The 60,948-nt window shown below is 42.5% G+C and overlaps 2 protein-coding genes across 2 annotated transcripts; both read left to right on the top strand.

The window, feature by feature from the left end:
• Window positions 1–562: 562 nt before the first annotated feature.
• Window positions 563–32,419, top strand: LOC141984115 (suppressor of tumorigenicity 14 protein homolog). Its single transcript, XM_074947062.1, has 19 exons — window positions 563–643; window positions 836–1,004; window positions 1,628–1,752; window positions 2,778–2,845; window positions 4,057–4,253; window positions 4,354–4,392; window positions 6,582–6,801; window positions 8,140–8,282; window positions 10,798–10,895; window positions 13,153–13,265; window positions 14,251–14,384; window positions 15,077–15,181; window positions 15,549–15,656; window positions 23,651–23,770; window positions 25,657–25,840; window positions 27,411–27,682; window positions 30,387–30,523; window positions 32,033–32,149; window positions 32,345–32,419. The coding sequence occupies exons 1-19, from the start codon at window positions 563–565 to the stop codon at window positions 32,417–32,419; spliced, it is 2,505 nt and encodes an 834-aa protein (XP_074803163.1).
• A 4,192-nt stretch (window positions 32,420–36,611) lies between these two features.
• On the top strand, window positions 36,612–51,328 carry C1H3orf52 (chromosome 1 C3orf52 homolog). The gene is made up of 7 exons (XM_074947049.1): window positions 36,612–36,646; window positions 37,071–37,411; window positions 44,633–44,759; window positions 45,818–45,948; window positions 46,861–46,931; window positions 48,953–49,152; window positions 50,622–51,328. Coding segments are annotated over exons 2-7 (657 nt in total). The 5' UTR covers window positions 36,612–36,646; window positions 37,071–37,285; the 3' UTR covers window positions 50,624–51,328.
• The last annotated feature ends 9,620 nt before the right edge of the window (window positions 51,329–60,948 follow it).

Raw genomic sequence — 60,948 nt, 5'->3', positions numbered from 1 at the left:
TTATTGACATGCGGAATTTCATTTCAGTTGTAGTAAATCAATTTACTCCAAAAAAGTAAACTTGAACACTCAGAAAAGTATTGTTAGTACTTCTGTTCTGTGCCATAGGCACTACATTGTTGTTTAGAATTGTAGAAGTCCGTTTTCCTCAGAAATGGTGCACCACAGATTCCTGTGAATATCTCCAGGGTTTCTATCAGGTGTTCAACAGAAGCTGCTGCATTTAGATCAGCTTGGATTTAATTTGTTTTTGATCATTTATTGTACACACACTGTTTGGAAAAGTAACTGAAAGTTTCTCTAGCTCATGTATTTCTAAGGGAGAGGAGTAACTGATCTGTCATTCCTTTGGAGGGATCTATTAAGCCTGTGTGGAAAACAAAGAGTTACAGCAGTGATGACTCTTCCTTCCCACCTACCTTGAACGCAGACTGGCTCTCTCTTTAAGCAGTATGCCGAAGGTGAAATGAGAGAGGCAATAGGAAAAAGTGCACTTTATTCAAGTTCCATTCAGGATTTTGATGTTTAGAATTGTCAGAAGCAAGTCTTTTGAAGCATAATGATGCAGTCTTTCCCCTCCAAACGGATCCCTGTGGTATACAACATACCAGCTCCCAGTGATTCTGAACATGGATCTGGACAGGTAAGAGATTGCAACTAAGCTTTATTGCACAAAAGCACAATAAACATGTTTTACTCTTGGGGATGTAGCTGACTGTGTTCACGTTTGGAAAACAGCTCATAAATGAAGCAAGAGTTATAAATTGGGCAAGGAAAACAGCACCTGATTTGTTGTCTGAGATATTGATATTTTCCACTTATTTTTCTTTGACAGAGTCCGAATCTTCCTCATCTCCAGTCTCCTCAAAAAGACATCTCATGTGTGCAACATTCTTTCCTCAAACAGATGAATCTGCATTTCTGGAGAAGATGGCTTCTAGGAATGTTACCTCTGATTTCCTTAGCAGTCACTGTACTCGTGTTGGTCCTGTACTGTTCATTATGTAAGTGCCATTCCTCAATAACCCCATTTATTTTTCAATACCCATTTAAGTGCTGAATCCATTCCGTGTTTGGACAGGCACAACTTAAAAAGTAGGCTGATGAGTTAATGTTAATTCAAAGGCAGTAACTATGTGTTGATTAGCAGGAGTTCAAGACTCATGAAGGTGTGGACTGTGCTTGGACACTTGGTAGATTCCATAATCAGTAGGGCTGCAGTTAAGGGAGTTAGCGCCCGCATGCCACTGCAATTCAGTCATCTTTGCAGTGGGATTTGGATCCTATAGAAACTCGCCCTTTTCAAATCCCAGCCTAAACTCATCCAATTTCTATCCTTGTGAGCCAGTAATGTTGGAAACTTTGATTTTTAGCAAATTGAATGTATAGCTAGAAATCCAACACCTGTGTGCAGCCTACTCCCCTACAAATACAGTGTTATTCTATATTGAGTATTATCCTCAGCCATTGAATGGCAATAGTTTGATTCATTAACATGCCTTATTTTCACATAATTCTGTTGAGTAACATCAAGGTTAAATCAATTCTTTCACAAGCATCTGGTTCTTGAATGTTTGCAGCAAGGCTAGGCTATTAACCTTGCTAATGCATGATCCTGTTTCTGTAGCTCCAGCATTCTCCTTTATCTATATTGGTGGAAGTGTAGAAATACCTAACTTGACCTATACAAGTGACCTCACTGATCCAAAGTCACAGAAATTTATAAGGGAAGCAGAAGCAATCCAGAACTATGTAAGTACTCACAGGTGACATAACCTATAACTCGAAAATATTTTATCACTTGTTTAGTTGAAATCCTTTCTTCAAAATTCAAAGGTATAGTAGAAAGCTGAGGTTTGAGTCATGGGTATTTGTTCTTTTCTTTCAAAGTAATAAAATCGAGGATTAGTCTGGGAGAGAGTCAAGTTACAAAGCTTAAGACAAGTGCCCTCTTTAAGACAGGGCAAGTGGATGGGAGACAATTAAACCTGTTACACTGCCACAGTGCGTTAGGAATGTAACTAGCCAAATTCAGCCTTGCTGTCTTACACTAAATAGCAATATTTGTTGTTGTTTTTTTAAAAAAGGGTAGTTCAAAGCTGAAAGCATTCAGCTTTTGTAAAAGAACTATAAGTGAATTTTTTTGTTCAGCCTAGATACCCTGTATTGATTTGTTGCTGTTTGGGTGTGGGTTTTTTAATTACAATTTTAAATTATTGCACAAACTCTTTTTTGGTTCCCCTCTCCTCACCAGCACAACAATGCTTGCTTTCTTGCGCTTCTCATACAAGTTTGTATTTGTGAGATCAATACTGTTTCCTGGGTCCATGCTAACAGAGGTCTTTAAGCACAAAGCCGCCCTCTGTTAGCCTGTATTTCCCAACAGAGTTAATCTTGTGTCTCAAAACTGCTTTGTGCATGGCCGACATGAGTTGTCCGTGACTGGATTATAAACCAGAAATGTCACAGAGTTTAAATAATTAAAACACATAATCTAGTTTTGAAATTTTTTATATTTCCTTACACACACTTTTTTTTCTTGGCTAAAGAAGAGTTCATTTCAACTTTGTTCAAACTGAAATGGAAGTTGAAATGTGTACATTGCTTACCATTCTTACCTGACTCGAAACTCTTTATACTCTGTAGTCACTTTCAAATGCAATTTACTGGTGAAGTGTTTATGGCATGATACTTCAAAAAGTTTGTGATTAGCTGACAATCAAATTTAACAATTTCTTTTGTTCTTATATTTAGCTTTCTAATTATTTAACTGTCAGTTTTCAGAACTATACGAGTCTTCTACGTTAGGGAGATATTACTTGAAATCTGTTGTTGCTGCGTTTAGGTAAGTCCTTTTCTAGATGTAGTAAATAAAGTGTGTGTGTGTGTGTTTTGTGGTGTGTGTTGTTTTTAATGGCTTTTCTGGGAGGGATATGTAGAATTTTATAATATGGGGAATAAAGCCAAGTACTGTAGCATACTTAAAACCAAGGGGTAAATGCTATGAGATAAATACTTAAGGTTTTTGCTTTCAATACTTTGTTTGTTACTGAGGAAAACTATTAGACAAAATCCAAGTTTGTTGGTTGTGGATTGGTTTCATGCTGGTTGAAGGGATTGCTTTTAAGTATATCCACCTACTTCAGATCTTACAAAGCCGTTTTCAACAGACATTTTTCTTTCTCTTCCACTCTTTTGAATAACCCGTTTATGTAAGATGCCTTCCAATGCAACACCTTTTCTGACATCCTAAAACAAAATATACAGGGGTACATTCTGGTGGGGCACTGTACATAAGTACCTGCCAGGAAAACCAGCACATAGAGTAGAATGGTCCTACAGTAATTTCCATCTGTAATTTTTTGAAAGACTGAGCTACTGGCCATTTTGGGATGGAGTCTAGCGATCAAGAGGCGTGATCGTCTGCCTTTTTACGCACATAAATCAGTTGATCCAGCCATGGCTTCTTCATGTACATACGCGTACATACGCATACAGACTATTTTTTCCTCTTCACACAAATAATTTGAACAAGGGACTGTGTGGTTCTCTGGCTGGGCAGAATATGGGTATACTTTTGTAGTGGCATTTTTCAAAAGGCAAATGCAACTTGACTTCATAGTATTACAGGAGTTTTACCATTGACTTCAATGGGAGCAGACAAGACAATTCAAAGTTTATCAAAAAGCCACCACATAGGTGGCCCTTAGGAAAAATTGCTCTAGAGTTTGAATACATGATGGCAAATAAAATAAAAAAGTAATTAGGAGTCTATAGAACAGTTTAAAAGGATTTCTCCTCAAGGGAATTGTTCTCAGCATTCATGCTTCACTGTTTTAGTGATGGATCTGCCTGTATCCAACTTCTGTCGGTCTAGTCTATGGGAAAAGAGGAACTTTGCAAGAAGAGGGCTTTGTACCTTTACATACAGCAGTGGCAAAACAGTTGTGCAGAAAGTTAATATTGACGTATGCTAGCTGAGACTACAGAACTAATCAAAATCAAACTGAAAATGACAACTGAAATCCATTTATAATGTACTGTTTCCCCCCACAGCGAAGGAGAAGATGGTCTCCGAGCTTACTACTGGAATACATTCTGGGCACCGCAAGAGATAGTGCACTCTTTCAAAAAACTAACCTCACTGAAACATAAGGAAATAATCAGAAAACATGCACTTCAGACTACTAATTCTTCTGCTGAATCCTTTCCCGTGGAAGAGGATTTTGATCTCTTAACAATGGAGCTTTTTGGTAACAACCTAACTGTTGTTTTTTTTTTTTTTTAAAGTCTTAACTCCTTCAGGTTGTGTTTTGCTCACATAGCTGACAAATGTCCCTTTTTTAATTTAAGTTTCAGATTCTTCAGACTATGATGTGACACTGAAGTCAGGTAATCGCTATTCTTAAATACACAACTTTACTACTTGCAAAACTAAGTTTTCTTTAACAATAAAACAGTGGCAGTACCATGTTAATAATAATTATTAATTATATTTATTCTGGTAATGTTTAAGGGCCTCGTGAGAATTGGGTCCCATTACGGTAAGCTCTGTACTAAGAGAGAAGTAGACAGTCCCTGCCCTAAAGAGTTTACACGTTAAATACGGTAAATTCCTGATGATCCGAATAGCATGGGAGACGTGGATTTTATTTGGATAGTTGGGAGTTCAGATAATTGAGAGTGCAGGAGCCATTCCAGCAGCGGGGTAGCCTCCCCCACAGTAAGGGGTTCCTCCTCCTCCTCCACCTTGCAGTCCTGGACGGGGTCTCTGCTCTGCCTGCCTTATTCACTCCTGTGACAACGGGGCTGCAGAGGGCTTCCTGCACTGTCACAGGAGCTGTTCAGCAGCAGGGTGGCCTCCCCCACAACTAGGGGTGGATTTTCTTCACAGTCCTGGCTGGGGGGAGGGGAAGTGGGTGGGATGTCTCTGATCTATTATCCGGACCTCTGTGTTATCCAGATTCCTTCCTTGTGCCCCAGCATGAGATGCAGGCTGCAGAGGACAAGTATCTCATGCTGTGGGCCAACAAAGGGATTCAGGTAATGTGGAAGTACAGATAATTGGATGAACAGGAGTACACTGTAATAGACTAAGTGAGAGAGTATTTTTTATAATTGCTGGTCAAAACTTTCTCACATGTTCAGCTTTTAAAGCCATATTTAGCAACCCAAATACAAAGGTGTAGATGAGAGCCAGCAGCTCCCAGTGACTTGTACTGGGAGTTGGAGCTGCTCAGCACTGAAAAATCAAACCACTTATATATTGCTTAAATATATACTGAAGAACTTGACTCTAGGCAGCCAGTTTAGAAAAGTTTGGCCGTTATAATTAGCGATCCTTTTGTATGTTATTTTCTACACCGATGGTATCCCCAAGTTCTTTATAGTGTCAAGAATAGTAGAGGGAGAGAAATGAAGAGGCATAGACAAGGTTTTTACAGCGGAGAGTTCAAATGATATGGCAAGAGCTGAAGAAATGGCTTGTCAGGCTAATGGAATGTGAGATGAATGGGGAGCTGGTGGAGTTCTGGGAAGAATGTGAAATGAATGGGCAGCCAGTATTTGTGAGAAGGCAGGTTGCAGCAGCCTCTGTATATGTTGGGTTGATGGCAGGGATAGTGGGGACACAGACTTGCAATAATCAAACACTGCAGATGTCGGTGTGGATAGAGTTTCCGCCTTGGTGGAGTCAAGGTAATGCCATAAACGAACAATGCACCAGCAGTAGTCTGAAGATTTGCAAAAGAAAGAGAAGAGTGCAGGCAGAGTCAAATAAAAGGTGAGAGACCAGAGGGAGCTATTGGATGCGGATCTGTAACTGAAGGATCTCTTGTCTTGGAGAAGCACTTCTGTGTCTGGAGACTTGTACCTGAAAGATATTTAGATGATGGCAGAGTATCTCTTCTGAACCAATTAACCCCATGCTGCAACATAAGCCCCAACTGACTGAAGGAAACGACTAAAACAATCCACTGGGGGCTAAACCTAAGGCACATGTGCTTTCAGCCTTACAGTGAGATCAGTTATGTTGTGTTAGGTTTCGTGTGGTGAGTTTTGGAGGGTCACATACAAAGTTATTGAGTTATGGAAAAAAGCCCTAATTTGGGGGGGTTCATCTTTTGTGTGCACTTTGGTTGCCGTGATAATTGTTTAGTTGGTTAGAATGGATTGTGGCCTAATTGCACTTGCTAATGCTAAAAGCAATGAGTGCTGCTTTGGTCTGAATTAACTCTAGCACTGCAGTTAGCATTCGTGAAAGATGTCGGATTAACAGAAGTAGAAATTAGGCTTTATATTCACAGGCCAGGTACACAGAGCTCCCCTTACCATACCACTGTGCTTCAGCTTTGTCCCAAAGGGGGCCACCTCTGGGTATGAGAATGAATCACAGCATGGCTTCAGTGTATATTCAGTCCTTGTCCTCTCTGCTGAGACTGACAAGAATGCCAGCTGGGGTGGTCTTTGAGTGATGTGGACAACTGCTCACGAGGATCTGGACAGAGATTTCCCCAATTAATTTCTTATTTACCCTTTTGTCTACAATTTTCAGGCACTGATCTAGTTTGTCTTTTGTATAGCGGTATCCTTCGACTTGTATGCAAAGCCAGGTAACAACAGGACTTTAACTTTGATGAATCCCAAGAAATCTTTTTATCAGTGGAGGCTGCGTGTTCCTTCTAACTATATTGTGAGACTTGTAGTCCTTACTCTGCATGGTGTCACTCCAGGGAGTTGTGCATCACACAGATTATCTGCATATGATTTTCTTCTTCCTCTTCAGAACAAGATCATTACAAGGTATGATCATAAAGGAAAGCTACTTTTTTCTCTGGCAAAACACACACCAAATCTTATCTGTATGCATCACCTACCTGACCTTTCATGAACACATTTTTATTTTTTCTAAAAAGGAGGCGTGCATGGCTCAAGGGATTGGTAATGAAACATACAAGCTTTAGAAGGCTAGGTCAAGATCCAGCCTGGTTTAGCAGTAACCAGAACTCAGTACCATGTGAGGTCTCTTTGGTAACCTATCTGAAATAAGTAGGTAGTCTTGTTGCAGTTCCTATCAAAGAGATATCTGGACTCATAAGTATCTGCTAATATTTGGCGTTCACGTTCACCTTTGTTTATGCACTCAGCAAGGAGGCCAGAGGTTGAAAAGGGCACAGACTGGTTGACTCATTGCCTAGTAGTAGTCCCTCATTCCCTCCAAATCAGCACTGAGACACACAGGGTGAGCACTGTGGAGAACTCTGTGTCACTACTGTCCATGCTGTATCCGTTCTGTGGGTAGAGATCAATTTCAAGGGCTGTCAACCCATCGTGTTTTACAAGCAGTAATTCGACTATTTAGTAAGCAATGAAGAAATGTGTTGGCTTGAATTCAGTTGATGTTAGTATCAAGAGGCTTGTGATATTGTCAGTTAAAGCTTCATGTCAGAGAAGACATTTTAATTTCAATTACATGTATTTATCTCGTACAAAGTACCTTGAACTCACCTGGGCACTCATGTTTGCCAACAGGAGTCTCAGAAATAGGAGCTGATACATGGGGAGAAATTAAGTACATACAGAGGAAAGAGAGACTCTCTCCAATCCCACTATCTGCAATGTACAATTCAAGTGCGGGAAATACTTTTTTTCACTTGTTTTGCTGTTTCTATTGGGTACTAATAATCTGTCACACTTGTTCACTGACCAAATGTGTGTTTCTGTCTACCCGCCAAAATTCAGGGGACTGTCACTTACTCTGTACAGCACCTAACACAATGGAGTCCCAGCCTAGTTGTCTTCTAGGTACTATCACTATGTGCAGGCTTAACATATCTGATGGCTTTGTAAAACTGCAAATCTCTATGTACCTATTAACAGCATCCTTTTGGCAGTGAGACCACATCTCTTAAAACTACCCCAGACCCTCGGTTTGAGTAAATGAAATCTGAGATTGGGAAACTACAGGTCAGTGTATTGGGAGCTCAAATGACAAACAGTTCGCTGATGGGATAAAAGAAAAGCAAGTGTCTAGGGGAGTTATGTCAAAGTTCAGCTGAATGTATTGGAAGAATTGCAGTCTAATTTTAGAGAAGGACAAGAATACAGAATGTTATCTAATTCAGTTTGTGTATATTTCAGATGGTGTGGAGTACCAGGGGCCTGGAGTCCTCCTGTCATACGGTTAACTTCATCGAGTAATGTTATGCTGGTCACCTTCTCACTGGACAGAAGAAAAGAGAGTAACATGCTAAAAGCATACTTTCAAGCTATTCCTAAAGTTGGTATGTACTCAAATCAATTATGTATTTGAGGTAGGCAAGGTCATACTTTTAGCCACTACTAATTTAGGACATTACTTCTTGGAGGTTATTGTTTCTGGAAAAAAGAAATTTCCATTCTGATCTCCCTGAAGATGATTTCAGGTAGCTGAGCAGAGGATGAGATTTGAGATCCTTCCATTTGGTAGGATTAATCTTCCTCTCTGGTTACTACTAGACCATGTCTCCAAATGGTTGCATTTGCCCCTGGCTCAAACTCACTAAATGTCATGTTTACTCTTCACATATACTACTCCCAAGAGAACACATTGGCAATCTCAGTAAAGAGGCACAAGGCTCCTATACAATCTTGCCTCTCTTGATACTCCTGCCAGCTCCAGTATGAGGCACACTGGTAGAGTGTGGATGGGGTAAGCTTGCAATTCTGTCTGGTTAGTGTGGAATACTTTGAGTTGCCATGGCTTGAATCACCTGCATTTTGCTGCAGACACTTCTGACATTAAACTAATACCAATAATTATTTACTCGCTTGCCATTACTGAATCTTTCCCCCTTCTTCTGATAAATAAGGGATCATAGATATTAATGGACAGGATTAATGTCCAACGTCTTTTGTCCCTATGGAGTAAATTATGGGGAATAGCCCCTACGAAGCTAAATTTTCAAAGGTGACAGGTAATTTTGAGCACATCGGTTTTTGCATGCCCAACTTCATACCCTCAATGGTCTTACTTTACGTGAATGCTCAGCAGCACCTGTCTTTTGAAAGTCGGACCCCTTCAAGATTGCCCAAGGTAGGCACCCAAAATTACTAGACACTCAAATTTTGCCATGGAAGTGAATGCAATTTTAAATGTAATACATAAATGCAATTACTCATGGTTTCTTAATTCTCGCACTGCTATACTGCCTCAAGAAAACAGTCAATAGGAATTGGGGGGCAGGGACTGGATGATTACAAGTATTGTCAGTAGGAAGTGGAGCTTTGCAGTCACCAGTTCAAGTACAGCACAAGTCTTAAAGATACACAAACTGTTTGGCTTACATGAAATTAATTGAAGATCTCCATCTACTTTTTAATGATTCAGCATTAACATCATAAAAATGCCATCTTCATTCTATGGCAAGCTCCTCAGAGAGGTCAATGACCATTTGGAGAGGTCGTTTCTGCATATCAGTGTTGAGGTACATTCACAGGTGTGGTGTGTGTATGTGAATGCCTCCTTGCAGGCCACTGTGCTTACAAAGAGTGCACTGGGGGATTTTCCATTCTTGTATCCTCTTTGTGTAGAATGTTTGCTCTTTCCTCCCACAGTGAAGTTGCAAATGAGAGTGTTAGGTCGAACAGCTTCTCTTTTTATTTGAATACAATTGTTCTTTGCTGATGGGTGGGTTGATCTTTCCTTGTTACTCCTTCTATACATAGCCCACAGATGGAACCAGAAAGGAATAAAACCTGTGAATGTAGTCTGCTATAGTAGTAGTGAAAAATTTCATGCAAGAGTATTTCCCTTTACTACTAAAATATACCTTCTGTTTAATTTGTCAAAAAAGCTATATTATCTTCATGAAGTAAATCAATAGGTGGCCTCCCTGCTGAAATGAACAAAGCGTGTCTTGGGGTATAACTGCAGAAATATTATTCTTGGAAAGAAGGATGAAGCAGTACCAATATTTGCTGTGCACAACCATATTGTATTCAACCATATTGGCACTTAGCAAAGCCAGGGGCCTGAGTCTACTTTTACTTAAACCAGTTTGACACCAGTGCCAGTCATTGACTTCAGTGATATGATTGCAGACTTACGTTTGTTGTACTGAGTGAGGACTTTTGCCTTGTCTTAATAATACATTAGTATAATCTCTCATTTGTGTTGCACCTCTGGTTCTAAGGGCCTCCCAAAGCATGCAAGTCTATATACTATTCTGACTTCTGTTCAGCACTTGTGTAACCCTGCTGAAGACAAGAGAGAGCAAAACTTTGAACCACTATACATACCAGGAGAAGGGGGGGGATGAGGCAGTGTGGTAGATACAAGAGGGAGGAAATGTTCACTTCACCTGCCACTGAAAGACTTCTGCTGCTGGGGTAGATGCACATACACAACAGTTGAAGACACAAGACTATCGTATCCAATATGAAACAACAAAATGGATGTTCAACAAGTACTTTGTAATAGGAAGCAAAGTATATTTGGTTACTCTTATCATGGATATCTAATATACCCTTACTTAGCTAATACTGGACAACAGCGCTTGGATTCACCTACTGCTCTCATTTGAAAGTTAATTGTTGTAATTATGTCTAGAAATAGGAGATGTGATAGGAAATCCCAGAATGATGACAACGTAGGATAGTTATTCTCTGGGAACATAGGATGAAGTGAGATGGCAAGTGTCATGGCCCATTCTCCTATCTCTAGTCTATACTTAGAGAAGGAACAGAGAGTGAATTAAATACTCCTCTTAAGTGCCATTTATGTAACAGTGTAGATTTATTGGTATTTTTCTCTTCCAGTCTGTGGTGGGCGTTACATCTCTTGGAATGGGACAGTGAGCTCCCCTTATTATCCAAGCTACTATCCACCAAACATTGACTGCAGCTGGCTAATCAGAGTAAGTGTGTGCAAATAGTAGTGATTTCATTAAGTTTTCATTTTACATATCAGAAGTAAAAATGGGAGAACGTGTCTTCCATTATGGATGAAACAAGGGAATCCATGCCAAGAACCCTGCTAGCAACCATTGTGCATAAATATGGCGGCTGATTGCATGTTTTCATCTGTGCTGCAGACTAGGCTTTAGGTACCTCTGCAAGTGGGGCAAGAGATGACAAATTAGCCTGTGGTAGCGACAAAATACTGGACTAGAAGGCCTATTAGTTTGTTCTAACTTGGCAGATCCTATTATTACCCTCTTGGCCTAAGCAGTGAGTGGTTATTTGGGGCCTTGCTGGATCATTTCCACTAGGAAGAGAAATGGATGATACAAGACACATATTACTTTGGTACAATCCTTTTCCTTTCCAAAGGATGCATACAGTCCTGTTTGCTTGAACACAGTAGAAACAAACAGGAAGAAGCTTTCTTGTTCAGAAATCTAAGTCTGCTTTTCCTAAAGATGTGCGCAAAAGAAGCTCTGCCTCTTGGCTTCCTCACAGGGCCATGTAAACTTCTGCTTCTCCCACTACCTGCAGGCTTTCTCGGAGCTTTCTGCCTGTGGTTACAGCAATGCGTGGCTTTCTATGTCAATCAATGCCTTTGCCCCTATGTTTGCAATCAGTCTCTGGGAAACTTTGCAGTCCACTGGCCTTAGCTTCTAATAGGCTTTGCCATGCAGCCCCATTGCCTTGGGCAGTGGCTTACTATTATTTCCGGCTATCATTACATAAAGGCCTGAAACTGTCTGTAGATCAGACTTCTGCTTGATGGCAGCCATTAACACTTGACAGTATAACACTATAATCTATGCATAGGGCCCTACCAAATTCATGGCTGTGAAAAACACATGACGGACCGTGAAATCTGGTCTCCCCTGTGAAATCTGCCAGGGAGAGGCAGGGCTGGGGGTGCCTCAGCTGGGGATCCTACCAGGCTCCAGCTGCTAGTCCTGGCAGGGCTGGGGAGGGATGGGACTTCCTTTTGTCCTGCGGAGGCTGCTCCTGGGGCAGGGTCAGACCCATCTCCAGAAACCTCCCCACAGCTGCGGGAAGCTCTGCACCTCCACCCCACTTCCTGCCCCTATCGCTCCCCAGCCAGGTCACTGTACAGGTTGCTCCCCAGGGGTCATTACAGGGAGCAGCTCCCAGGGGTGGGTCTGACCCGGCTGGGATTAGCAGCTGGAGCCCAGCACATAGTAGGAGCCCCCCGGCTGGAGCACCCCTAGCCAACAGTGCCAGTACTGTGGGACTGAGGGCCATGCCCCCCCTTTTTAACATGGGCATAGTTTTGGGAGGAAGGGGCAATGTTGCCTCCCCAAACTGCAAGCCTCGGGCAGGCACGCAGCCCCTGCCAGTGCCTCTCTGAGCCTGCCCAAGGCTTGCAGTTTAGAGGGAGGAGGCATGGCTCCTGGCCCCCCCTGGAACTGGCACTTGTGTCTCCCCACTTCTTCAAAGGTTCCGGCACCCTTGCCCCATACTTGCTCCTCCCCGGCTCCAGACCCAGGGCTTCGTGGTTAAAGGGGCCTTGGGCTGGCAGTGTTTGGGTGGGGGAACCACAGCACCCCCCCGACAACAGGGCCCTGGACTGTCACCCCACCCAGAAGGCTGGCCCTGCCCCCCCAATACCATGTGATCCTCGTTCTGCACTGCCTGCTGCCCAGCTCTGAAGGCAGCGCCTCGATCAGCAGCAGCACAGAGGTAAGGGTGGCGATACCACGACCCGCCTACAATAGCCTTGCAATACCCCCACAACCCTCTCTTGGGATGGGACTCCCATGGTTAGAACACTGTGACATTTCAGATGTGAAACTGACTTTTTTTTAAAAGCCTATCGCTGTGAAATTGACCAAAATGGACCACTAATTTGGTAGGCCCTATCTGTACACCAATATTGTTAACTGTAAAGGTTTAGGAGGAAAATTTCAAAGACACAGATGGCAGTTGGGCTTCCAGCTCCTTAACAGACCAAAGCAGTTGGGTGTCTAACTGCAATTTGTGCCTTAGGAAATCTCCTTTTTATTACATACCTTTCTTGCCTATTGCTGGGAGCAGGTGGTGGTGGGAGTATTTTCTTTTATAATCTGATGACGGGAATGTGATTAATGAATGGCTGTCCACTTGATTGTGAGGTAATAGAACAGAATGTATTAACCATATGTAAACTCCTTGGTTTGGTTTGGTTTTTGTTTATTTTCTTTAACACTTTGCTTGTAGGCACCCCTGCCTGGGTATAAGTTGTCGCTAAAAGTCCTTGTCATACAAATTCAAGAGAAGTCTCCAGGGTCCAATAAATGCGATAAGGACTGGTTAGAAATTGATGGAGTTAGGTGAGTTAAAACACTGCTCACTATTTTATTTGACATTGACATTCATTGGTGATACTCAGCGAGGACGCAATTTGTCATTCTACAAAACATTCTGTACTCTAATCTTGGATTTCTCCAGCTACTTCCAGTGCAGAAACATACAACTTTGCAGACATTGTGACATCTTTATTCAGGCTTTCAATGGATGTATTTTTCCTAATTATGCCATGCAGCAAACAGGTCAAATAGTTGTCACCAATGGTAATAAAAGCCTCATGCCCATTTCACATCAATAAAAAAATACTTAATCTATACATTTCATGACAAAGGTTGGTGGTTCAAGAGATGTTGAGTGCAGGATCTTGCATTGTTTGACTGGAGATGTGAATTCCTGGCTACCATCTTGAACTAGCTTCTTTTCTAGGGAGTGAGATGCTTTGCCATTTTAAAGCTTTGCTTTCAGTTTCCAATGTCTCTTTAATGATTGCTCTTTGCCTTGGTTATTGAAAACAAAATTAGAAGTGGCCAGTCATTCATCCTTCAGAAGGGGAAAAGCCAAGGTGGCAGTACAATGTTTGGAACCACGTCTAGGAAGTGAAAATGCTGGGTTTGCAAAACAGAGCTGAAAACCTTTAAACAAGCTTTCTTAGTTTTCCAAAGGCAGAGGATGTGGTTGCAATATTGACCTTCTTGCTATATTTTTAGAACTTTAGGCTTCCAGTCTCAGTGAGAACCAGGAAATTCATTACATGCAAAATAGTTTGGGGGGGGGGAAAAGTTACACACGCTGTATTTTCAACCTCCAAAGATAAGTTTTGGGAGCACATGTTTAATGTAAAGGTTTATCCGAACCTTATTACCCTCTTTACATGTTAGTAGTTTTGTACCTGTAATAATAGTAAGGGTAGCTGAGTTGGCAAGATACAGTAAAGTAACACATACAAAAAGTGTTAAGACTTGGTGAAGGTGAATTGTAGTTGTAATTATTTTGTTCTACACTTGACAGATATTGTAAAGCTATTGCTGAAAGCAACAGAAACAAGGAATATGGCTATTCAGTTGCGATTAATTTCCATTCAGATGAACTGGTCACGCAGAGAGGGTTTTATATTGAATATAAAGCTTTCAGTCACGTGGACCGTAAGTGAATACAAGCGCACTTTAATTTTTAAGGGGTCCATGTTATAGCTTTGGGGGAAACCTTGCTTCATAGACCTACGTTCCACACTCTAACTCATAGTAATTGTGGAATGAACAGGAGTTGTCCTTCAACCTGATTGGTTGCTGATCCTGCCTGTCTGGTCCAGAGGTGAGGGGAAAAGAGTCTCTGCTGACTTGATCTAGGCATAGAGAGCAAATTTTCAGGTAAACAGTATTAAACCTTGTCCCTAAGAATCTAGAGGCTGGCGTGCTCCAGTTATTATGCAAGGGCACTCGTGTTACTAACAAATTTTTCTAGTAATGATAACCTACAGGTTTCAGTCTTAGTGTTGCTGTCCAGCTGGAGATTCTTGGTCTATTTAAATCATTAAACATCTGCATAATTAGTGCTCACAGCAAACAGAACTGTGTGGCCTCCACCTCTTTAATGACAATGATAAGAAGGTTAATACTGATTTAAATTCTCCATTCTATCCAATCATTTAAATTCACGTAAATCAGAGTGCCTGTTAAAGTCACTGACCTTTTAAAAAAACAAGAAGAAGAAGAAGAAAGATGGCATTTGCCTTAGTTGAATTTTATAGAACAAAAATAAATGAGGTACTACTGCCCTCAATGCATATTTGGTCCCTAACACCATTTTCATTACTTCTATTCTTTATTTCTTCTAGCATGTCCTCGACAATTTAAATGTACAGACAGAACATGCATTCCTTTAAACAATCAGTGTGATGGCTGGAAAGACTGCTCAGACGGCAGTGATGAATTAGACTGTGGTAAGTTTATTCAATTTCTATTTTTAAAAACAGTCCTTCAGCAAGGCACTTGGAGGGCTGTAAAACGCTTTTTTTAAAAATGTGCAATCAGAGGGAATAATACTTGAAATAATACCCTTCAATAATACCATATAACCCTGCACCTACCAAAAATAAAATACATATTGCATAAGAACCAGACCTTCCAAGGAACAGTCAATAATGTTTAACGTATTTATTCCAGAGCTTCCTGTGACTGGACTAAAACCATGGGAAGGATAATCTTAGCCTACTTCAGAATATTGTGTTCTTGAGTGTTTTCAGATCCTTGGATGAATGATGCTGTGACTGGGAAGTACCACCAAATTTATAGATCTCTCTTCTTCAGGCTGTAGTCCAGAGGAATCTAACTGTGGTGATGGGAAGTGTAAACACCGTTCAAAGACATGCAAAGGGGACGACAGTTGCGGAGAGGATAGTGATGAAAATGATTGCCGTAAGTGTGTTGAAAAATAGTTTAGAATATCAGTAGGGAGTCAGGGGATAGGGATATGTTCATTTTCTTACTGTCTAAAGTTTTTGTGAATCATCTGATAAATATATGGAATAGCCTGCATTGTTATATGTGTGGTGTGAGATTAATTAGAACTTTCATACGCATGCATCATGTTATGCTTTTTAGACTATTAGCATGTGTTGATCACACTACGTGCTCTCCATTATGTTACATAACAACTGAACCTTAGATTGACTGGGTGAACTGGATGGTTTTGGATACCGACGAGGGTAGAGATGAACTTGCTGGAGGAACAGAAAAGAGTGATGGTATTTATACATGTGGGAATAAAGACTGTTGGAGAATCAAAGGTGTCAGCAATGGAAGAGAGTGATTTACCATCATATCCATGGCTCTGTCAGTGCCGAAATATTCCTTGCAAAAGTGCAGGAGAGTTTGAGGTTCCGAAGATGAAATTGAAACTAAGTCAATGTCTTTGCTGCAAAAAACAAAATGTTTCTTGCTTGAGTGTTTTCCCCTGTCCCAAGCCCCTGGGAAAAAAATAGTATTTGCATAATCTGGGAGGTTGAGTCCTTCATAGAATGTAGCCATCACAAGGATGCATGCTCTGTGACTAGGGAAAAGGAACTACCAGCAGGTCAGGTAATACCTCAGGGAATCCACAGTCCACTTGATAGCCAGAGCTTTCTTCTCAATAATAGAATATGTTCTCATCATGGGGAACAACTTTCTGCTTAAATATCGGATTGGGTGCTCTTTGCCTTCAAAGTCCTCGGAGAGCACCACTTCCAGGCTGGCCTCTGGCGAATGAATTACTGCTGGGAGAAGTCTGCATTGGCGAGGATATGCACCTAGACCAGCCATGCCTTCAGACTGTTAAAAGCTTCATCTCATCAGTCGTCTCACCAGACCTTTTTGGTGTCTCTGCCTTTTAGTAGATCATTCAGGGGAGCTGCAATCAATGCAAAGGTGGAGATGAACCAGTAACAATATCCTTCCAGACTGAGGAAGCAGCGTATCTGTCTTCTGAGCCAACATGTGGGGCATGAATTTAATATGTGGACTTTAGCTAGCACCAGTGTCTCAAGGCCTCCTCTCAACTGATACCCTGAGTAAGACACCTCTGTCATGGCCAACTTACACTTGGCAGGATTAGCTCTGAGGCTGGCCTCCTGTAGGGAACCAGAACCCCTCTTAGGGTGGTCATCCCACATACGGCTATGGCTACAGTGTTGTCAAGGTAAGCCCCAGCGTATTGGTGGTGGTGTCCAAGGATTCAATTCATAAAGTGCTGGAAAGTTGTTGCCACCCCCCTTGGAGGCCAAATGGCATGGTTTTAAAATGGAAATGGCCAAAAGGGGTTGAGAACACATTCTCTTCCTGGGAGAATGGAGACCAGGGGATCTGCCAATAGAATCATAGAATCATAGAATATCAGGGTTGGAAGGGACCCCAGAAGGTCATCTAGTCCAACCCCCTGCTCGAAGCAGGACCAATTCCCAGTTAAATCATCCCAGCCAGGGCTTTGTCAAGCCTGACCTTAAAAACCTCTAAGGAAGGAGATTCTACCACCTCCCTAGGTAACGCATTCCAGTGTTTCACCACCCTCTTAGTGAAAAAGTTTTTCCTAATATCCAATCTAAACCTCCCCCATTGCAACTTGAGACCATTACTCCTCGTTCTGTCATCTGCTACCATTGAGAACAGTCTAGAGCCATCCTCTTTGGAACCCCCTTTCAGGTAGTTGAAAGCAGCTATCAAATCCCCCCTCATTCTTCTCTTCTGCAGACTAAACAATCCCAGCTCCCTCAGCCTCTCCTCATAAGTCATGTGCTCTAGACCCCTAATCATTTTTGTTGCTCTTCGCTGGACTCTCTCCAATTTATCCACATCCTTCTTGTAGTGTGGGGCCCAAAACTGGACACAGTACTCCAGATGAGGCCTCACCAGTGTCGAATAGAGGGGAACGATCACATCCCTCGATCTGCTCGCTATGCCCCTACTTATACATCCCAAAATGCCATTGGCCTTCTTGGCAACAAGGGTACACTGCTGACTCATATCCAGCTTCTCGTCCACTGTCACCCCTAGGTCCTTTTCCGCAGAACTGCTGCCTAGCCATTCGGTCCCTAGTCTGTAGCGGTGCATTGGATTCTTCCATCCTAAGTGTAGGACCCTGCACTTATCCTTATTGAACCTCATCAGATTTCTTTTGGCCCAATCCTCCAATTTGTCTAGGTCCTTCTGTATCCTATCCCTCCCCTCCAGCATATCTACCACTCCTCCCAGTTTAGTATCATCCGCAAATTTGCTGAGAGTGCAATCCACACCATCCTCCAGATCATTTATGAAGATATTGAACAAAACCGGCCCCAGGACCGACCCCTGGGGCACTCCACTTGACACCGGCTGCCAACTAGACATGGAGCCATTGATCACTACCCGTTGAGCCCGACAATCTAGCCAGCTTTCTACCCACCTTATAGTGCATGCATCCAGCCCATACTTCCTTAACTTGCTGACAAGAATACTGTGGGAGACCGTGTCAAAAGCTTTGCTAAAGTCAAGATACAATACATCCACTGCTTTCCCTTCATCCACAGAACCAGTAATCTCATCATAAAAGGCGATTAGAGTAGTCAGGCATGACCTTCCCTTGGTGAATCCATGCTGACTGTTCCTGATCACTTTCCTCTCATGTAAGTGCTTCAGGATTGATTCTTTGAGGACCTGCTCCATGATTTTTCCAGGGACTGAGGTGAGGCTGACTGGCCTGTAGTTCCCAGGATCCTCCTTCTTCCCTTTTTTAAAGATTGGCACTACATTAGCCTTTTTCCAGTCATCCGGGACTTCCCCCGTTCGCCACGAGTTTTCAAAGATAATGGCCAAGGGCTCTGCAATCACAGCCGCCAATTCCTTCAGCACTCTCGGATGTAACTCGTCCGGCCCCATGGACTTGTGCACGTCCAGCTTTTCTAAATAGTCCCTAACCACCTCTATCTCCACAGAGGGCTGGCCATCTCTTCCCCATTTTGTGATGCCCAGCGCAGCAGTCTGGGAGCTGACCTTGTTAGTGAAAACAGAGGCAAAAAAAGCATTGAGTACATTAGCTTTTTCCACATCCTCTGTCACTAGGTTGCCTCCCTCATTCAGTAAGGGGCCCACACTTTCCTTGGCTTTCTTCTTGTTGCCAACATACCTGAAGAAACCCTTCTTGTTACTCTTGACATCTCTTGCTAGCTGCAGCTCCAGGTGCGATTTGGCCCTCCTGATATCTTTCCTACATGCCCAAGCAATATTTTTATACTCTTCCCTGGTCATATGTCCAACCTTCCACTTCTTGTAAGCTTCTTTTTTATGTTTAAGATCCGCTAGGATTTCACCATTAAGCCAAGCTGGTCGCCTGCCATGTTTACTATTCTTTCGACTCATCGGGATGGTTTGTCCCTGTAACCTCAACAGGGATTCCTTGAAATACAGCCAGCTCTCCTGGACTCCCTTCCCCTTCATGTTAGTCCCCCAGGGGATCCTGGCCATCTGTTCCCTGAGGGAGTTAAAGTCTGCTTTCCTGAAGTCCAGGGTCCGTATCCTGCTGCTTACCTTTCTTCCCTGCGTCAGGATCCTGAACTCAACCAACTCATGGTCACTGCCTCCCAGATTCCCATCCACTTTTGCTTCCCCCACTAATTCTACCTGGTTTGTGAGCAGCAGGTCAAGAAAAGCGCCCCCCCTAGTTGGCTCCCCTAGCACTTGCGCCAGGAAATTGTCCCCTACGCTTTCCAAAAACTTCCTGGATTGTCTATGCACCGCTGTATTGCTCTCCCAGCAGATATCAGGAAAATTAAAGTCACCCATGAGAATCAGGGCATGCGATCTAGTAGCTTCCGTGAGTTGCCGGAAGAAAGCCTCATCCACCTCATCCCCCTGGTCCGGTGGTCTATAGCAGACTCCCACCACTACATTGCTCTTGTTGCACACACTTCTAAACTTAATCCAGAGACACTCAGGTTTTTCCACAGTTTCGTACCGGAGCTCTGAGCAGTCATACTGCTCCCTTACATACAGTGCTACTCCCCCACCTTTTCTGCCCTGCCTGTCCTTCCTGAACAGCTTTTTGTAAGCTCATCCATGCTGAGGTATCACGCCAGGCCCAACCATTCTAACAGCTCAGCCACCTTTGTCATTGGGTAAGTGTAAAACTTTGTGATGGAATTGACTATAGAAAAGCTTGCCCCCGTGTATTGTCGAGGTCTTCCCCTCTCCGTGCAGGTAGCTTGGGTCACTGGGCTGGTATTTGTACACGTTTTCTGTCATGCCTGGGGTTCAGTATCTGCTGGCAGGCATCCAGCACCAAGAGTGGCCCTAGTTGGCTAGCGGACAGAGGCTGCACAGTCCCATATCTAATGACCCATCAGCTGCACCATGTGTGAAAATTACTCGGGATGATGCTGGAGCACCCACTCCAGGCCCCTTGCTGGAAGTTTGGATACAAACTCCGCATCCTGGACTGGCTCAGAGCTCTCGCCTGGGCGCAGCTACCACCAGCAATGCTCTGTAATCAGTGCACCACCATCAGGCACCTGCCCCCTTGTGGTACATCTCTGCTTTAAAGTGCTGCCAATGGGCATCTTCACGGATAGCCGGGTAATCTAAAATAGTGGCCTTCACCCAACTGTAGTCTCTGTCCGGTTCTGGGTCAAGGTTGCAGAAGGCCAGCTGTGCCTATCCCATCCTGTGGGGAGCTAAAACTAAGTCCCAAAGTTCCAGAGACCATTGAGAGACCAGCACCACCCTCTCAACAGTGGTTCGGAATGCCTCAGGATTGTTGTTAGGGCCCATCTTAATTAACGTCACAGTTGACAGAGCTCCCTCTAGGGGATTGGGCGCTGTGGGGCCTCCCTGTGCAGGAGTTGTGGGGCAGGTCTTAACTGTTGCAGAAAGTCCCTCTGGAATTTGTGCTGCTGGACACAACCTCCTGCAACAACTGCTGCTGGGACATCCAATGCTGCAACGTTGGCTGCTGGAATTGCTGTTGCTAGTTGGCTTGCTGCTATTGCCATTCCGCTATCCATTTACACCAGTGCTCAGGGTCTATAACAGCTGAAGTCCCCTCTCAAAGGGCTGGTGTGGAACCTGTTTCTGTCTCAGGGTCTTGTATCAGGCGCAAGGCTTCATGCCTGCCTTCTCCCTCGGTTGTGGTCAGCCGACCCTCAGCCTGGGCTTGGTTTTAGTGTCATTGAGTCTCTTGCCCCTGGGTCCCCTATGGGAGCCCCACTGCTGGGGAATCTCACTCCTCCCACTGGGAATTTAGCTTACTCCTAGGGTATTCTCAGCATCTAATTACAGTTCACTTACCCAGGTCCCTGGGTCCTGCCACAGGTAGTAGGCAGGAAGCAGCCTTCTAGGGCTCCTTGCCTGCATCACGCTCATATTGTCAGTCTGCCCCAACCAAAAGGGGGCAAAGGGAAGGCGGAAAGGCTAGCCAGAGCCATGGGCTGGGTTCCCCTTGATACTGGCAGTCCCTAGCAGTGTGAGCAAACTCCTCCTCCCCCCCCCATTCTGTGGTCACTTTACCCATTTTGAGCTCCCCTTCTCCAGGTGGAGCATGTCCTTCAGGCATGCCTAACTGGCACTAGCCTTTCTACCAGTGGGATAGGGGTGTATTTCATCACAGGAGCCACCATAAAGAGATACAGATCATTAGAAGAGAGTCACTTGTTTCTGTTGTAAATTAAAGATCACAGACTCTCTGCAGGCAGGATGTTTATTTAGAGGGAAATGCTAGAGGCCTCAATTATGGTTGGGTAAATTTCTTTTTGTTTTTTTTTTTTTTAGGTATCTGAATTGCAATCTCTGTATAAGACTATTAATCTGAAGTAAATTGTTAGTTTAAAACTGCCTTGTGAGAAACTAGCTATAAAATATAGCTTTTTTTTTTTTTTTTAAACTTACCAAAGTAAGCCCTAGTCTCAGAATCCAAGTGTGTCTCTGGTGTCCTTCAGTAATGTGGAGGAAGCTTTAGAATATAAAATGAATACATTAACAGTATACCGTTTTGGCTTATAAGAATGTGTGAGAGTAACATCTTCGATGCAAGTAGTGCTTTGTGGAATGGGATTCCACAGTATAATCAAATGAAATCACATGTCTCCAGACAACTCACTGTTTCATTGATGTGAAACTTATTACTTTACCCTCTCTCTATCTAGCCATCCGAGTTGCTAGACGTGCACAAAAATATGTGTATCCATTATTTGAAAAAGTTTCCCTAGAGAACTAGTAGAAATCCTATTTTTAATGCATTAAAATCTGGACTAGACAAAGCACTCAAGTATAGTACAGGGAACAATGCTATTCTGACTTAAGGCCAGAATGAGCAAGATGATGAAATCAGGTATTTTCCATCTCCAACTTCTGTGTGGTTTTTGTTTTTTGACTGGAAGAGCTGTGTAGTATGAAGGCAGATGAACAGTTAAATATCTAATGAATGACAGACAGTGGCTGATTTTGAAATATCTACTTTGTTCTCTTACTTGCCATAGGTTTTCTGTTAGTTTTTCCGGACAGTTGAATACCCACAATATGACATACTACCCTTTCCGTTGATACATAATATAAAAGGAATGTCTAGGAATTTGGCTCCATTCAGCAATGCAAAGCAGTACAGCGACAAGCTTTTTGGACAGTAAAACAGCAAGAGGCATTGACTACTTTAATTGTCATTACCACACAAATACAATACCTACAAAAATGCCATAATTTGAGGCATAGGAATGGATAAGAACTTGTAAACAAATGTCATTTAGTATACTGATCAATAAAGTTTAGGATATTTATAAACACTAACAATCTGATGGTGTAGAAATAGCTCTATTTACATGTTATATTCCTTCCTCCTAATCTCTGTTTTCCTGTAGTTTGTGAATTGCTTGGGGTAGAGGCTGTACTCTCTTGTCTGTCTGCAAATAGCTCAGTATACTTGGGATGTTACCATAAAACAATAATAATAAATAAATGCATGATGCTGAGGTTTCTGGAAGGATTTTCAAGTAATAAATTGTAATAGATTTCTAAAAATATACCTGGAAAAGGAGGTGGTATCATAAAAGGAAGTCATTTACTCAAATTTGAAACCCCCAATGGTGGGTTTATGGTGATGAACTGCCACGTAATTGGAAACAGGCTGATCCGATGTTGGAAGTATTTGGAATGCTGAAAGTATTGGTGATGCAATAAAAGTAAGAGTGCCTTAAAGCTACACAATTTAGAGGTAAAGCAGGGTGGCTTTGTTTTGGCAACGTAGGCCACTTCATTCTTGAATGACAGCAGCCACATGGGACTAATGCACTTTAACTTTTGCACATTAACTTCATATGGTGACTTAAATGTCTTGAGTGTCCCCATACAGACATGACCTTAGAGGTCATGACCTTCAATGCCCTTGTCCAAATCATATTTATAAATAATGTGACAAAGCTTCCTCTCCGCCTCGGTGGGTCCCATGCTTCCGTTTAGCAGCACGCTGGGGTATTCCTCTTTTCCCTCAGAATTTTCACCCATGCGCCTGGTTTTACTGTCCACACTCTGTCAGAGCAGGGTTCCTCCCAGCCTTCCTGACTGGGGGGTTGCAGGGTGGGTGTGTGTGTGTGTGTGTGTGTGTGTGTGTGTGTGTGTGTGTATATAAGGGGGAGCCTCTAGGTCTCTGGTAGCCCCTCCAGGCGTGGTGGCAACAGACCAAACACCTGGTTCAGTATCTCCCCTATGGCAGGGTCTCTTCCCTCAGACCTCTGGGGCCCAGAAGGGCTGTCCGCCCTGTTGGGCAGGGATTCTCCTGCCCTTTGCCTCTATACCTGCGTGGCTTCTCTCGTAATGCTTGTCAGCATCTGCACTGCACTGCCCAGCTCTCCAGTAGCTTGCTTTCCTCCCTCCGCTCCTATACTCCATTTTTTCACCTCAGTTATGTTTTCTTTCAGCCTATAAAAGTTGTTCCTCATATGCATATAAATGCCTGAATGGAAAATGCCCCACAAAACCAAACCCAGAATGTGATGGAATAAGAGACTGTGGAGATGGATCTGATGAAATGAACTGTGGTATGGGAAGTTTAATTCATTTGAAATTCATTTAAAATGAAAGTTAATTCATGAGTGAATTATTGCAACAAATATATATTTATGTATTTGGCTCAAAAATTGGGTCAAATTTAGTATACATTTAAAAAGAAAAGATAGGATTTATAAAACCACATATGAATAAAAATAATTCCTTGATAATATTTGTATGAAAACATTTCCTTTACATGTTTCTCTGCTTTATCATCAACCCAAACACAATAATCTTGGGCCAGTTGAGGACGCCCAGAAAGTGACAATTAGTTTAAAATACTGCACTAAGTGAAACTGACGTGTCCAAGCCACGTGAAGTTAAAAAAAAAATTAAGAAGTCACATATGCGGTGAAAAGTAAATTTAATATTTAAACTTCGTTTTAAGTTAGATCTTACCTGTAATAATAGTGTGTTTAGTATTATCAAGAGCGTCCACTTTGTACCTTAGCTTGGATAGAACACTGAAGCAGGATCAGTAGACATGAGTTCAATGAGACCTCAGGAGGTCATCTGGTCCAACCCCCTGCTCAAAGCAGGACCAGCCCCAACTAAATCATCCCAGCTTTGTCAAGCCGGGCCTTAAAAACCTCTAAGGATGGAGATTCCACCACCTCTCCAGGTAACCCATTCTGGTGCTTCACCACCCTCCTAGTGAAATAGTTTTCCCTAATATCCAACCTAGATCTCCCCTGCTGCAACTTGAGACCATTGCTTCTTGTTCTGTCATCCGCCACCACCAAGAACAGCCGAGCTCCATCCTCTTTGGAACCCCCTTCAGGTAGATGAAGGCTGATATCAAATCCCCCCTCACTCTTCTCTTCGGCAGACTAAATAAGCCCAGTTCCCTCTGCCTCTCCTCGTAAGTCATGTGCCTCAGAACCTTAATTTTTGTTGCCCTCCGCTGGACTCTCCCCAATTCGTCCACATCCTTGCTGTAGTGGGGAGCCCAAAATTGGACGCAATACTCCAGATGTGGCCTCACTAGTGCCGAATAGAGGGGAATAATCACTTCCCTCAATCTGCTGGCAATGCTCCTACTAATGCAGCCCAATATGCCATTAGCCTTCTTAGCAAGAAGGGCACACTGTAGCAGTGCATGGGATTCTTCTGTCCTACGTGCAGCACTCTGCACTTGACCTTGTTGAACCGCATCAGATTTCTTTTGGCCCAATCCTCCAATTTGTCTAGGGCCCTCTGTATCCTATCCCTACCCTCCAGCGTATCTACCTCTCCCCCAGCTTAGTGTCACCCGTGAACTTGCTGAGGGTGCAATCCATCCCATCATCCAGATCATTAATGAAGATGTTGAACAAAACCGGCCCCAGGATTGACACCTGGGGCACTCCGCTTGATACCGGCTGCCAACTAGACATCGAGCCATTGATAGCTACACGTTGAGCCCGACAATTTAGCCAACTTTCTATCCACCTTATAGTCCATTCATCCAATCCATACTTTAACTTGCTGGCAAGAATACTGTGGGAGACCATATGAAAAGCTTTGCTAAAGTCGAGATATATCACGTCCACCACTTTCCCCATATCCACAGAGCCAGTTATTTCATCATAGAAGGCAATCAGATTGGTCAGGCATGATTTGGCCTTGGTGAATCCATGTTGACTGTTCCTGATCACCGTCCTCTCCTCCAAGTGCTTCAAAATGAATTCCTTGAGGACCTGTCCCTGCCTTGCAATCACTTCATCTCATGTGTAACATGGGAATGATGATACTTAACATTCCTTTGTGAAGCACTTTGGGATCGGCAGCTAGAAGAACAAAGTATAAGAGCCAAGTATTAATAAACCTAAGTAAAATGACCCAATGCCTTATGTGTATTAAATTCTTAATACTCCCGTTCAAAACTCTTTATTAGCTTGTGGAAGAATCCTGTTAAAAAAATCTCGAATTGTTGGAGGTGAAGATGCAAGATCTGGAAAGTGGCCTTGGCAAGCAAGCTTGCAGATGGGAATGTATGGCCATATTTGTGGTGCATCTGTTGTTTCAAATCGGTGGCTGTTATCTGCTGCCCATTGTTTTCTGGACTCTGATTCTATAAGGTAAGTACAAGCTGTACAATCCAGAGTACACACAGTTTAGTTTCATTAATTTATGTATCCATGATGCTGGCATAGTGGCTTTGAATGCATAGTTCTGTGCATATGGTCTAATTGGTATGTTTTGTAGACCCAGAGCACACTTCATCCAATAATCAAAAGTATAAAGTATCCAGAATAATTATTGTTAGTCTCTAAAAGTACTCTTTTTCTTTTTGTGAATACACACTAACATGGCTGCTACTCTGAAACCTATACCACCACTGTAACCAGAAAGTAAATCCTGCTTTTGAACCATGGAGTTAATTGTGAACACAGCTTAAAAAAAAATGTTTCCAAAAATACTCCTAACCATTAAGATTAGAGCACCGCTAACAGTGGAAAAGTATGGAAACTGGCTGGTGTTGTAGTGAAGACAGGCATGGTGATGCATAATATCCTGCAAAGTGTCATCAAGATTACTCATGTGCTGTATCCTTGAGGGATTTGGAAAGCTGGACTTCCTGAACTGTAGATGGATCCCAAGTACCCATTCTATGTTTAAAATGCCATCCTCCTATCAAGCTAATGAGTGAGTGGTAGCCCATCAGTGCAATGTTAGGAGCAAGCTGTAGTCCCTCCTGGTTTTAATTGGATGGCTAGGTGAAATACCTGAAGTCTAGGACTCAGAACTCCTGGGTTCTGTTCACAAGAGTCATAGTGAGGGATAAAAATGGCAATATTCCATTCAGACTCCATCTGCATTATCTGAGCAGCTGGAAGTTCTGCCAAAATAAGTAGTGAAACAGTTGGCAATTTTTCAGATTTGTACAATGTAATTACTGCAATTATGTTCAGAAAAAGGGTAGTTATACCTAACTGGCCACTTGGAAGCACAATTATCCACTTTGCATTAAAAAAATCAGACAAAATAGGCATAGATTATCAGCTGCAATTATGAATAATGTGCCTTTAAAGTATTATTAGGTTTCAGAGTCAACACTTCATTGAGATGGATATGAGCAATTGTTGCTTATGTGTTTGAGTTATTGTTCCGGTTGGTTTGCTGGCTGGTGCAGCAGTGACAATGGTGGTATTAGTTCTCAATCAGAAAGAACAGAAACTTTATTTCTTAAGAAAGCTTAAAGGATGGGGCTCACCATATAATTGGAACTATAGCAATCATTACTGGCTCAATCTGACCGGGAATCCCAGCCCTGCCACTAACTCGGTGAGACCCGGGTAAGTCACTTAACATACCTGTGCCTCAGTTCTCCACATCAGTCACATGGGGATAACTCGCCTATCCTGTAAAGTCCTTCAAGATCCTTAGATGAAAAGTGCAAAGTATTAGTCATATTACTCCCAGAAAGCATCCCTTTGGAAACCATGAACAAAAACGCAAACTAATATTCTACTTAAAATAAAAATGAGATGTATCTGTCCTACTGATTTCATATTGTGCCCCTTGGGCCCCCCCTCTCCCCCTGACTTTGGTATTTCTCACAAAATATTGTAAATACCTCTTAAACAAACAACCTGGCATGATGATGTTTATCTGATGGGCATTTTATAAATATTGTCTGTTTTGCAGATACTCTGTGCCTTCTGGCTGGAAAGCGTATATGGGCATAAGGATCATTAACAAAAACAGCAATCATGTAGCTATGAGATCAATCAAAAGGATTATTGTCCATCCACGGTATGACCAATATATCTCAGACTATGACATTGCCCTGTTGGAAATGGAGACACCAGTATTCTTCAGTGAGCTGGTACAGCCCATTTGTTTACCCAGCAGTCCTAGAGTATTTTTTTATGGAACTGTCTGCTATGTAACTGGCTGGGGAGCCCTAAAAGAAAATAGTATGTTCATTTCCTGGATATGTTTCTTGCAAGTTTGACTCTAATTTTAAACTGTAAGAGTGATGTGATTATGCTAAAAACAAATATAATCACGGTTTACTTAGCACAGTGGTTTTCAAACTTTGTGTTGGTGACCCCTTTCACGCAGCAAGCCGCTGACTGTGAAGCCCCTTAGAAATTAAAAACGGGGGGGTGTCTAATTTAATGGTGGCGGGGCGGGGGGGTCAGGGCCGTCAACCCCAAGGAGTTGACAGCTCACGACTGCCATGGAACCACCTTGCGACCCGCTGAGATCCCCTGACTTGGTTGGTCTTTTAAAAGCTAGAATATTCCTTCTTTGTCAAAGCAACTTCAGTGGTTTGGCTCAGATGCAGCTGAACATCTGTGGAGTTTCTTAATGTGGGCATGTAGAAATAGTTTAGGTCAATTAGGAGTCCTACCATTAGGCACTGAAGACTGTCATAGGCCATTAGAAAGATAATTACCCTGGATTAGCACTTGTTTCTCCATGTACAACTCATTTAATTTCTGCAGTACTTCACAAACAATTTTATAGATAGAGAAATAGGAAAGAAGTTGAGACTAGCACAAACTAGGAAGTAGTCTATGTCTGATCCAGAACTAGAACTCAAGTGCTTCAAGCTGGCTGTTTTTTTAGTTAATCTCTTAAATTGCATTATGATCTAAAACAGTGGTGGGCAACCTGCAGCCTGTCAGGGTATTCAGCTGACAGTCCGCAGGCACGGCCACCCGCAGCTCCCAGTGGCCACAGTTCGCTGTTCCTGGCTAATGGGAGCTGCGGGAAGCGGTGCGGGCCGCAGGGACATGCTGGTCACTGCTTCCCATAGCTCACGTTAGCCGGGAATGGTGAACCGCAGCCACTGGGAGCTGCGGGCAGCTGTGCCTGCGGATGGTCAATGTAAACAAACTGTCTCACGGCCTGCCAGCAGATTACCCTGATGGGCCGTAGGCTGCCCACCACTAATCTAAGGTTTTACATTGGACCCGAATTTATCTACCAGGGTATCTTTGGCTTTCTTAACATACCTTTCATCTAACATCTGAACCCAAGACTGGTTATTTATACCTAAATATACTTTAAGTGACGTTATAATATAAAAACAGCTATTATACAGTGTCCATTTTTCAATAAAAATTGATTATATATCTATATCTATATCTATATATAATTTCAACTTAATTTGAAACTGTGAAATTAAAATATTTGAACACCTTCCCCTCTGATAATTTCAGTTACCCCCCCCCATCCCCCTCCAAAGCCCTAAAAAGGTCCTAAAGACCAGGTTGGTAGTACAAATTGTGGCACAGATGAAAGATATTGATGGTGAAACAGTTGACGTTCACACCAGTTTGGTATTCTGCAGGGTGCCAAATTTGGCCCATGATGCAATTTAGCAATCAGCTACTATCAGTGGGAATTATAACTAATCAAAGCAGGTTTGTTTTTATCCACATCTTCCTTCCCGATTCCCTCTCTGCTAGGAGCAGCAGCGGGTTGCCAAATACTAGGACCTTGTGACAGGTGTCGGTCGGTCCTCCGAGCCCCTAGGGGCGATGGAGAGCTATGGTCTCCGTGGCAGGCCTCAGCCACACCTTCCAGGCATTGGGGAATTAGTGGGGAAGGCGTGCCGGCACGAGTCAGTAGCGCCCCTCAGGCAGGGGAGCGCCGGGGTAGGGGAACGCAGGCCCACGCAACTCCACTGCGTTCCAGCCCAGGGCCCCGACAGTGGCGGGAGGCGAAGGTCCCGCCGCTGGGTCAGCGGGGCCGTCCGCACCCGCTGACCAAACACACCCACCCCACGGTGTAGTTCGGCCCCTGGGCTACTTCCTACCCGGTCTCTCAGGCGGGTCGCTCCGGTCCCTCCAGCTCGTCCGGGTATTCCGCTGCTGGCCACTCCAGCTCCCCCTCTGTGTCGGACTCATGCTGGCCCGGGCTGCAGTCAGGCCCCTCCAGGTCCTCTGGGTACTCAGCGGCGGGCAGCCCTGGTTGCCACAGGCCTTCCTCCCGGTCAGGCTCCTCCTTGCCCAGGGCTTCCCCTGGGTCAGCAGCAGGATCACAAGGGAGCAGCCTGTGTCTATCTCCCTCCCTGGTGCTCTCCTCACTGGGCAGAGGGCCCCGCCCTTTGTACTTCCTGTCCCACCCCTCCCCTTCCGGGGATTGGCGGAAGCTTGGCCTGGCCCCGCCCACTCAGGCTGAAAGGGTGGCTCTTTACCCTCTGGTTCGGAGGGGAGTCACCCTGGTTCCCTACAGACCTGAATGGGACCTCTGGGTACAATTTCAATACAAATAATACAGAAATATTAAAAAGCTCAAGTGAGGGCAAAGCATGTAACAAAACCAAAAACTTGTTAAATTTTGGAATGGGTGTCACATGTTGTTCTGATAATTCCTGCAGATCTCCATGCCATCCCCTGCTTCCAGGTTTGGCTAATCATTATCAAAGGAAGGACTAAGGAAATGCAAGAAGGCAACAATGGCAGAGGGTTGTAAACTTTCCTGCCCTCCTTATATGAAAGCAGCATTAGTGACAGACATTCAAAAGCTGTGGGGAAGGGCAATTTAAACTACAGTACATAGAAACCTTCCGCTCGGTAGAGTCTAAACACATTCCTCCCTTCTGATGTATCTGCTTTTTCCTCAGAACTGTAAAACCGGCATATGTTACATTTTATATTGTTCTAGGTTACCTTGCCAAAACACTGCAAGAAGCTAAAGTGAAAATAATTAATCAAAGTATTTGCAACAAGCTATATGATGATCTGATTACATCTCGAATGCTGTGTGCTGGAAATCTTAATGGTGGCATTGATGCATGCCAGGTAAAAGTGAAAACTGTAGGAAAACTACCACTATGTATTTCCTTTGTATATCAGGATTGTTTGGTTTTAATGCAGTAATGGAGCACAGTGTTTTGGGAATGTGGTTAATTAATAACATGACATAAGGATCTCAGAAGCAGGGAGGTAAGTTTGACAGGCAATACTTGCATCCTTTGAAACATGGACGGCAGATGAACCCCAGGCTCGCGGAGGCTAGCTCCTGGCCTGGCCTGCTCCTTCTGCCCGAGTCCCGCCCCTCCTGCCAAAGCCCAGAGGCCACCCCCAGCCCTGGAGCACCAGGCAGGTGAGCGGGCGGTGTGCCCTGGAGCGCCGGGTGGGTGGGCGGCGCAGCCCCCTCCCCCAGCCCCAGAGCGCAGGCTGGTCCCCATTAACTGCAGCCCCAGTCTGGAGCGCTGGCCACTAGGAGAAGAGTCCCCTGCAGCACAGCACGGGGAAGCAGGAGCGGGCCTGGGGATGGAGCATGGGTGGGGCCACGCAAGGCTATCTGGGGAGGCTCAGCCTTCCCCTGCCTTTGATACCCGCCACCCATGCTTTGAAACAAATGCTGCCTTTCAAAACAATAGGTAAGATCCAGTCTGTTGAGATTGTTCTGCCATAAGAGGGCTTCTATTGGTTTTGGCTGAACAGGAATATAGCGATGAAGGAGTTTGAGTTAAGGTTCTTTGTGGAATCTTAATGGTGAATTTCTTATTCTTGAACTCATGGGCTAGTCAAGGTGGAATTCCCTCTTTTCATCTCTTTCTACTGTCCCTGTACTGCCCTATGGTGAGCTGCTTGTTCAATGGGATGATTCGGAGAAGAGAGGTAAGTCACCATTCATCTTCTTCTCTTCTCCTTTGCATCCCCTTGTTGTTGCCATTGTGTTCCATTTGGGTTTGGCAGAATTAGATTTTCATTTTTTTAAATAATTTTGATGGGTTATATTGATGTTTGTTTTAAGCATTTTTTATTTTTATCAATTTTAAATGTTCAGACTTAGGGACATTATGGGGGGAGGGTGTCGGACAATAATTGTGTAATGACAGTAGATCCTGAGATTCAAAAAGTTAAATCTTTCTAGTAGTTAAAAAACAAATTGTCAACATCAGACATCAAAACACACAAAGTAAATGTCCTTAAATCAAACTCTCTAATAAATTCTCAAGCAGCATTTTTCTTTCTTTGCCTAGCTGTAAATTGTAATTATTATTGTTGAAAATATTTTTTGTCAGTTTGTGGTGTATATGGTAAAACTAACATTTACCAACCTTCACTAATAAAAATCTAATCCTCCCTAGCAGAGTTCTATTAATTTGCATTCTTTAGTCGTCTTGGTTGTAATGAAATGTTACAACATGAATTGGATGCATAAACAAATGTACAGCCACTGTCCAGAAATAGAAAATATAATAATTTGGGGAGAGTGTCTTTTGTCCATATGTTACCTAATCTTCTTATTACAGTGCAATGTGTTTTGTTCTAATGACTGAACTGTATCCTTTGCTTTAGGGTGATTCTGGAGGTCCATTGGCCTGCGTAGGAAAGGGAAATAGATGGTATCTTGCCGGCATTGTCAGCTGGGGTGAAGGATGTGCTCGGCGTAACCGCCCTGGTGTATATACAAAGGTGACAGAGCTTTATGACTGGATTCGTCAGTACACAAACTGATGCGCTTAGAAGAAAACAAAAGTCACTATTTTTACCGGAGTAATCCATGAAATATGTTTTTCTGATATCATAAGGAAACACTGTAGATGTTTGTGCTGAAGTTCATAAATATAAATATTTAAAAATTGTAATTAACTTCTCTGCACATTTCAGGAACAGTCTGAACTGAAAGTAACTGTTTCTTCATCTTCATTGTCTTCATCACCAGAAAGGGACAAACAGGGCTGAATGAAATAAGAATGGAGTGGAACCTTGGGCCAAATTCTAACCAAACCTTATTGGATATTTGGATCATTCCTTTCCTCTCCCCTCCTCTCCAGCCCCAGCACATATAAATATATACATGCACTCTCTATATGCAATGTATTGGGGTTTCAGACAGGATCAAGGGCCCACTTCTCACATCTGGTCAAAATACACAAACTGCAAGTCAGGGTGGTGTGCAAAGGTGGGTTAAAGCTCTCCTTTGCTCATGGTGCTGCTATGCAGGACTGCTCCCTCCTGTGCTGTGTTTAGAGGAGCTCTCAGACTGTTCTACCTTAATACAGTTTTTAATAGCCGGAAGAGGCCAAAAACATAGCTCAGGTTTGTTGTGATGTAGGGGCACCCCAAACTCTCTCACGCTTTGGTAGCCACGCTCCCTTTCCTTGTTAAGTTAGCAGCAGGGAGGGTGTTTGGCATTCAAGACCAAAGATAACACTAAGCTCTATGCCAATGTTGGGGGGAGGGATAGCTCAGTGGTTTGAGCATTGGCCTGCTAAATCCTTGAGGGGGCCATTTAGGGATCTGGGGCAAAAATTGGGGATTGGTCCTGCTTTGAGCAGGGGGTTGGACTAGGTGACCTCCTGAGGTCCCTTCCAACCCTGAGATTCTATGATTCTCGTGATGCTCCCTGGGGTGGTTAAGACAAGCATACAGGGGCGCTGGAACAATTTTTATAGTGGGGGTGCTGAGAGTTCTTGAACCAAACTGTAAACCCTGTATAGAATGGAAACCACTTCAAGCCAGGGGTTGTGGCAGCACCCCCCAGTATCCCTAGGGCCAGCGCCTATGCAAACGTGATCAAATTCCATCAGTAGTGTAGCATAAATCAGTCACATTAAACCTGAAGGTCTGGCCCTAAACTTGCAAGGACTTAAATACCATTATTGGTGTCTTTGGAGTGACGGTATTTTAGAACAGGTGAAAATGCTGTTAAAGGATTTAACATGCTATTAAAAGGAGCTCAGTTCAGTTAATCTAAAGGGAACTGCGCCTATTAGATGGAGAGAGAATTCTTTTTCAGTCTGGTACAAACAAAACTTCACACGCACAAGCTCCCTAGCTGCTATCAAATGTTAAACTATATAATCACAACACAGTCTCATAAGCTGATTATACTTTGTGAGAACAAACCTATTGCTAGCTACTTATGGTAATAGCCTTATTCAAATTAACTCTTTCGTGGGTGTCAGACTGCAATAAGAGGCTCATCTTGAATTATCTCCTATACAAAGAAAGCCAGGAGCTTGACCTTAGGATATTCCAAACTAAAACGATTGGAATACATTTTAATAGGAATCTACACTTTTTGGGATGATTATCTTGTAGTCAAAACAGCTTGAGGTTCACCTGGATCTATAGCAGTAGTTAGGCTGCAATTATTCTATCTGCTTAGGGCTGTAGTACACCCAGCCTCTAAGGTACTAGTAGTGTGTCAGGGATACTGCAACTGGGAGGTAAGGGATGAGGTGCTTCACTTGCCAGGCCTTGTCATGCTAGCCCTGGTGTGTCCCAAGAACCCCCCAGACACTTGGAGAAAGGAAAGGGGCATTTTACTAGGGCTGGCAGGAGAGGGAAAGGTTGCAAATACCCTAGGTATAGTGGCTTAAACAGTTAGAGCTCAAAGTGAAACTATAGTGGTTCTTATTTGGGCCCACTAAACAGCTTTTCAGGCCTAGTGCCCAGGGTGCTTTCTCCAGTCCAGTTTTCTATTAAAAGCTAATAAGACACTGCAGAGTTCCAGGCCTGGATCAGTTATTGGTGTGGCTCGTTAGAACCCCTTTATGCTGGCTCCCGGCCCAGCCTCTGCTGCATCCACACGTACCTGAACCTGGCTGCAATGTCCATCAGTCACTGTTCCATATGTGGTTTCCCAGCTCCTGCTGCAGCCTGCTCTGAACACAGTTACCTGGCAGTTTCCCTCTGACATCAGCTTCTCTGCTGCTCCACTTCCCCAAGTGCCAGCTTACTTCCTGGGTCAGGGTTTCTCATAGTTTCTGCCCCTTTTCCCGACTGGCCCGCAGAAGGGGATGAGCCTGCCTGAATGTCCATCCCAGGGGGTCATAGATCAGTGGGGAGGGGGTTCCTTCTTAGCAGACTGATCACAAGTTTTTCTCCTTGCTTGGTATCCGTAGATAGATCCTGACTGAGACTTCCAAAGCTGTCTAGGGGATTTAAAGCACCTGTATCATTAGAATGAATGGAAGATATGTCTAACCCCGCTAGACAGCTTTAACTGTCTCCCCTTCTAGATCTTGTAGTTTTAGGTTTTCAGACCTGAGGTAACATGATGCAGTTGGCGACGTGGCTGCCACTCCCTGCCACGCTCACAAACGCACAGCTTGCTTATGTTCTATGAACGTGCCCCTCATAGCGTGGCCAGCTCTTGTGATTTGTTTTTTCTTTGTCATGAGTGATGGGATTTTGGCTGGGCTGGAGCTAGTCTCACAATGATGCAAGTAGCTCAAGCCCTCTAGTGTATTTGAGCCCTCTGCTTGGTTATTTTTCCTCAAGAGGTGGGCAAATGGGACAGGCAGCCAACCAGAGCTGCCACAGGAAGAGCGCTGTCTCCTCCTCCTCCCCTCTGCAGCAACCCAAAGCCGTCCTCATAAGAGGGGCATGGGGAGGAGATAGCAGAAAGAGCCCAGCAGCTCAGGGCAACTCCACTGCTCTTCCCTCCTCCCCTCTGCAGCACCTGGCCTTGGGGGATGGAAAGGAGCAGCGGGGGTGGGGAGACTGAAGAACCCTGGATCTGTCCCTCCAGCCTCAAAGTGGGAAAGAGGACCCCTTTGGAGCCCCCCCACACCTGGGAGAGGGGGATGAAGAACGCTGGAGGAGAAGAGGGGAGGCCGGGTTGCACTGATGTGGGATTTAGGGGTGGGGGCTACCAGGGACTGAAGTGATACCGGGATTGAGGGGACAGGAGTGATTCAGAGGCTAGGGGCAGAATGAATTGCTGGGCAGGGGGTGGGCTGGTGTGGGGATGAGCGCTCCTGCAGCAACAGCCAAAATCTACTTATCTAATAAATTTGGGAGAGTGGGCCCCGGTAATTGTGGCTCTCTCTCTTGGGGGTGGAGATGGGAGAGCATTCAAAAATCAAGACTGAAACCACTATGTAATCTTTTCTCTTTTTTTTAACCCTCATACTTTGAGTCTAACTCATGATTTGTAATCTCTCTTGAGGTTGGCAATACTATCCTCACTTATTTTTAGCTCACTTTCGTAGTCTGACTCATTGTACAGTACATCGGGGAAGGCGTTCTGTAAATTACACTTAGGTACAGGAATGAATTTTGTTGTTGTCTGCATGTTACATAATTCATGTATTTAAGATTCATTTTTTTAATATTCTCTCATTAAAATGTGTGTTACTTTCTCCAGGTTTTTTAATTGAATGTAAAAGCACTGTCTATTCTAAACTCGAAAGACATTAAAATTCTAAAAGTATTTTATTAATGTACAGGTTTTTCTTGAATCGTCATTCACTTCCTCCTTTTAAATAAAATGTGGAGACTAAGTATTTATTAGCTTTATTGCACTACTGAAATAAAGTAATTCACCCTGAATTATTAGTATGCTTAGAATTGCAGTCACAGCTTTTAAGCTGCAGCTGAGTTAAAATCAACTGAAGTTTCCTGATTATTTAAATAAAGTTGAACTGAGACGCGCTTAACCTGCCAAGGTTTGAGTTTGTTTTATATTGATAAGACTCTGAATATCATCACCAGAGAATGACGTTGCATTCCTACAGTTTTAGATAAGACGTGAGCCTCGGCCACAAAGTTCAGATCCAGTTCTCAAAGTCCCTTACACTAGGAAGGTGGGGTCTCAACGCCTGGGTTTTAGTTCAGCCCATTACATATAAGTGTGTGTGTATGCGAGAGGTAAACCACGAAGTACGCATCTGGATGCATACTTCAGGAGTTAGTGTGCAGGTCTAACTTATTAGTTGTGAATGAACTAATGTTGGCCTTGACAGGTAAGTGAAATAGGAATGACATTTTCACAAAGCTTACACCAGGTTAATGATTGCAGATCTTAACATCTGAAAGTGTATTGCTGAGTTTTCCTACTTTTCTAGGAACTGCTGGCTTAAGAGCAAAAGGAGCTCATATACATCAGGAATATTCTGAGACCTCTCCAGGAGCCTCTGGGTCAGGCGATCACTACATGAAACAAAGCCATGAACGCAGGTGCCAGAGTTCTAGGGTAGTTCAGAACTGAACTTGACAGTTCAGACCTACTTTGTCTACTGACCCTTTTGGTTTATTTTCTTTGGGAAAAGTGCTGTATAAATATAAGCTTGCTTTAGTTCCTTTGTATTGTAAAGGTATAGTGGTATTCAGAATGTGACAGGGGGCTTGCTTGCTTGCTTGCCCTGTCGGAAAACACAGTCTTCTCTTCCGAGACGAAGATAGATTGCTTCATCTGCTGACTTTGTTGTTTTAGCAAGCACCATGTTGCCTCAGGTTCACTTAGCTGCTTATGCTGGCTAAGGGCTGGTGTGGTAAGGTAACCAAACTGGAAAATCTAGTATGACACAACTTGAGAATGAACATTTGTGTTTCAAAAGTACAGGCAAATCAATACTTCCGCCTCATTCCATTTCTTTTTCAGAGGATACAGTCCCAGTCCACTCCTCGCTCCATGGAATTTCCCTTGTTTACCCAACTTACTGAGATCACTTGCTTGTAAATTATGCTGACCCTGGCTGCTGACATATCAGATGTTGTCCCTGAACAGACACCAACATTATTGCAGCATAAACAGGAAGGAAGTGTATCTTGTTGGTATTTGCCATAAAGTCAAAATTCCTCACAGAAGTGGAAGCGATGAATGGTCGTGTGCCTGAACATGAATGTCAGGCTATTGAATTACAGGGGGGGAGAGAACTTGAGGAGGAAAATGAGGTGGACCATAATAAACCTCTTAATCCTGAAGCATCTATCACAAATAAGGTAGGACTCACATTCATTCACTTTCTACTTATAAGCATGTTACCTAAACAATGTACAGTGATTGAAATAACTGAGGAGCATTCTGGTGGAATAAGTTGCTTTATTGTAAAATTTATTTTACATCTTTTTTGTTGTTGTTGACTTATAGTTAAATGTCAGAAATACTAAGGTTAAAAGCAGATTTCTTTTCCTCTGCTGTTAATGACATCTGACTGAAACAGGATATTTAAAATCTAACTCATTTACCATTTTTAATGCTGTTTGTTCATTTCATTTTTTGGAGTGAAATGCTAATCACACTTGTAATTTTACAAGTTTCGCTTTCAGTTTGTCATGATATCAGTATTGCAATGGATGAATTGCAGTCACTAAAGGGAGATGTTAAAATGCAAATTTAAAAGCTTTTCATTTGGAAAAGAATTAAAATGCCAGGAAAACACTACTACTAATATTAGGATTTGTTTCCGTTTAAAAAAGTTTGTCCCTTTCCACAATCTAACCTTTGGGCCAAAACTATTTAGCACTTCTCCTTTAATATACAAGTAAGTGTATAGTGTGATCAAAGGAAGCAACGGCAGATATAAATTCTGTATCCTAGATCGTTAACATCACCAGCAGAGGGATATTGTCAGCTATTGTAAACTTCTTTAACTTTGCTAAAACGAGACTAGGATTGTTAATAACAATGCTCATGACCTGTGAGTGTGAACGATTATTAATTTGTATGATGAGCATGTTACATGTACACCTAGTAAGATGACTCCTGCCCCAAAGAGCTTAGTCAAATACATGAAAAAAAAGTAGTATCACCATTCTGCAGATGGAGAATTCAGACACAGTCACATTCAGTGGTTTGCCCAAGACCACAAAGGAAGTCTGTGGCAGAGCCAAAAATTTAATCCAGTTTCCTAAAACCCAGTCTAGGGATTTACCCACCAGACTCTTGTGGTTAGTTTTTGTTTAGAAGTGTGTGTCTGTCTGCACTGGCAAATCAGGCGTTGAGCTATCGAAGGGATCTAAAGCGTGATTGAAAATGATCTTGAACACGGTTACTCCCTGTTTCTTCTTCTGCCTCCCTCCTGTTGCACAGTAATCAACCCTACAGCACTGCCCAACACGTCTGTGAAACTATTCATTGTTTTCATATTGATTTTTCTTATCTAAGTAAAGAGGGTGTTTGTTCAGTTCTAGGGAGGAATCCAGGATTTGAATGTGTACTTTACATCAAGTCAGTTTAAACTTCTTTACTATAGGCAGCATTCTGCAATGGTCTGAGCACAAGGCTGGAAACCTGAGCTGAAATCCGTGCCTTCACGTCTGTAGCCTTGGGAAGTGTCTGCCTCGGTTTCCTTACCCATGAAATGGGTATTGTGCCTTCTGATTACACAGAAGTGTTGTGAGAAATAACATGATACACTAGCGTCAAGCGTTAAATTAAAAGCTAGAAAATCCCTGTTTCTTTTTTTAAACGCAACATTCCTATTAATTTTACTATAAACCTCATGTGTTTAAATATCCAAACAAAAATAGTACATCCTACACATGTGCCTTACTCACTGTCTCCTTTGCCAACCTCCTGCAACCTGCCCCCAAAAGTAAAAACCTAAATGTACAATAATCAAATGGTTCTTGTCTGTCTCTCCATATTTTCTTCATTTTTTTTAATGTAGACATCAACACCTTAACATTAGCAATGCCCTAGTTAACAATGTAAGTGATTTCTGCTTGACCCCGCAATCCAAAAAACAACCCCCTCAAAACTTCTTTCTGCTATTTGCTATGACTGTTTGTATATAAGGGCTATGTGGACTGATATTATAAACTTCATAGGTGTGGATGTTTTTGTAAAGTTCTCCATGAATACTTTAACACCTGGAGGAATCTATAAACTTCATAAACCAAGTGGTCTGGTCCAAGAAACTTTGAAATGACGCTGGGTATTACAGTATAATGTTTTAGTTTTGATTCGAGAATAGGAAGTCTGTAAGTGCAGCCTGACAGTTTTGGGTTCAGAAGTTCCACTGAATAAAACTCCATACATAAATTTAATCCCCTTGAAGAACTGTGTACCATTAGGAAGATGTTCTGTTACCCAGGTACTATTATACACAGATAGCTTGCAAGGTCTGGAGGGGCAGCCTGTTCCTTACTAAGTGTCACAAGTTCCTGGGTAGTCTGCCCCTGCTGAGACCCTTTTCCAGTCACCAGATTGAACTCCTTTCAAGGAATAGGCCTATCCCTCTACCTCTCTTTGTGTATTCCTGGCTGAGTCTTTAGGTTATAGCCCCTAACTAATTCAGCAGGTCACAGTCATAGAGTTTAAGGCCAGAAGGGACCACCAGATCATCTAGTCTGGCATCCTGTATTTCACCAACACCAACCAGCCCATAAACACCACCCAGGACCTCTGCATTAAATCCAGCCATCAAAACTAGACCAATGTGTGTCAGCCCACAGAAGAATAGACTATTATGTGCCAGAGGCAGAGAATAGGAGGGACCAATGTGCACAAGTGCCTAACGCCCCTGCAGTGGCAGGGAAATGATTAAATGAGATTTAGCTAGATAATCCTAATGACTAACCCTCACCCATGCACTGCAGAGGAAGGTGTAAAAATCTGAAGGTCACTGCCAGTCTGACCTGGGGGAAAACCTGACCTGCCAGTTTTCCTTGGGAATCTGACACAGAATGCATTGGCAGTGCTACAGAAACGACGTCTTGCACAAAAGGCATAATTTATTTTGCTCAGAAGATACGCAGCATTTAGAGAGCTGGAGTCAAAACAAGAGATGTGCACACCTATTCCCTCACCTACACTTAGCCTCTTTATCCTCAGCTTAGTCAGGTCTCATTTCCCATCTCTGAGCTGGGAGAACCAGCTGACTGCTTGCATCCTTCTCCTTCTGTCTGTGTATGTGTCTGTCCAGGCTGCCAGGTTTTTCACTCACACATAAGAGTCTAAGAATGGCCATACTGGGTCAGACCAATGGTTGAGAGGGAATGAACAGAACAGGGCAATTAGTGAGAGATCCATCATCCAGGCCTAGTTTCTGGCAGTCAGAGGCTTAGGGAAACCCAGCACATGGGGTTGCATCCCCATTTATGGACCTATCCTGCAGAATTTTAACTCTTTTTGATCCCGGTTATATTTTTTGCCTTCACAGCATTGCCCAGCAGTGAGTTCCACAGGTGGACTGTGCATTGTGTCAAGAAGTACTCCTTTCTGTTTGTTTTAAACCTGCTGTGCATGAATTTCATAGGGTGACCTCTGGTTCTTGTGTGTTGGGTTTATGTAAATAAAACTTCCTTCTTTACTTTCTCCCCACCAGTACCATTTTATAGGCCTTTATCATATCCCAGTCTTTTTTTTTTAATCTCCCCACATACGGAAGCTGTTCCATATCCCTACATATTTCTGCTGCCTATCTCCGTCCTTTGTCCAATTCTAACGTTCCTTTTTTGAGATGGGGCACCCAGAACCGCATGCAGTATTCAAGTCTTCAGATATCCTGGCTGTTTTCTCGGCCCACCCCTTCTATGTAGTCCATGAGCTGTTTGAATCCTCTTTGAGTCTAGTCTTCGCCTTGGGAGGAGTAAAACATTTTGGTTTGGATGGAGCCAGCTAAGTAACTTCTCCGTTCAATTGATGGCCCATCCATTATTATCTTAACTTGTTTAAAGCTGGGTACCTGAGGGACGGTCTTAGAATCGTAGAAGATTAGGATTGGAAGAAACCTCAGGAGGTCATCTGGTCCAACCCCCTGGTCAAAGCAGGACCAACCCCAACTAAATCATCCCAGCCAGAGCTTTGTCAAGCCGGGCCTTAAATACCTCTAAGGATGGAGAGTTCACCACCTCCCTAGGTAACCCATTCCAGTGCTTCACCACCCTCCTAGTGAAGCAGTGTTTCCTAATATACAACCTAGACCTCCCCTGCTGCAACTTGAGACCAGTGTTTCTTGTTCTGTTATCCGCCACCACCAAGAACAGCCGAGCTCCATCCTCTTTGGAACCCCTCTTCAGATAGTTGAAGGCTGCTATCAAATCCCACCCTCACTCTTCTCTTCTGCAGACTAAATAAGCCCAGTTCCCTCTGCCTCTCCTCGTAAGTCATGTGCCCCAGCCCCCTAATAATTTTTGTTGCCCTCCGCTGGACTCTCTCCAATTTGTCCATATCCTTTCTGTAGTGGGGGGCTCAAAACTGGACGTAATACTCCAGATGTGGCCTCACCAGTGCTGAATAGAGGGGAATAACCACTTTCCTCGATCTGCTGGCAATGCTCCTACTAATGCAGCCCAATATGCCATTAACCTTCTTGGCAACAAGGGCACATTCTTGACTCATATGCAGCTTCTCATCCACTGTAATCCCAAGGTCCTTTTATGTAGGACTGCCGCTTAGCCAGTCGGTCACCAGCCTGTAGCAGTGCATGGGATTCTTCCATCCTAAGTGCAGGACTCTGCACTTGTCCTTGTTGAACCTCATCAGATTTCTTTTGGCCCAATCCTTCAATTTTTCTAGGTCACTCTGGACCCTATCCCTACCCTGCAGCATATCTACCTCTTCCCCCAGCTTAGTGTCATCCGCGAACTTGCTGAGGGTGCAATCCATCCCATCTACCAGATCATTAATGAAGATGTTGAACAAAACTGACCCCTGGGGCACTGAGCTGATACTGGCTGCCAACTAGACATCGAGACATTGATCACTACCCATTGAGCCCCACAATCTAGCCAGCTTTCTATCCACCTTATAGTCCATTCATCCAATCCATACTTTTTTAACTTGCTGGCAAGAATGGTGTGGGAGACCATATCAAAAGCTTTACTAAAGTCAAGATATATCATGTCCACCGCTTTCCCCATATCCACAGAGCCAGTTATCTCAGAAAACAATCAGGTTGGTCAGGCATGATTTGCCCTTGGTGAATCCATGTTGACTGTTTCTGTTCACCTTCCTCTCCTCCAAGTGCTTCAAAATGGTTCCCTGAGGACCTGCTCCATGATTTTTCCAGGGGCTGAGGTGAGGCTGACTGGTCTGTAGTTCCCCGGATTCTCCTTCTTCCCTTTTTTAAAGATGGGCACTATAGTTTCCTTTTTCCAATCGTCTGGGATCTCCCACAGTCTCCACAAGTTTTCAAAGATAATGGCCAAAGGCTCTGCAATCACATCCCTCAGCACCCTCAACTCCCTCAGCACCCTCGGATGCATTAGAACCAGGCCTATGGACTTGTGCATTTCCAGCTTTTCTAAATAATCCTTAACCTGTTCTTTCACCACTGAAGGCTGTTTGCCTCCTCCCCATACTGTGCTGCCCAGTGCAGCCGTCTGGGAGCTGACCTCGTCTGTGAAAACAGAGGCAAAAAAAGCATCGAGTACTTCAGCTTTTTCCACATCATCTGTCACTAGGTTGCCTCCCCCATTCCATAAGGGTCCCATGCTTTCTTTGACCGTCGTCTTGTTGCTAACATATCCGTAGAAACCCTTCTTGTTACTCTTCACATCCCTTGCTAGCTGCAACTACAGTTGTACTTTGGCCTTCCTGATTACACTCCTGCATGCTCGAGCAATATTTATATACTGCTCCCTAGTCATCTGTCCAAATTTCCTCTTCTTGTAAGCTTCCTTTTTGTGTTTAAGCTCACCGAAGATTTCTCTGTTAAGCCAAGCTGGTCGCCTGCCATATTTGCTATTCTTTCTGCACATGTGGATGGTTCATTCTTGCACCCTCAATAAGGCTTCTTTAAAATACAACCAACTCTCCTGGACTCCTTTCCCCCTCATATTAGCCTCCCAGGAGATCCTGCCCATCAGTTCCCTGAGGGAGTCAGAGTCTGCTTTTCTGAAGTCCAGGGTTTGTATTCTGCTGCTCTCTTAGATGTCATTCTTTTCCCTTTCTTAGTGAGTTCTGTAGCAGCCCCTTGACAGCCTCCTTTGCCTGAGCTCTGGGCATTCAGTCAAGCACCAATATGCAACTGAACAGGGAAATGGAATCACACATAATATTCATAAATAGTATATTTTTCCAGTTCTTTTCACTAAGAACAGAGACCCATCCTGCAGACCTTGTAAGCTCCATTATGCAGGTTACAAGGTCTGCAAGATCTAAGCTCCATGTTGACTTCTGAGAACCACTCATGAGACTCTAGATACTTAAGCCTTTTTTGCACGGTTTCAAGAAACTTGGCTCTTGTCTAAATATGAAATTTGTAACAGGTTAATTAAAGTGGGTTAGTTAAACTGGTGAAAATCCCGTGTGTGTAGAGACTTTGGTTTAAGACGTGGCTTGTTTTGGTTTATCTTAAACCTATTCCTAATTGATTTAAGTTTAGTGAAAGTAAGTCTGATTGATTGAAACCTCAATAAGTGTGTTCACACTTTTTTTTGCAGCAGTTTAGCAGAATCGGTTTAAAATTATACCTTAAACTGAAGAGATGCAACTGTGCCTAGAATCAAGCCCTTGCAAATAATATAGACGCAAATCTCCAAGGAAAAACTCAGTTGATAGTCAACTAGATTATACACAACCACTTGGTTTCATCATTGAGTTAAAATTGCATCATTTCTACGGTCTTCACTTATCAGAGCAGACTGATTCAAAAGTAGACAAGGTTTTACTACTAGCTCTACCACTTTGTAACCTTAGGCAAGTCAATTTACCGACTGATATTAATTATAACTAATGCTGGTTTACTTAGGCCACGTCTACACTACCCACCGGATCGGCGGGTAGTGATCGATCTATTGGGGATCGATTTATCTCGTCTAGTGTAGATGCGATAAATCGATCCCTGATCGCTCTGCCGTCGACTCCGGAACTCCACCACTGCAAGAGGCGGAAGCGGAGTTGACGGGGGAGCAGAGGCCGTCGATCCTGTGCTGCGAGGATGCGAAGTAAGTGATTCCAAGTTGATCTAAGATACGTCGACTTCAGCTACGCTATTCTCGTACCTGAAGTTGCGTATCTTAGATCGATCCCCACCCCCAGTGTAGACCAGGCCTTAAAGTGATACATGATCCTAATGCTTCTGAAAATATTTTCATATCCTTGAATTAAAAGCACAGTAAAAATGCAATATATTATCTCCTGTCTCTATATAGATTTTTTTTTATATTCTTTATCCTAAAGATAAAGAAAAGCTCTTTTTTCTCTCTTCTCCCCCTCCCCTTTTCCATCCTAGTTTCTTAACAGACAACTTCTTTTATTCTTTGTATGATTAGGGGAGAGCCTACTACCGGAGGTCTTGTGGTGACACAATTTTTTGGAAATGTAAGCTGTGGATGGTTATATCTTCAGTTTTCCTAGGGCTCCTTCTAGTGATTATTATCAGCTTAATTCTTTATTCAGGTATGTACTTTACTTTTGATAATTTGTGTCTCACAAACTAAATGACCTGTGGTTTTCTTTTAGATGCATGCTGCAGCCTGTCTGGAGTTTGGCTGTTGAGTTTTGTCATGGAGGTAGTTTATAATATGTGCTGGGTTGAGCAGTTGGGTATTCGGTGTATTTGAGGAATTTTCTTCTTGGCATGTTGTAACTAGTACTGATTTTCAGTTAAGGCACCTGGAGATCTTAAGGGGCTGATGCTTGTACATTTAAATCTATTACTCTTCTTTCTGTTAAACTATATCTGCTTGGTAGCTTGCCTTCAAGATAATTGCTGCTTGAATCCAATGGCAACATGCCCGTTGATTTGAATAGAGGTATGCCAAGGTTGTTAATATAATAATTAAGTCTAGACAAAAGGTTCTCAAACTGTTATACTCTGGGCCTTTCCTTAAGCTAAAATCCTGTGACGGCCAGCTCCCCAGTCTGATCCCATATCTTCCCTATGGCAATTGCAGAGCATGCTTACATGAGAAAATAATACTAGGACAAGGTCAAAGAGGCAAGATGAAAATCATACTTGTGTCAATGCAATGAATGCAGCCAAATTGGTGTTATCCTGATATTTTGTATTGGTGCAATTCATTAGCTTTGCCTGGGGGTCAGTCTTCCTAATATGAGTCAGAGCGGTGCCTGCACCCGCAACTGCTCGAATTTCTTCGGATAACTTATGTGTTGTGCCTGTCAGCCTGTAACCCTCCAGTTTTCACTGTGGCTAAATTTACATTTAAGAAACACCTGACAAAGCAGTCATACAGGCTGCTTCCAGGCACAGGTTCCTTTGAGTTCAGCCAGTCAAAATGTCCCTGGAAATAGGTCTGGGCTACATATGGCAGGAAGTATTTTATCTGAGCACTAACAAATACATCTCCACTCTGACAGTGTCAGTTTGATGCCCCCCCCCCCCGGCAGTGTTCTGTTGACCATGCTTTGAGAGCTGCCATTGTTGGATGATACCAAACTTTTTCTATCTGTAACAGCCAATTGGGAACACGCTCTTTCATTTTTTGGTATTACAGAGATTTACATCGATGAAGATGAATATTGGGATCCTGAATCAGTATCAAGTGGAAATTACCGCAATTTTTCTGGAACACTACAAGTAAAGTGTGCTGCTCAATCAAATTATTCTGAAGATCTTACTAGGAGGGTAATTATGACAGAGCTTTCACCATAGCTGATTCTGACCATAACACCTATTTGGTGTTTCCTTTGTGTATGCTGACATTAAACTTTCATCCATGCTATTTTCTTGGGTCAAAGGGTTCTCAATTTTATCTCTGGGAGGAAGAATTGATTCAGAAAAATGGGAGTGATAGTTGGGAATTGTTTAAGAACACTTTACTATGTGCTCAAAATGCCACAATCCTACGACTGAGGAAGAAGCCATACTGGTTAAAAAACTGACTTGGTTTAGCAGGGAAATTAAAACAGCTGTAAAAAAACTTTTATTTTTATTTTTTTTAAACTGTAGACTGGCTGGTTTACATCCTGAACCATGAACTTTCCCTTAGCTTAGCTAAGCTGTTTGCTGTATTTTTACTCTACAAATTTGCTACACAGTACTATTAAGTGTCGATATAACACAACCTCAGGCTTGCTCCTTCAAGTATTGTAAATCCTAGAAGGCTTGAAAAGCTAGGATCAGTTTTGCCTGGCTGGTCTGACATTGCTTATTACTATCAAGGGAGCAGCATCACCTACTTTCCTATCCTGGTTTTTAGTTCAGTCAATGCAAAGGATAAGTAGAGATTGTTGAAGTCCCCACTCTAACATCAATCCCGAGTGATTTTTCCAGGTCAACAGAAAAGTATTGTATGTATTTAAAAAAAAATTTAGTTGGCACAGAGAAAATAAACTGAAATTGAACTCCCAAATGAGAGCAGAAACTGATTTTTACCATTAGATTTTAAAATAAAATGAGTTCCTTGTACAGATATCTGCCAGGACTTGACCTCAAGGTTCCATAGACTCCCTCATTCTGAAAACTTAAATTACCCTATTTTCTTCTACTTGTGTTGGAAGGTATGCCATGAAAGAAATATTTGATTCTCTTTTCAAGCTAATAGATGTCTACAGTTCATCTCCAGCCCTGGGGCGCTATTTTATCACTGCTCAAGTGGATTCCTTCAGGTAGGAAATTAATGTCAGAATTTTCTTTAAGTGTTTGTTTAGCAGAATTGAATCTGTCACACAGACATACAAAACATTCTAAAACTCTGAAATAATCTTTCTCGGGAGAAATATCAGTACAATCAGTGAAGTTATGCTTCCACCAAAATTAACCAATTACATTTGTAAAGGATAAGTTGCCTACCAATGGAACATGTTATTAAGTTATAGGATATCTTTAAGTATTATCCATATGCTCAGTCCTTGGTGGTCTCAACTGCCAGCTTTATCACACTTGTTGAAGTGAGAAAACTGGAATTGCTTCAGAGCAACTTTGCTTTAATATACATTATTAGGCCCAGATATTTCAAAGGTATTTAGGTATTGCTGTTCTCAGTGTTGAAACACCTATCTGATTTAGGAGTCTAAATCTCATTTTCTGAAGCAATTTAGGTACTTAGCATTTTAGGGAATGGGATTTTGGCACCTAAATCCCTTTTGAAAATGAGATTTAGACTCCTAAATCAGTTGCACGTTGCAATGAGCGAAGCATTGCTTAAATACCTTTTTTAAAATCCAATCGCAGTGCCCAAAAGCATGGTAGGTGTTTCTGTAAATGAGAGGTATGTGCTCTAAAGAACTTAAAGACAGCATAGACACACACAAGCAACAAGAAAATCACACTTGATTTCCATTTTCTACATGGCTTGCTCAGAGTAGCAGGAGCAGATGATGAGCAAAGTAGCAGTATTTTGGATAGATTGGAGAGGTTGAAATGAGAGGAGGGATTGCTGGAGGTTCAGGTTACAGTAATAAAGGTAAGGGGTGGCTGAGCTATGGAGAGAAATTTAGCAACAAGATTGAAAGGAAGGGATGGGACAGATTGTGGTGGTGGTACAGAGTAAGAAGTAACAGGACTTTCTGGAAACGCAGGAGAAAGCTGCAATCATGGGAGACGGGGGAAGACAATGGAGTTGTCAGCATCAGTATGGCACTGGAGGGAGGTTAAGGGCTTAGACTGAATTTGAGGGCAGTGTCTTAACACAGAAGAGGAGGTTAGAGAGGGGATTGAGAGGTAGATTATAGAATTGTCCACGTACAGGTGGTAGTGGAAATTGTGGAAACTTATGGAATCACTTACTGAGAGGGGGTAGGAGGGGAGAAGCAAAGGAGACCTGGTACAGGGGATGCCCACAGTAGACATAAAATGACATAAAAGGGTAAAAAAAATAGGGGGAAACTAGGAGAACATAGATTTGCAAAGACTATGATGAAGAGCATGAAAGGCAGCACACAGCTGAAAGCCAGGGGACAGAGACAAACCCCCTCAGATTCACCTAGGGAGTGGTCATTAGTGATCTTGGTGTGATGCTTTCTTAGGGTCACACTGGGTGAGGATGGTTATGGTAGAATACCGCAGAGATAGGCATGTGCTGAGGCAATTTGCTCTGCATGCTATATCTTGTGATCCTTTGGGATAAAAGATACCAAGAAAAAAAAGCAATCTGTATCTATCGAATATAATGTTGTGGTTCCAGTTCAATGAATTCACAATTCACTCCAGAATTGGACTTCAATTCAGTGGTTTACATAATATACTCCAGAATTTGAATTAGAAACATTGGCTTGTTGTCAGATATTGTTAGAGGGAAGAATGGAAAATGTTATCAGGAAAGCAGTCACTTCTGTGAGCTATTATGTAAAATAAAGGTGTCCTGTTGCAGCAGGTCTCCTGGTATCACCATATTTGGATTGCTCACAATAATGTCCATATGGGGGAGATTTTTGACTTCTCAGTGCGTTTTTGTACCCTTTGAAAGTCTTTCCTGTGCTATATCTGGATTACATGTACAAATCCCATTAGCATCAACAGTAATTGCTCTTGCGGGGCGAAGGCGGACAACATGTTAGTTTAAGTATGCCGTTGTTTTTAATGTTTCTCCTTAGGTCATGTTTTTTCAAAATAAATGCTCATGTTAAAAGGAAAGGCAATTCTAAAAGCTTTCAGTGCTTATTCCTCCTGAGGTCTGTTTCTTTTTCAGACATGACAATGCCACTGCATTCTACCAGCTGGTGTTCTCCTTACCACCAGTGGCTGACGAGTTCATGAAGTACACGATGAGTGAAGAGTTTGTGGTGAATGTCTTGCGACAAAATATTTATGATCAGGAAGATACTTATGATCAGGAAGCACCTGAATGTACTAAGATAAGGCTTGATCCAGCTTCTCTCACACTAACTTGTAAGTGCCATATATAATAGAATTTATCTCTAGAAAGAGAATAAGTACTCACAGTTCTTTAAAATGAAAGAAGTATTTACGGAAAGATAATGAGACTTGGCAGTTAATATATTCATGCACATAGAGGTACTGGTAATGTTCTAAAATATCAACAATCAGTGTTTATAACATTGTTCTACTCTTACTTTAATGTATGCGTACATTCTGAGAGAGATTTATTTAGTACTAGATGGAGTAGATGCAGAAAGAGTTGTGAAAATATCACTAACATTTATTTGAGCATAAATGGGGTTTTTACCCACGAAAGCTTATGCTCAAATAAATCTGTTAGTCTTTAAGGTGACACCGGACTCCATGTTGGTTTTGTGGGTATAGACTAACACGGCTACCCCCTGATACTTGAAAAGATCACTGTGCTCCACCAGCCTGCCCTATCTCTCCAGCTTCTCACACTACAGTTGCAGCCACGGTCCCAGACAAAGAACAATAAGTTTTGAAAACTGGTTACAAGAGGTCTCAGTAATGAAGACTTCATTATATATATATAATATATTATAATTATATTATTATTATATATTATATATATTATAATTATATAATATTATAATTATATAAGACTTCATTAATATAGGCCCTTCTTTCAGATGCTTGTAAAAGAGTGTTAAATCCTTAATGTAATGTGCAGGAACAATATTGCTTCATATGTACATAGGTGTTGGATAAAGCTTATGGAAATTGTCTGTTATGATCAGGTTTTTATAAAAGACCCTGACTTTCCTCCCTCCTTCCCCTCATTATATTGTGGCCTATTGGAACTCATGAGATGATTATCCCCTGTTTCCAAAATGTCAATGTATACATACCAGCTAAAAATCCTATTGCCTTAAAGTTTGACTGAAGTCCCAGGGTCGGGTGATTTTTCTTCCTTATTGCTGAATGTAAGCACTGTAAAAAGTACTGTGTTGTAAAAAGACTGTAGAAGTACTTTTTCAGGAAGGAAATTCAAACCAGACTCTGAAAATGTTTTGGTCAGTTAGAAGGTAGTTTATTCAAAGCTCTAGACCCTCTTCTTACCTTTTCCCAACCTGTCTATAAAGCCTCATTTCAGTGATTTTTAGTTCCTTTGGTGTGGGGGTCTCAAAGGAGGAAGTTCAATGCCCAATTCTCATTGAAAGGCAATGGCAGTTGGGCAACCTTGCACGCTTTCAAAAATCCCAGCCTAAATCACGCCACGTAATGTGTGTAAAAAAGGCTCCCACATTAGTTGCAAGAAATATAGTCCAGCTATTGAAGCATGGGACAGAAAGCCGACTCGTGCTGTCATTTTAGATCTTGCACTACTTACTTCATTTTTCAAGTAGTAATGGAGTGAATGAAAAAAAAACACAAAGTAGTTAAGAAACGTATGTATTGAGATTGTTTTAACATTTAATTTTAAGGTTTTTTTTAATGTACTGTTTCTGTTTCAGAGTAATAGAGGAAAGACTCCTAGTTTACCACGGCTACTTGAGGACATGTGCTTCCTGTATCTATTACCATCCTGAGGAATGAGAATTACTTTCATTATTTTGAAACGTTTCTGAAGAATATGGCTCTATTGTGAACACTTTACATAATGCAATAATGTATGTAGCAAATGCCATATATTTATCACAGCTATTTACACTTTGAATACAGCAATCTCCTTCACTGCTGCCTGACACTCACTCCACCCTTCTCCAATCCACTTGAAGCTTTGTTGCCAAAAATCATGTAACTTGATGTTGATCACGTTCATCCACTTTTGCAGCACCTTCACTAGTTTTACATTGCCTTTTCAATTGACTCCAGAACTTGTTCTTTCCCTCAAGCTCCTTTGTAACATTCCACTCTTCCCACCCTACTGCCAGTCACATTCTCCTCTTTGCACATGCCAAGTTGTCCATGCAGTTGCCCCCTGAACTTTGTTTCCCACACTCACCTCCTGGCTTCTCTCATGCTGACTGCATCGACCATACTTCATCCCTCAACCGGAAATCCCTCTCCAAACCCATTTCTTGCAAACTGAACACACTTAAATACTTCACCGTTTTCCTGATTTTTTTAACTGACCTTCAAACTTTTGCATTAGTCTCTTCCAGAGACCTCTGTCATGTTGCTCTCTTGTTCATCTTTCCCTTTTCTCTCCCTCCCTCTGGAGATGTCTGCTCCTGTTTCTTGCCTTAATTTAGATTGATTGTAAGCTCTGATGGAGCAGTGACTTTATCTTTATTGGTACAGTGAAGTGCCATGTATATTTATGATGCTTTACTATTGTCCCATGGCCTGGCCCTGCAAGCACTTAGACACAAATATTTCCATTCCATTCAGTGGGATTATTGATATGAGTAAAGTGAATTTAGGACTGCTTACCCAGAGGTATGTAGGATAAATGTGCTCCTCAGTGACATGTTCCAATATGCAGTGTTCTAGGAATTTCTCATGGGTCAATATACCTGTTTACTTGCTAACTTAATACAATTAGTCCACAATATGTGTGTCAAATGGCAAGTATTTGACACAACTATCATTTGTTTTTTTAAAAACGCTTCTTTGGGTCCATATCCTGATTGTCTGCAGGGGTCAGGAAATACTCACCAACACTCCATATACAGATACGATATATGACCGGAGATGGGGGTTTTCGGCCTTTTGTATGATCAAATACTAGCCACAGTTCTAGGCAAAACACTGGACTAGATTGGTCAGTGGTAATATCAGGCAAATCCTTTGTTTCTAAGCATATCACATCAGAAAGTCAACATGTGATCATGCAATGACAGTAATACTGCATTTGCACATGGCAGAAAAATTAAGGAGAAACTGAACTATGAATTTTGTGACTCATGTGGGCTGAAGAGAGAACTTCAACATTATACTATGGAAGTGCAACTTCCTGCAGTGAATTCTGAATTTTGAAGTGAAGGTTTATACTGAAATGTGAATTTTAATACATTTTTTCTGTAAGATTTATCTTAGGAAACTTTATGGCATTACAGTAAGAGACAAGTATATGGGAAATCACTTTTTAAAAAAAGTTGTAATCTATTTTTAGAAAATGACAAAACTGTAGCTCATATATTAAATTATTTTTTTGAGATATTATTTAACATTTGTTTGAATTGTTGTTGTATCAGTTCTAGGCCTTGACTGGTGACTTTGAGCTGAAAGATGATGATAAAGATAGAGCCGTGCAAAACTTGTGCAACCAGCAATGACTCAGAACTTGGGCTAGGTCAATTTAGATGAGGAAGTCTGGTCAGTGGTGCAGGATAAATGAGCGAATCACCTGATTCTCCCATTTGTCACACAGCTATTGCCACCAGCACCACATTGGTAGGTACAACGTGGCCGGGGCTTCATGTTTCCTTACTTGGTGTCAGTTCTCATTTTTAATGTGACTGATGTTAATGCACCAATGTGATATAGGTGCTTTTAGAGCCATATTCTGCACCTAAGTGGTATATTGTCTTCCTGATTCTTAGCCTGAGGAAGATAAAGTTCACTCCCACCCTCATGGAAGTGGACAGGTAGTCTTTCCTGCAGAGCAACGGGCCATGAAGATCTTCCAGAGCAATCGGAGTCATGCCCAGTCCCCTTGCCTTTGCACTGCTGCTTGGTCCTGTGATGCATTGTCTGCGGTGACTGTACCTGCCCTTGGGCCCTGCAGGGAAGCAGCACAATTGATAATCTTTCTTTGCCTGTTTTCCACATGGGTTCGGTGAGAGGAGCGAGAGCGGTGTTGGAGTGAGAATTAATGGAAGACTCACCACTCTCCAGTCCTCCCCTTATCCCAGCCAGCTTTGCCATACTTGGAGAAAGGAGTAGCTCCCAACTGTTATAGTACAGAGAGGGGGAGTTGGGCCAGTAAGAGTGCTGTGGGGGAAATGCACCAGGATCCTAACACAGAGTAAGGCTTATATACAGTAAATCTGAAGGGCTGTGCACAAAAGGGGCTGTCAGCAGTCTTCACGCGGTCAGGCCTCCATTATAAAATAGATCCCCCAACTGTGCACTTCATTTACATGAGTAACAGATTTTTTTTTTAAAATGATCTTTACCTTTTTCTTTGAGTTTAAGTTTAAACCATACAAGACAATAACATGGCAGATGAATGGGTTTTAATGTTATCCAACATGAAAATATACAATAATTTGGCTAGTATATTTTTTAAAATGCTTTACTAATTTGAATGTAATGTCCAAGATCCTGGAACCAAAATGAAAGGGGACGAGAAAATTTAGTCCTGATAACTCTGTCTATTGTCCTCTGTACAACAACCAATGGTAGCATGTTCTCTACGGTGCTCTAAAGGCAGCTCTCCTCTCTGCTGGTGTGCAGAAACTCCAGATGCAGATAAGACTGCCTTGCCTTAGCAATGTCTGTGCAATGCTGGCTGAGTTTCCATGACTCATGAGTCCTAGCTGTCTTTCAAAGAAGTAGCACGGAGATGTGACGATTTTACGATGAATGAGCTGCAAACAAGGGAGGAGTTAGGCACAGAAATGCTGGAGGTATTGTCAGCAATTATGTACATGGGAAGTTCAAAACCAGAAAAAAGACACAATATGTGTTTTTCCAGATGTGTTCTAATACAGAATTTGAAGGCATTCAAATGTCCAGGCAAGGATACAGGGGGCTTAGTGTCACAGCATTAACTCTTCTAATCTGTTTAATACTTTAATACTTGCAAGACAAAATGAGTTCAGCTGTCTCATCTAGTTGACTGTAGACCTTTATCCATCTCAAAAATGTCATATTTGTGTGTCTCTGGAAAAATCCCAGGACTGGAACAGTAGGGAGGTAGGGCTTCTGCTGGCCAGGACTAGTTACATTTTCAAAACTGCGGGCAGAAGTTATGACTCCATCTGTAGGCTGTGCTGCAATATGCAAATCTGCAATATGGTGCTGCAAGCCAGGAGTGCAGTGAATTGCAAGAGCTGTGTCCCAGCGGAGCTCCTATTGGAAATGACAGGGATAGCACATGTGCATTTGAAGGCAGCATTAGGTTCCATGGTAAGACTTCATCTTCTTTTAGGTGGTGGCAGTGAGTATGACTAGCGATAGCATTATTTGCACATGAATCCTCAGCAGTGTAATTTTATTTCTTCATTCAAATGCAACTTCATTAAGACTTCTCTGAGATCTGGGTCACAGGTTGTAAAACCACTGTACGGATGGTCAAATTAACCACCACAGCTCTGTACCCACACCATCCTACAGCAAGATCAGCCAGTGCAAGGGCACTCTAGGTCTTTGTTTTATAATTTAAGTAAACAAGCATTCTGGTGAGGTTTTACCAGAGTCACTGAAATTTTCACGAACAGTTGGGTCACTGGAAATGTTCACTAGACCCCTTCTAAAATAAATTGTGCAATTATTTAAAACTCTGCAAAGAGGACTGAAAGCCTTAGCAGCTTCTAATAATGAAGCTCCTAAATTACTATACCATCTTGCAATGGGCAGATATTGTTGATTCGTGTTGCTTTGTTACCCAACTAGTCCCAGCATCATGTTGTGTAAATTTCATTGTGTTAAATCTGTTATGGTAAAATGTCACTTGAACAGTGAATGGCAGGACTACCCCAAAGTATAGGCTGTGTATGTTAAAGGGATGCCCCTGGGTTTATTGTAAGTGTTGATGTTACTGGGAAAATGGTTTGGAAGACGCATTCTAGTTGCTTAGAATATGCAGGCTCCTTTGGTGCAGTAAAGAGAGGAGCAGGTTTCCTAACTTATCAGGACATAATCATATTCATTGTCCTGGTGACCGGTAAAAGTCACTGTCTTGGCAGGCATGCAGATTAAGGCATATTCAGTTTCATGGTTGCTGTTTATCATGGGGGGGGGTTCCGTAAGGCCATGATTGATGGTGGCGTAGCATATCTCATTAGGATGAGTCAAGTCTATTTCTTCAAGATTATCCTGATAATGAGAAGAGAGAGCAGTATTAAAAATCTCTTGCCCTGCACTGAAACTGAAGACTATACAGTGAGTGAGACTCATGCGGTAGCACTGTTGCTAGCCCAGTACTGAGTGACTGACAACAATATTCACTGTTGTGGCCAAATCTGCAATCACTTCAGTATTGTGTAAACTGCAGTTTACCATGCGTAGGAGCATCCAATTATGCATGCTTGTTGTCTAATGGAATGTAAAATTGCAGACCTGATCTTCAGGGTCATTAAAGTTTCCCATCTTGTTTTGGGGGGCAGTAAGACAGTTACCCCCATTGGTAAAGAGCTCAGTTGTGCTTCAGAAGTAGTTGCGCTTGGAAGACTATTCAAATACTGCTTATGCATATGCAGGGGTAAATTCAGAGGTGAACACAGTCTAAGCTGGTGTAACTTACACCATCTCTGTGTTCCCCACAATCAATATATATATTAGCCTAACTTTCACTTAAGTCTAGGGGCCATTTAGAATAATTTAAGAGAGACACACCCATTTACTAGCATCTAACATACACCTAACTCCTTTACACATCACCTCTGTGTTTGACCTTCTGAGTACAGGAAAGCCAAAATTGGTGCAGCTTGCAGGCTGTTGTGCAGAGGCCTGTGCTATAAGTTATTCAAGATAACAAGAGTCTAGCTGTCCCTGTAACACAGAACTGCTTGTACAAGTCAGCAAAAGTCAAGGACGAAGACTGACTTAATCCAAACCAAAAAGTCTCTTGATGCCACCCAAGGACTGGAGTGAGATCAAATCAGGTAAACAAGAGGAGTGTTGGACTGGAAACCATGTAGGTGTGTCATAAATTGGACCTAGCTAGTAGACAAAATAATGAAGAGATGGGTATTCCTTCCATCACTCCTTTCAGGGTTGTTAATAAAAGGATTTCAGGGGAAGAATCAAGTTGGTGGACTGGGAGGACAGGAAGGAGCAAACTTCACCATAATGATTACGATCACCACCATCTCCTGGGACCCCCAGGTCTTTGTTGTCCTGACCAGATTGAGCCAGAGGGAGGGATACTGATGATACTGCCACTTGACTGGCTCTGGCTAAATCCCAGACACCACCTGGAATGTGAGACTTTGGTTCCTGCTGTCCTCCTTTCCCCCATGTGTCCTTTTTCTTCCCCACCTTGTTTCTTCTCTTTTCTAGCCCTCTTCTTTTGCCTTCTCTTTGATAAGTCTGGATTAGCTGGCCACTACTGCATATTTTGGAACATTTCTGTAAGCTTATGACAGAGAGCTAAAAGTAATGCCCTAAACAGACCATTGCTGGTATGAGTTTTCCAGATCTTGGAGTGGGCCTACGGGGCCTATGTTTGCTTGAGTAGTGAGAATGAAAGTAAGTCAGTACACAAGACAAAAGCTGCATTTTTCTCTCTTTGCTTGTTCTTTTTTCTCCCTTTTTTTGGTGTGTTCTTCTTGTGTGCCTTAAAGGATTGGACTTTACAGCAACAGCTTCAGCCCATCTCAATTAACTTCCTCTCTTTTCTCCACAAAAGGAGTTATTTGCCCTCTTTAATTCCATCTAAGAGCCTGTCAGGCAGGGGATTTTCCTTCTAAAAGCTTTATACAGGGAAAGAGAAAGGGAACAAGGGCTATTAACATGAAAGCCTTGTTTAATACTTCAGTTAAGGCCTTTGTAATATGCTTTTCTGTATTTTAAATAAAAGATTAAGGTTTTTAATAGTATGGTGGCCATGGGAGTAAGCAGGCAGAGGTCTCTGTGCTTGGAACTCCAAATGTGTTTAACTATTTAGTGTTGTACAGCAACAGGATCATGTTAATACTGTTGACTGGTTGGGCCCATTAATTCTATCAAAATTAACATAACAAGGCCAAGGGACCGGAAGAGTGAAGAGAAGCAGGAAAAGCCACTAACAAGAGAACAAAAGGCGTAGGTAGAAGTATCACTTGCTCCTCCTCTGTCTATTCCGCATGCTCATTTTTGTGTGTGTGTGTGCGTGTGTGTGTAAATAGATAATAGATGAAAGAGGTTTAACTTATCCCAGGGGGGATATGTGAGGGGGCAAAAGTATTCAGGGCTGGGGGAAACATATTTAGTTGTAAACGAGATCTGAAATCATTAAGCAGCACTAAACATGGACCTCTATGGTGCCACTTTTAGTCATTTGTATGACTAGAACTGTACTTAAGTAGGTCCTACTCAGTTAGGTGCTTTCTGTAGCCACCCTTTATATTATAGAGATAGAATGGTAGTCTGTCCTCCACTATGCTAATGTCTTCAAGGAATCGTCCTCCATGTTCTCTATCAACAGGTATGAACTGATGAAGAAAACACAATCCCTGAAGGCTTTCCTAGGTTTTATACAATATTGGACACAGAAGCGGGTCATCTTTGTGTTTGTACAATACCTACCATAGCAGGGTCTTGGTCTGCGACGGGGGTTCCTAGATGAGACTGCAATACAAATAATTAGTAGTACATATTGGGTTAAGAGCTACTTTTTACAGCTACTTTTTTGTTTAATGTAGCTGTCTGACTGGATTGGACATGCTCAGTAAAGTTGCTTCCCTAAATGGGTACTGTGGCAGAGTGTATTAATCAGAGGGTGGCTGGAATCCGGGACACAGTGAATTATTCTCTTCGTAGCTGGCTTTGTCTGGCAGTGTGAAGACTGGAAGCAGCAGCAGCATGCCTCCTGCTTGACTGTGAAATGAGAATATGTAGATTCTATGGTACCCATGAGTCATTATCACCAAAACCTACAGGCTTTTTCCTATACTTTCTCCTCTTCACCCTCAGCCCCCTGATCAGAATATCAGCCCTGACTAATTCTGCATAGTAATGTGAGATGGACCCCTGTGCTTTAATCCAGCTGTTTTCTGCTCATCTGCGGAAAACCTACTGAAGGGTACAACTTCAACCCATCCTTCCCCATGACAAGGTTCGAAAGACCTCCCAGATCTGGTCTGTTTACTCCCCTTTTCTCCCACCTGGGGTATTAGGGAAGTCCTACCAAGGATTTAGCCAGCCACTCAAAGATTTCATACTTTACTCTTATACTGGAAGGTTTAATCAAAAGCTTTCCAGCTCCAAGGCATTGTCCTAAAACTGCAGAAAAGCTTTCATTACCTTAGTGGCAGCTGGGGCACTTCTGTGGGCCTGTGCTGGAGAGAGAAAAGCAAAACGTGTAAATTTCAAGCCTTTGGCACAGGCACATCATGGAGGCAGGAGAGACAAAAGTGTGAGAGACTGGCTATCAAAGGGACAAGGAGAACTCTGTTCTATAACAGGACTCTCACAGATACAGACCTTGCTTCATCAACACAATCCCTGGAAAACTACCAACCTGTGTGAAACTGACCGTGGAAAGAGATTAGAAACTTGTCACAGACGGCTGAATAAAATTCACATGTATAAGCAGTTTTAGTTACCCTTTTCTGAGCTTAGTGTGGACTTCAGACTGCTCTGACTGCATTATAAAACACAGCTCTATGCCTTTTGATGCTCTATGCCCTTTTCTTTTTGACTGGGCAGGCTCAGAGACTGCCCCTGATAGAGATGGGGATCCTCTGTACATTCCCAGCTCAGTGATGCTCTGTAGTTCGTATTGCATAATCTTGTCATCCTCAGTAACGCAAGATTGTTCCTTTTGACTATATAGTTTTATCCTGCCTATGTTTGTGTAGTAAATATGGATCTAAGCCTGGTAGCGTATGGGATGTTCCATATGGCAGTGAGTATGTTAGCCGTTCTGCACAGTGGTTTGGTGGACTGTATGCAGAGTTCATCCTGGTGACTGTTTCTGTTCCAGTTGTTGATGTATAAATGGGGAATTGTCAACACCATCTTTATCAACTGATTTACACTTCAGTACATGTGGTTTGTTTCTTGTTCTTAGGCTTGCTAGACTATTTGCTGTTTCTGTAAACTTGGAAAGCCAAACTTTCAGTTTTGGGCACCTAAAATATACATCAAGTCTAGTATAAGTCAGTACAGTATTAAGGCACTGAAAACAGGTATTTAGGCTCTGGCATGTATCTTTGAGTGGCTTGCTATATCCTTGGTAGGACAGGCTAATGTTTTCTTTCTGATCTCCTTATACTGTACTCACTTTGGTGCCTACATGTGGATATCTTCCCCCTTTGAAATTTGGTTTCACTGTGTTTTATCAATACTAATATTTTGCACTTTAGCAGCACTTCCATCAAAAGATCTCAGACACGTTAGTAATATTACTATTAGTACTTACTTGCTGAGCACCAAATTGGGGTTGCCACTGCACAGAATTAAGTGGAGACATAATTTTTGCCCTCAGCAATTAGTCTAAGTAAAGCAGTAAGAATTCCAGTGCCTTTGCGGTGGGGAAAGATCATGCCTCTTGAAAAGAACAGGTAATAGATTTCAGGTAAGTCATGTAACCTCACTGTGTGTCAGAGAGAAACAGTGGCAGAGTCTGAGCTGAAACTCAGATGATCTGACTCATGTTCTAGCCACTAGACAATTCTTCCCCTTTTCTGCATTTCAATTATGAAAAAATGTTACTCAGAGACCTGATAGTCTGTGAATCCTCAAATGATTTTGATTCTTAGAGTAAGGTTTTGACCATGAGACTATTTTGTCCAAACCTAAAATTCAGGGAATCTCACTTAAAACTCTTTTTTTAATTGCATCTTTTACCATGCATTCCTTTTCAGGACCTGAAACTTAACTTTGGTGCCCTTAAAAGTCAACCCATCTTAAAGAAAAGGTTTTCATAACACTGTGAGTCATCGACACTGTGAATTTTGTCCTGTTTAGGGGTTTGTTCTAAAAGACTTGCACAATTCTAAATGTGCTCACATGCTGACATGCATATGCTCAGGCATGTAAGTGCCAAAACACTCATCCATATTTACAGTAATATTAATATCACTAGCTCTTGTGAGTTGATACAAGTGCCTGAACGCATTTCCAAAAGCAAAAGCATGGTGCTGTACTTGTTGGTATAGACCGTGTAAGTGGGCATGCCCAGACAGTTGCACAGGAACGCTGCTACGTCCATGACCTAATGCAGTAAACAGCCTGTCTTTCATGATACCTAGCAATCTGGAATTCTTCCTCGATTATCATGTGTGATCTTGGAGGCCTTAAAATTTCACCTCTTATGTAAGGTGGCTTCCCTAAGTTCACAGTGAATTCCCGTAAAAATGATTCTCCCTTCCTGCAATGGTATTTCCAGGCTAGAGTGTAACTGTTGGTGCAAATAGGCCAAATCCACCATTGTTCTAAATGGCAGATACTCTTTGGGTATCAATTGGTCAGTGAACAGGAACAAAGTAGTTTAACTTGCATTCCCTGGGCATGCCAAACCAAGGGTAACTGAAAAATCAAGGTGACTGGGGAGGGTTTAAGATAGAGCCGGCACTCTTCCAGGTTTATCTTATCCTCTGTTTCTAGCTGTTTATGCTACATGTGCGTCACAAATTACACTCATTTTGCATACCCATGCGATTCCAGATAAATTCAGGCTATGCTACTTTATATCTTTCACAACTAGGATGAAAGCATAACTGCCAGTTAAACTGTGGGCCTGGTATAAAGCTGACAGTTGTTGGCTGTGTGTGGCGGTTCAATGATGAGACAGAACACAGATTTATCCAAGCAAGCAAGCTGGTTAGCTGAAAAGGGCTGCTGCCTGTCAGCTTTCCACCTTCCCTTTTATTATATTTCTCCCCCCTGCACATTACCTACTTCCACCGCAAAAAGACACAACAAAGGAATACATGACTTTGATTAATATTCTTATTTTCCAGCCTCTATCTACTACAATCCTAATTCTCAGGCCTTGAGGCCAGGCCAAGGAAGCTTCCCACG

Source organism: Natator depressus, chromosome 1 (assembly GCF_965152275.1).
Source record: "Natator depressus isolate rNatDep1 chromosome 1, rNatDep2.hap1, whole genome shotgun sequence".
Classification (NCBI taxonomy): domain Eukaryota; kingdom Metazoa; phylum Chordata; order Testudines; family Cheloniidae; genus Natator; species Natator depressus.
This window is presented reverse-complemented; position numbering and strand designations above follow the sequence as displayed.

What these genes read in the sequence shown, in the direction of transcription:
- LOC141984115 (XM_074947062.1), top strand. Translation starts at nt 563, where the DNA reads ATGCAGTCTTTCCCCTCCAAACGGATCCCTGTGGTATACAACATACCA. An exon ending in AGCTTTCAGTCACGTGGACC is followed by an intron (nt 14,385 to 15,076) that starts GTAAGTGAATAC and finishes TATTTCTTCTAG; the next exon opens with CATGTCCTCGACAATTTAAA. An exon ending in GCCCTGGTGTATATACAAAG is followed by an intron (nt 32,150 to 32,344) that starts GTGACAGAGCTT and finishes TGCACATTTCAG; the next exon opens with GAACAGTCTGAACTGAAAGT.
- C1H3orf52 (XM_074947049.1), top strand. Translation starts at nt 37,286, where the DNA reads ATGAATGGTCGTGTGCCTGAACATGAATGTCAGGCTATTGAATTACAG. An exon ending in AAGCATCTATCACAAATAAG is followed by an intron (nt 37,412 to 44,632) that starts GTAGGACTCACA and finishes TTGTATGATTAG; the next exon opens with GGGAGAGCCTACTACCGGAG. An exon ending in CAGCTTAATTCTTTATTCAG is followed by an intron (nt 44,760 to 45,817) that starts GTATGTACTTTA and finishes TTGGTATTACAG; the next exon opens with AGATTTACATCGATGAAGAT.